This window comes from Arachis duranensis, chromosome 5 (assembly GCF_000817695.3).
Source record: "Arachis duranensis cultivar V14167 chromosome 5, aradu.V14167.gnm2.J7QH, whole genome shotgun sequence".
Lineage (NCBI taxonomy): Eukaryota > Viridiplantae > Streptophyta > Magnoliopsida > Fabales > Fabaceae > Arachis > Arachis duranensis.
Window position 1 is genome coordinate 47,667,674 of NC_029776.3, and position 64,232 is coordinate 47,731,905.

The 64,232-nt window shown below is 37.7% G+C and overlaps 1 protein-coding gene and 2 non-coding genes across 3 annotated transcripts; all 3 read left to right on the forward strand.

Moving 5' to 3' along the window:
• Positions 1 to 1,714: 1,714 nt before the first annotated feature.
• LOC127748038 (small nucleolar RNA R71) lies at positions 1,715 to 1,820 on the forward strand. Its single transcript, XR_008009981.1, has one exon. It is a non-coding gene; the product is annotated as a small nucleolar RNA R71 (small nucleolar RNA).
• Positions 1,821 to 25,544: 23,724 nt separating this feature from the next.
• Positions 25,545 to 27,233, forward strand: LOC110281521 (protein BONZAI 3-like). The gene is made up of 6 exons (XM_021143836.2): positions 25,545 to 25,558; positions 25,844 to 25,943; positions 26,032 to 26,146; positions 26,235 to 26,311; positions 26,557 to 26,691; positions 26,978 to 27,233. The coding sequence occupies exons 1-6, from the start codon at positions 25,545 to 25,547 to the stop codon at positions 26,993 to 26,995; spliced, it is 459 nt and encodes a 152-aa protein (XP_020999495.1). The 3' UTR covers positions 26,996 to 27,233.
• A 17,949-nt stretch (positions 27,234 to 45,182) lies between these two features.
• On the forward strand, positions 45,183 to 45,286 carry LOC127748188 (small nucleolar RNA R71). Its single transcript, XR_008010131.1, has one exon. It is a non-coding gene; the product is annotated as a small nucleolar RNA R71 (small nucleolar RNA).
• Positions 45,287 to 64,232: the final 18,946 nt, after the last annotated feature.

A 64,232-nucleotide genomic window follows, 5' to 3' on the forward strand; every position in this document is an offset into this window, starting at 1 on the left:
ATGAATGCCGCCATCAATTCTAGCTTATACCATGAAGACTCTGATCTCACAGAATGGAAAGCTCGGTTGTCAAGAAAGGGCAACCATGTGTCGTGCATCAGGAATCCAAGTGATATGCGCTCGGTCTAAGGTAGAACGGAAGTGGTTGTCAGTCACGTGTTCATAGGTGAGAATGATGATGAGTGTCACGGATCATCACATTCATCATGTTGAAGTGCAACGAATATCTTAGAAAAAGAATAAGTTGAATTGAATAGAAAATAGTAGTAATTGCATTGAAACTCGAGGTACAGCTGAGCTCCACACCCTTAATCTATGGTGTGTAGAAACTCCACCGTTGAAAATACATAAGTGATGAAGGTTCAGGCATGGCCGAGAGGCCAGCCCCCAAAACGTGATCACAGGATCAAAAATACAATCCAGGATGAAAATATAATAGTAAAAAGTCCTATTTATACTAGACTAGCTACTAGGGTTTACAGAAGTAAGTAATTGATGCAGAAATCCACTTTCTGGGCCCACTTGGTGTGTGTTTGGGCTGAGCTTGAACTTTACAAGAGCTAAGGCTTCTATTGGAGTTGAACGCCAAGTTATAATGTGTTTTTGGCATTCAACTTTGGTTCGTGACGTGTTTCTGGCGTTTGACTCCAGAATGTAGCATGGAACTGGTGTTGAGCGCCAGTTTACGTCGTCTAATCACGAATAAAGTATGGACTATTATATATTGCTGGAAAGCTCTGGATGTCTACTTTCCAACTTTGTTGAGGGCACGCCATTTGGAATTCTGTAGCTCTAGAAAATCCATTTCGAGTGCAGGAAGGTCAGATTCCAACAGCATCAGCAGTCCTTTGTCAGCCTCCTATTAGAGTTTTGCTCAGGTCCCTCAATTTTAGCCAGAAAATACCTGAAATCACAAAAAAACACACAAACTCATAGTAAAGTATAGAAATGTGAATTTAGCATAAAAACTAATGTAAACATCCCTAAAAGTAACTAGATCATACTAAAAACTACCTAAAAGCAATGCCAAAAACCGTATAAATTACCCGCTCATCAGCAGCCTCCAATTTTGAAAAATTGCTGCTGGTTTCACTTGGTTGCATGGTGGGGGTTGATGTGTCTTGGTGGTGGTTGTTGTGTGTTTGCTGTGTAGAGTGATATGATGTATTTTGTGAGTTGTGATAGGGTCTGTTGTTGCTTGATTGATGGTTGGGATTGTGGTTGTTGTATTGGTTAGAGTGGTATGGTTTGTGGTCTTGTTGGTTTTCCCACCTAAAATTTGGGTGGTTCTTCCAACCTGGGTTATATGTCTTGGAGTTTGAATCATATGATGGTCTAGAGGGATTGTTCACATAGTTTGCCTACTCCCATTCACATTCAGCTTCTGGTGCATCTCCTTCTTCTGGTGGTGCTTGAGCTTGGACAACTGAGACTTGGCTTGCTTCCACCTTCTTTGTTAGGGCTGCTAATTGTGTTGTGATCATCTTGTTCTGTGCCAATAAGGTATCCGTAGAATTTAGTTCCAGCACTCCTTTCTTTTGAGCTCTTTCTGAAGCATAGAAGTACTCATTTTTGGCTACAGTCTCAATAACAGTTAGGGCTTCCTCGATGGTTTTCTTCTTGTTGAGTGAACCCCCTAAAGAGTGGTACATAGCTTTCTTTGCTTCATATGATAGCCCTTCATAGAAGATGTGTAATTGAACCCATTCATTGAACATATCCGGAGGGCATTTCTTCGTCAAGTCTTTGAACCTCTCCCAAGCCTTATAAAGTGTTTCACCATCTTGCTGTCTGAAGGTTTGCACCTCAGTTCTCAATCTATTTACTCTCTATGGAGGGTAGAATCTTGCTAGAAACTTGTTCACAACTTCATCCCAAGTGGTCAAGCTCTCCTTGGGAAACGCTTCTAACCAATTTGTAGCCTTATCTCTGAGAGAGAAAAGGAACAAAAGTAGTTTGTAGGCATCAGGGTTTACGCCATTGGACTTTACAGTGTCACATATCCTTAAGAATGTAGTGAGATATTGGTTTGGATCCTCTTGGACACCTCCTCTATATGAACAATTATTCTAGACAAGTGTGATGAGTTGAGGTTTCAACTCAAAGTTGTTAGCATGAATTGTTGGCTTCAGAATGCTACTACCACAGTTTCCTGGGTTTGGGTTGATGTATGAGTCTAGAGCTCTCCTTTCTTGCCCAACATGATTGCCAGCATCCTCTTCAACATGGTTGTGCCTCTCTTCCTCCATAGTAACTCCCAGATCTTCCTTTACTACTTCTTCTCCAACTATTCCCTTGCTTCTTGCTTTCTTCCTTAGCCTAAGGAAGCTTATCTCAGGTTCATTATCAAAAGAGGATGAGGTTTCTCCTCTTTTACCTGTCATACAATGAACAATTACAGGCAACAGCAAGTGCAGAATTCACTAAAACAGATTATAGTCAACTTGGTTAGAGCAATTTATCAAATGGTTAGTGGATTAGTATGGAAATATAGACAGTGAATAACAAAAATTAAAATGCTAAATGAAAAAAGAAAATAATAAACTGAAATTAAAGGAATTAGCAAGGAAAATAAAATTGCTTAATCTAACCATCCATCAATTTAGTCATTGTCAAATTCAAACCAATCCCCGGCAATGGCGCCATAAAACTTGATGAACGAAATTCACTCACTAATAAATGAATTCGTTCTTTGGCAAGCACACCAAAATATCATCAAGTAATAACCCACTAGGAGTGGGGTCGAATCCACAGAGATTGATAGATTTGAGCAACTTTAATTAATGGATCAATTAGTCAAGCTAATCAAGAGTGATTGTGAGTACAGAATTCTAAACAGCAGAATGATAACTGACTTAAAATTAAAATTAAAAGAAAGCTATAAAGTGCAAAAATATAAAGAGCAAGAAACTAAAACGCAGAAACATAAATGACTGAATTGTAAATGGGGTGTAGGATGATAACAGAAATTAAAGTAAGCAGTAAATAATGAGTAAGCTAAGAATAGGGAAAGTTCATTGGAGTTGGGAGATATTGTTTTCTCTGGATTAAAATCAGATCATCTCATCTTCAATCATGCAACTCATTGACCTCTTGGCAATCATGATTGATTGAACCCAATTTCTTGGTGATTCAATCTCTCAAATCTTGATAATCAGCCAATTCCTTGGTCTAATTGCTCATGAAGAGAGATAGGCTTGGTCCCTGATTTTACCACACATCATCATAGATCCATTTAATTGGGTAGATTTCATGTCACTGTACACATCCCAAAAAACTCAGATCTAATCAATGTGAGAGGGAATTTCAAGCATGGTTTTATGATCCCTCTTCCAAGGTTCACATAAAACCTAGTATTCAGCCTCTTTTCCAAGATGACTAAACACTAAGAATAAAAAACGAAATTCCTTCTAGCAAATTAAAGAGAAGATGAAGAGAAGAAGAAATTCACTTCCAATTAATCTAGCAAGTACAATAGAGCTCCCTCCCCCAATGAGAGAGAAGTTAGCTACTCATAGCTCAGTGTAGAATAGAAGTTCAAAACTAGAAAATAAAGCTAAATACAAAATAAAAACTCTAAAGTCTCCAAAAGCTAAAAGTGTGTAAAAGTTCCAAAGTCTTCAAAAGTTCCTTTCTCAATTTGAGTCACCACCTATTTATACAAGTGTTCTGTGAGTCTTCAGGTGTACTTGCATGATCTAAAAATGGGCCTTTCTCATTTGCAATCAGTACGACCCATTTTGGCTGAATAGTGTGCTTCCAGGTGAACTTAGCATTCGTTTTGAGAACGGAGCGTTCGGGCACCCACGTGTACACGTGCTATACGCTTGCGTGTCCCTTGCATTTTGGTCTATCGATGCATACGCGTCTCACATGCGTATGCGTCCCTTGGCAGCGTTCATTAACTGAACGTTCCATTCGTGCCATGAACGCTCCTCACGTGTGTGTGTCCTTTGCGCGTTCGCATGAATGGTAAAATGTCATTTCCGTGCTCCAGCTTCAAGTACGCGTTTGCGCCAATCACCACTATCGTCACATCGATGCGTGCGCGTCATGCACGCGTACACGTCGGTGACCAAATTCAAACTCCAACTCTGAAAATATGGCAGACATTCATTCAAAGTGAACGTAGCATTTATTGATGGTGAACGCTGATCCTCCTTCTAGGCGTACGCACCATGTATGCGTACGCGTGGATCTCCAAGAGTGTCATCCTATGTGTAAGCGCCTTGTACACATGTGTGTCACTTGTGAACGTAGCGTTCTCCTGGACCTATCCTTTTTTGTTCTTTTTCACCTCAAATTCAGGCAAAACTCATTTTAAAGTAATGTTCATAAATTAATCATATAACTCATATAATTACATCTTTAAATGAGGTTTTACCAATTCTATGGTTCTTTTAAATAAGAGAAAGAGGTAAATAATGTAAGTCACCAATTAACGTTTTAGGCGTAAAGTTCTGTGTGGTAGGGTGTTACATTTATCGCGTAAAAGCACGTACCGGCTCTAATTGGACCGGCACAGTGAGTGAGAAAACAAATTAAATTATGGGTGAATAAATTTAAGAGATTGAATTTATTAATTAGGAAAGATGAAAATAATTTATATTTGAAAATCGGATACTAATTTTAAAAGTGTTGGCCCAAAGTTGGGCCAAATGAACCAAAAACATCGACAGGTTGGACCGGACCCAAGTTGGGCCCAAGCCTAACATATATAACTACTTTAATGAGCCAAATCAGCTCATTTTCATTGCTACAAGTGAGAGAGGGACAGTGGTAGAGAAGAGAAGAGAAGAGGGTTTTGACACTATTTACCATCCTCTTCATTTCGTTATATCTTGAGTTACGGTACTCTAATTTGCGTGTCATTTGCAGCCACGCGAAACTCTTGCCGAGTCCATCATTTTTATCTAAATAAAGTTGGTATGAACTCAAAATCCATGCTCTAGTTCTCTGCCCTATACATTTTTGCATTTTGTGTTTAGTTTTTGAGTGGGTTTTGTGGTTTTGATTCTTTAGGTGTGATGTAACATTGGATTATTGTTGGATTTTATTCTAATCCATAGTGGACAAGGTAAGGTTTCACTAAACCCTTGTGTTTAGTTGATATTATGAACCCTTGTATTAATTTTTTGGTATGTTGTGTGTACTAGAATGAATTTAGTATTGTCTGGAGTATTTTGACTTGGAGTGCTTGTTAATTTAAACTTGGTGGCTGAAAAATTGTTGAGCTTGTTTAGAGGCTTGGTGAACTTGTGAAAGAGGCGGTTTTGGTGTTTTGGATTGTGCGAGAATCAGAAAAAGTATGGTTTCAGTTTCCTGTAGTTAATATGTAATATTGTGGGCAACTTAGACTAGTGGATTTTAAGATATGATGGAATGATTCGGGTGAATGATTAATTGTATGTGAATTTTATGTTTGATGATGATGACATGGAGTCTTGAAAATGTGTGGTGTATGAATTAGGATAAAGGTTGAATAAGTTGTATGTGTTGGATTATAATTATAATGAACGTATGATGATTATTAATGTCGAGTATGAGTTTTGATGATGAGTATTAAGGATGATGATGATGTGACATTGAATTATGAGTTTTGATAAATAATTTAAAATAAAAAAGTTATGTGTGTTTGAATTTTGGTATAAAAATCCAAATTTTGCAGCAACACAACTTTTTCTAAAAATCGAGTGGTATGTGTACATGACACTGGCATGCGTACGCGAGATTACCATTATTATCCTCCCACATATGCGGCCATTGACATGCGTACGTGGCAATCCTTTCTATTTCTAACTTTGGCATATGTAGACGATGAACGCGTATGCGACCTTGTCAAAATGACACCCATGCGTATGCGGGATTGTGCATGCATACGCATGATCCTGTTTTGCTGAAAAATGTAATTTTTGTGCTTTTAAGCACTCCTCTAACTTTCAAAATCTCTTTAATTACTGACTGAGATCCCCTAGCTATTCTTTAGAGTTTGGGACAAGTGAGAGTGTATTGGGTGGACAAAAACTAAGTATTTTAGATGATGAGCTTAGAGCTGGTGGTTAGATTTTGAAAATCTTATGGATGAATTTAGTAAGAGTTGATTTGTGGAGTATTTCATTGATGAGGAATTGAGAACCGGTTAAAAGTGAGCCGAACACTATATCCCAGGGTATTTATATGGTTTATGAACTTGAGTGAACTTAAGAAATGAAAATGATTATGATGAGTTGAGAAAGTGAAGGTTGGTGAAAATGTGGAATATGAGAAGTGATCACTGGATGATAAATGATGATATATTGTTTTGGTAAGTCGCTATGCACCCCGGGCAAGGACGATGGTGAATCCCGCTTGTTAAGGTAGCGACGCCAGTGTAGGGGCTATGGCAGTCTCCCGCCTACGTTCAGATGTGAGGGCTAAGGTAGTATCCCGTTTGCATAACCTTCTCCGCCACAAGAGTGAGCCAAACACTATATCCCTGGGTTAAAGTTAGTAGGGCATTATATCCCTGGGATGCGCATGAAAGTGAGCCGGGCACTATATCACATGGTTAATAGTGTGTAGGGCATTATATCTCTGGGTGAACAAAGTGAGTAGGGCACTATATCCTTAGGCACGGCAGAAAGACTACTTCCGAAAGGATGTGTCAGGTTGGCAGTTTAACCAACAAGTGATATCATGGCCAATATGACAAGAATTCATCATATGCATTCTTAAATGTTTGTCTGCTTTGCTTACTTGCATCTATTGCCTAAGTGTATAACATGCTTACTTGCTAATTATTTTACTTGCTGTATATGTATATTACTTGTATTTTACTTGCTTGCATTACTTGTGTTTTCTACTGGGATTGAGGAGGTTTAGTAGGAAGTGGTGATACAGAATTTGCGATTCAATATTCGGTAGAACCACTGGCAAGTGCACCGGGTCGTATCAAATAATAAATTCATGGTAAGTGAGTATCGGTCCCACAAGGATTAACGGATTAACCAAGCGATAGTTAATTGATTATTCTAGTTAGACGGTCATAATTGGATGATGAGCAAACAAGAAATGTAAATGACTTAAAAACAAAGTAAATGGAAGCAATAAAATGACAAGAAAGTAAATGACAGAAATGTAAATTGCTGGAAATTAAATTGCAAGAAAAGTAAAGTACGAGAAAATAAAGTGCAAGAAAGTAAAGCGCAAGAAAGTAAATAACTAGAAAGTAAATAGCAAGAATTAAAAATAAAAAGAACATTAGGATCAAGAGATATTGCATTCTCAGGATCAACAATTCTCATCTCCACTTCAATCATACAATCATTGATCACTTGACAAATCATAAGTGATTAAATTCCAATTTCTTGGCAATTCAATCTCTCTTAACTTGAGCGATTGCTAATTCTTTGATCTAATTGTTCATGAGAAAAGATGAAGAGTGGTCTCTGATTTAAACCAACACAATTTTATGAATCAAGTTTTGGGATGATTATATGTTACGTATCAATCCTAAACCTAATTTCATAACCACTGTGAGAAAGAACTTCAAGCATAACTCTATGATTCTTTTCCAAGGCTCACATAGAATTCAAATAGATTCAATTCCTCTTTTGATAGAATTTGAATAATTAAAATGAAGATCGAAGATCTTTCTAAAGAAACAATAAAAGAAGAATTAAAGATGAAGAATGAAAACAAATTAATTCATTAAATTGAAACAGAGCTCTCTTTCCTAATGTTAAAAATTAGAAACTCATAACAAAATATTTACAAAAGTGTGTGAAAGAAATGGAAGAAGAGAAGAGAATGAGTATGTGAAAAGAGAGTCTAAAGACTCCCCCCTAGAATGGTGTCCGTAAATAATGAAACTAAAGCTTATTTATAAGTTACCTAAATTACAAATTCAAATAAAATTGAAATTAAACTACAATCAAATGAAAATTAACTACTTCTAGATGATTCTTGTGGCCTGATGCACCACTATTTCATGGTATATTTTATGCTTAATTTAGGTTGATTTTATCCACTTTCCCCACATTTATTCAAGGAAATAGCATGGTTTCATAATCTTCTCCTAAATTGTGCTTAAGTGTAAAAACATGCTTTTTAGGCCTTAAATTGCTAATTTTGATTCACCTTTGATCCCACTAGATGCCTTGATGTGTTTGTTAGTAAATTCAGGATGGAAAGGCTAGGAATGGATCAAAGGGATGAAGAGAAAAGCATGAAAAGTGGAGAAATCATGAAGAAACAAGGATTTGGGATGCTGAGATCAACGCGCACGCACAAAAAATGCGCACGCGTGGAAAAGTGAAGTCGCATGGTGACGCGTACGCGTACATGACGCGTATGCATGGATAGCAAATTGCCAAGCGACGCGTACGCGTAACCCATGCGTACACGTCGGTGCTCGCACGTGACCCACTTAAAGTAAATCCACTAGGGGCGATTTTTGGGCTTTCCAGGCCCAAATCCAACTCACTTCTGATGCTATTAAACCCAAAGATTGAAGGGGAAGTAAGGAATTAGTTTAGTTGGAGTTTAAGTCTAGTTTAGAGGTAGTTTCTAGAGAGAGAAGCTCTTTCCTCTCTCTAGAATTAGGATTAGGTTTAGTTTAACTCTTCTCTAGATCTAGTTTTAATTCATGTCTTCATCTACTTCTCCCTCTCAATTTCTAGTTGCTACATCTTGTTCTCTTATTCTTTTGTTGTAATTTTCTTTATTTTCTTTACTTTGTTGATACACTCTTGTTCCTTTTACTTTCTTTTAATGCATTTTTAGGTATTTCATGTAGATCTTGTTTTCTTTGATTGTTGTTGTTGATTACTTGTGTTGATTAGTAGTAGGTTTTGTTAATTCTTGCAATTTACCATGCTTTCCTTTTATGCCTTCCAAGTGTTTGATAAAATGCTTGGAAGGATGTTAGAGTAGACTTTTGGTGTTCTTGGCTTAGGATGGTAACTTAGGAATTCTTGAGTTACTAATGTCCAAGTGATTGATAATTGATAGCCATTGACTCTAGCTTCCATTAATTCAATTAGTGAGTAGCTAGGACTTATGGACTTGGATTGATATAGCTCATTTGACTTTCCTTCACTTGTTAAAGGATGACTTAATGGGATTAATCCTTGCAATTATCATATTGTGGTTAGTGATAAGGATAGAGATCCTTGACCATCAACCCTTGCCAAGACCTTTTTATCATTTGAATTCCTTTGCAATTTACTTTTCTTGTTTCTTATTCAAAACCCCAAAATATACATGTCCATAACCAATAGCAAAAACACTTCCCTGCAATTTCTTTGAGAGACGACCTGAGGTTTGAATACTTCGGTTTATTTTTATAGGGGGTTTGTTACTTGTGACAACCAAATTTTTTGTATGAAAGGATTATTTTTGGTTTAGAAACTATACTTGCAACGAGAATTTATTTGTGAAATTCTTTACCATCAAAAATCCGTTCATCATGGCCTTGATTGGTTGTTGATTGTGGGATTGCTTGTATGAATTTTGAATGGACTTTGAGTGAGAAAAGTGGACCAAATTGAAGTTCAAGGGGGTAGCTTGGGCGTTACTTGGATACGATGCTTCCTTCACTTGGCGTTACCAACGCTTCACAATTTGAGGATGAAAAGTTGTTGTCGTGGTACGCATGCATTGTGTGTACGCGCGATTCCATTTTTGCTTAGTTGCGCATACGCATGAGGTGTGCGTACACGTGACTGCACAAGTTTCCTTTTTTCAGAATGCATCGCAAGCGTTACTTGCCAAGGCGCCTTGCATTTTAGGTGTTGCCAATGCCAACTTTCATACCTCTAGGAGCAACTCCTTGTGACATGAGTGTTGTTACACTTGGACACTTCTTGTTTTGGGTGTTACCAACACCCATTTTAGCATGCTCCAGGGGCTTCATTCTTCATTTGTGACACTCTTAAATAGGTGCTTTGTAATTGGACGTTACCAATGCCCAAGTGCCCAACTCAGGAGAGTCTAGTATGGTAAGAACTTCCATTTTTTATTGGCCGTTATTTGAAATGTGCACTTTAAAGTTGTGCGTTGCTAACGCCCAAATGATCAGTTTCAAAAGTGTTTATTAAGGCAAGAGCTTCCAATACTCGAAGGCATTACTTGGAAGGGGTGCCTTTGTATACTAGCGTGAGGACCCATGCAGTTGCACGAGATTACAGTTTTATAAACATATTGAAAAATAAAACTATTCAATATATCTAAAATATCTTGGATAAAGAATCATACCTGACCTCAATATTATAGTTTAAAAAATCATAATAATTTGATTGTCATTACAAGAGAAGAAAAATAAAGTCAAATACTTCAATTTTGTTTAGAGCAACTATTCACATCATATAACAAAAGATTACATAGATTAAGTAACAAATTCACCCACTGCACATATTTTAAATTTTAGAGTATGAAAAGCCTAAGTTTCAAAATTTATTACATATCAAAAATTAACATAAAAAAGTTTCAAACTAGCTAAAGTACTACTTCCTAGTTACAGAAACTCGAATCAGCTGATCCTCTTTCGAAACCATCCCAAACACACATGAATCTCTGGCTTTAAGTTTGTGCATTTTCACAAAATATTTCCACTTAGGACCAATTTTGTATTCTTGTTCTTTGCCTTTATTTTTCAAAACATTTATTTCAAAGCTTGTAGTAATCTTTGATTCCTCAACAACAAACTTCCAATTTTCTGATCCTGACTCAAGTAGTAACTTAGCAAATTGATATAGGATATACTGTGTAAAAAAAAGTTAATTCCACAAAAAAATTAAAGTAACCAATAAATATGAAACTATCATTATGCAAACTTACAACTCGATCAGCCTTGACATCATGCTTAGTCAATGTCTTGCAATAATGTAGAATAATATATCTGTTTGTTTCAATAATAATTGATAAAAAAATGTCATCAAACTAAAAATGATAACAATCAAAGATTTAAGACGATGTTATACAAAATATTCTGAAATAGAAAGTAATTCTTCTACCTAATACATTTTGATTGTAACAAACTTAACTACCAATTAGTTTATTCAGAGAATGACAAAATCAAGAACTCATGTAACACTAGTATAATATTAAATCAGAAAAAAATGAACATACCCTCTCTATTTTGTCGTTGATCTATTCTGGACAGTGCTTGTTTTTGAATTGTTCTTGACAATTCTTTGCACACTAGGACTACAAGTGCAATTAATAAAAAAAGGAAAAAATTAAAAAATAATTGAAAAAAACAGACAACCGAAGAAGCAAATAGAAACATGATATTTGTTCATACCCTGGGTCAAACTGTCCGACCTAGGATGTTTAACGACAAGCCGACCGACCTCTTCAGGTCAGACTATCCGACCTCTTCTCAAAGAGCTCGGCCAAATGCCCGACCTCTTCTCAAAGAGCTCGGCCAAATCGCCAAAGGATCCCAAAGCAGGCCCAAAACGAAGGAACACAGCCCAATCTAAAGGCAGCCAAAGCCCAGAAAGATAAAGGTGGTTCCCTTGAAGATAAGATGACCTCACTTAAAGATAAGATAAAGATAAAGATAAGATAACTAACTTATCTTATCCACAGGAGGCCACATCTCACTATTATAAATACACTGGAGCACCCAGGTATAACTCATACTCTGATTCTACTCAATACCTGCTTAATACCCTTGCTAACTTAAGCATCGGAGTCCCTTGCAGGTACCCCCCACCCTCCGGGGAGCATAAAAATGCGGACGCCACCCCCAAAAGCACACCCCAAAATGGGAGAGATAAGTAACCTACAAAACACAGAAATCATGGAAGCACTACAAGATTCAACAAAATATATCTGGACATACAAAGTCTGCCAACAGAAGCAGCTATCAGAGGTCTCATCAATGGTCTATGAAAAGGACCTTTTAGCCACTTAATATCCAAGAAGCACCCAAACATCTCAGAACGAGGTACAGGAACGAGCAGAGAAATACATTAACATGGAGGAGAACTCTCGACTAGGAGAGAGCTCAAAACTCGGATTCTCCTAATCCACCACAGGACAAGGATGAAAAAACCAGGAAGAAAGAAGACTAACCAATTGAGAAACCTATCTCTTGTGGATGTTTAACGAGAAATACGCAACACTGAGAAAATCTCACCACCTCTCCCAATCAAAAGCAGAAAGGCCAAAGAGGTCGGACAAGTCGAAGGTCAGACTTCACACCAAAGTGGTCTAACAAGCTGAAAGTCCACCTCACGCCAAAGAGGTCAGACGAGTTGAACGTCCATACGCCAAAGAGGTTGGACGAGTTGAATGTCCACACACCGAAGAGGTCGGACGCGTTGAAGGTCCACCTCATACCAAAGAGGTCGGACGCGTTGAAGGCCCACCTCACGCCGAAGAGGTCGGACGCGTTGAATGTCCACCTCACACCAAAGAAGTCGGACGCGTTGAAAGGTCTACCTCACACCAAAGAGGTCGAACAAGTTGAAGGTGTACCTCACACCAAAGAGGTCGGACAAGTTGAAGGTCTACCTCACACCAAAGAGGTCGGACAAGTTGAACGTCCACCTTACACACCAGAGAGACATGTTCATGGAGGATTCACAAGAGGAGGGATCTCTAAATCATCCCGCAAAGGACACCTCAAAGAGGGATATTAAGGAAGGGAGAGAGGTTTGAATAGGACAACAGGGTGCAAACAAGCCTTCCGAGAATTCAAAAATTCTTGGGGCAACCACCCATTCTTACCCGACCAAGGGAAAGTGAAAAACTCAGATTATACCTCGTAGTGGGAAGTCGGGCAATAGCTTCATCACTAGTTAAGGAAGATAAAAGTGGGCAACAATCCGTCTACTTCATCATCAAGGCTCTACAAGGGGCCGAACTAAACTATCAAAAGATAGAAAAGTTCGCCTACGCCCTCATATTTTCTTCTCGATAACTCTGCCCATATTTTCAAGCTCACACTATTAGAGTTCGGACCAACCAGCCCATAAAAGGCATCCTACAGAAAACAGACTTAGCTGGAAGAATCTTATAGTAGGCAATCAAGTTATCTGAATTCGATCTTCAACATGAAGCTCGGACAGCCATCAAATCATAGTATCTGGCTGACTTCATTACAGAGTACACTGACACCCCGGGAACTCCTACAAAATGGAAACTCTACATGGATGACTCTTCAAACAAAACCGGGAGTGGTGCAGGTGTAATTATAGAAAAGCAATCAGGGAAGCCAAATCAAAGCCAAATGACCAAGCTGAAAACGAGGCACTACTGGCTGATTTAAGGCTAGCTAAGAAGGTAGGAGCTTACCATATCCAGTGACTCACAAGTAGTCACCTCACAAATAGAAGGGAGCAACCAAGCTGAGGATCCCACCAAAAAAATACCTCGGGTAATTCGGGGGACCCTGGACAAAACCAGAGAACAGCTCGAACAATTCAGGGGACCCTGGACAAAATAGAAAACAACTCGGACAACTCGGGATATGAGGTCCGACACATACCTCAAGAGCAGAACGCCCGAGCTGATGCATTTTCAAAACTAGCCAACACCAAACTAGGGAGCAATAACAGAAGCCTCATCCAGGCTACATCACAAGACCACAACAAGTCAATCTCAGGGATGTACTCAGGGTCAGCCACAGTAACACGCATTAAAAAGATATGGAATCCAGCCAATTAGACATGCCGTTCGGGATCTTAGCATACATCTCAAAGACATAGGTCAACTATGGGGTTACTACCAAACAACTCGGGCAACAACTCGAACAATAACAGCAAAATATCAAGTGTCAGATACAACAGTAAAAGGGAAACCCCAAGACTCACACGAAGGTCCAGGGGTACCCTTTGGAGGCAACAACGGAGCAAAAACCCAAATACAAAGTCAAAGCTTTACATCAAAAAGCATGCCAACTTCCACATTGCCCCACCAGAGGATCTCATCAGTGTAACATCACCTTAGCCGTTCGCAAAGAGGGGACTCGACCTCCTCGGACTATTTCCCCAAGGATTGGGACAAGTCAAGTTCCTCATTGTAGGGGTGTTCATAAAATGGATTGAGTCAGAGCCCCTAGCTAGTGCCACTGCTCAAAGAAGTCAGAAATTCTTGTACAGAAACATTATTACAAGCACCAATTCACATCCGTAGAACACCGACAAGCCAATGGACAAGCAGAAGCTGCCAACAAAGTCATACTAGCTAGGTTAAAACAGAGACTACAGGACATAAAGGGAGCTTGGGCTGAAGAGCTCCCACAAGTCCTATGGGCATATCGGACAACTCCACACTTCACCACAGGGGAATCACCCTTCCGATTGATTTACGGAATGGAGGCAATGATCCCAGTAGAGATCAAAGAAGGATCCCCCACATGATCTTCTACAATGAAAAGGTCAACTCCCAAATCCAAAGGAAAGAACTCGACCTACTTCCAAGAGTTTGAGAGAGAGCTCCGATCAAGGAAGAGGCGTTAAAACGTTGAATGGCCTCAAGATACAATCATAAGGTAGTACAGCGAAGCTTTGCCAACAATAACCTCATCCTAATCCGAAATGATATCGGAACAACTCGACCTGGAGAAGGAAAGCTAGCAGCCAACTGGAAAGGACCATACCAAGTTGTTTAGAAAAACTGGGGAAAGGTTGCTACAGACTGTCCGAACTCGAAGGGCAAGAGCTACCAAAGGTCATGGCATGCCTGCAATCTAAAAAGGGCACCAGGCCGAGATCCAAAAAGATTGCCCAACCTAGAAAGGTAAGTACTAACATGTACACACTCTTATCTTCATATTATTGTTTAAAAGATTGCAGATTCCCTAAAAAAATTTCCTACCAAGACGCCCGATTACGGCAGGGCGCCAAGGTGAAACACCAAAATCACCGCCCGATCACGACAAAGTCGGCAAGATGAAAACCAAACTCATCGTCCGATTACTTTAACTTAGAAGGGCCTGACATAACAAAGTCAACCCAAAATAAAAAGTTATACAAGTAGTCCCTGAAAGAGATCTGACAAAGATCCAAGAAAGAGGACTACAAAAAATAACTTAAAGGAGACCGACATAGCCAAATTGGACTCCTACCACTAAAAAGTTATACAAGTAGTCCCTAAAAGAGATCTGACAAAGATCCAAGAAAGAGGACTACAAAAAATAACTTAAAGGAGACTGACATAACCAAGTCGGACTCCTACCACTAAAAAGTTATCAAAGTAATCCCTGAAAGAAACCTGAACAAGGTCCAAGAAAGAGGATTACAGAAATAACTTGGAAAGCTACAGATTGGACCGACAAGAAGAAGTCAAACCAACGAAAGCTACAGCTTGGTCCGACAAAGAAGAAGTCGGACCAACGAAAAACGTGCGCTAAAACGGACGTAGCTCCGCCCAAAAAGCCGCGGCTCCACGACAAGGCTATCAAAATTGTTCAGAATGACTAAAAAGTGTTCTACAAAAACACTAAAAGGTCGTCAGACAAATTAGCCCAAGACCACCTCGACCAAGCAGAAAATGGACAAAATCAGAAGTGATCAAAAGAGGTCGGACAACGAAGTACCGACACTCTACAAAGATCCACAAAAATAGACAAAGACATCTCGCAAACGGCCAGAGGAAAGCCAGGAATGTTTTGCTAAAAGGTACGAAGTCTTGAAAAAAGACACTACTTAAAAAGCGAAAAGCACAGCCTCAAAGACAGAGCTAAAAAGTCATCCAAACAAACTATAAAAAGGTTCCCCATCGAAACACTACCTAAAAAAGTTGTTGGATTATGACTAAAAAGCCCGAACAGCAAAGACAAACAAGTCAGAAGAAGGCTGAAAAGTCCCCTCAACAAAGTAAAAAGGGGCAATACCAGACTCGCACAAGAAGAAACTACTCAAAGATCGACCAAAGTCAGGATGCTTGAGCACGACTTCCCCGAAGAGATCGAAACTCTGAAAGCACGGTCTCACGGAAAAGTCTGAACTCAAGCAGGGGCAAAGTCATACAGGTCGACGTTAGATAAAGAAGAGGCGCAAGTACGACTTCAAAAAAGAACAAACCAAAGGTTGGGAAACAACTTAAGGCTCAAAAGTGCTTAGCCAAAAGGGATACAACTCCACTAAAAAAAGGCACAATCTCAAACAGAGCTATGAACGTCATTCGAGACTAAAAAACGTTCTACATAAAGAACACTAAAAAAGTCATTGGACAAATCACTAAAAGTCCAGATATCAAGCTGCAAGGACAACTTCGCCAAAGCAGGGGGTTGTCAAACACAAACTTAAAGCAAGGCGTGATCCAGAAGGCAAGGGTAGAAAACCCACGCTACCACTCAAAAGAGGTTGGACTGTGAAGTACCAAACCTCTAGAAAATCTACAAAGATTGCAAAGCAATGAAGAAAACAAGCTAGATAGATGCTTGAGCACGACTTCCAAAGAGATCGAAGCTCTAAAAAGCATGATCTCATGGAAAGATCGAACTCAAGCAGGGGCACTGTTCATACCCTGGGTCAAACTGTCCGACCTAGGATGTTTAACGACAAGCCGACCGACCTCTTCAGGTCAGACTATCCGACCTCTTCTCAAAGAGCTCGGCCAAATGCCCGACCTCTTCTCATAGAGCTCGGCCAAATCGCCAAAGGATCCCAAAGCAGGCCCAAAACGAAGGAACACAGCCCAATCTAAAGGCAGCCAAAGCCCAGAAAGATAAAGGCGGTTCCCTTGAAGATAAGATGACCTCACTTAAAGATAAGATAAAGATAAAGATAAGATAACTAACTTATCTTATCCACAGGAGGCCACATCTCACTATTATAAATACACTGGAGCACCCAGGTATAACTCATACTCTGATTCTACTCAATACCTGCTTAATACCCTTGCTAACTTAAGCATCGGAGTCCCTTGCAGGTACCCCCCACCCTCCGGGGACGAAGGATTAGCACTACCACCAAGTCCAACAAGTCGGACACACCAGCTCCGGCCGCCGTACACCTGCCGGACACGTCGGCTCCGACCAACACAGAAGATCTCGTCCGAGATCGACCTACAGTTTCAGGTAACCCTCGGAACAATATTATACAATGAATTATAGACATATTTAAAAATAAATATGTTAATAAATACAATAATTGAAGTATAACATGTACAAAATTAACAATAATTAAAAAAACTGTAAATTCTAACCTTTTTATATTCTCATGCATCCCATTATCCTCTATACTAGAAGCAACATTATCCAATGCATCAAAGTAGTTTAACCCTAATTTATCCTGGATAACTTTTAACAAAGATATCCCAATAATATCTTTAACATAGTGAGATTCATAAAAATCCATATAGATTGGATTATTTTGCTTATCTAGAGGAGCCATAAAAATATTCCACTTGTGACATACATTAAACAAATCCTCACCATGCTTTTGAAGTTATAGAAAGCAAGTAACTTCTCTATTTCATCTGAAGGTATCCAGATATTTTTTCCTTAAGTTTTAATTTTAAGCTTGATACAATTGAGATCAATTAGGACAATTTCATGTTTCAACTCAGCACCATGTCTAGTAATTATTCTATCTGTAACCAACACATCATCCTAAAAAAAAACACTTATCACATACATTTAATTTATTATGATAGATTTTATTAATTCGGTTACATGTTTGGACTCCGCATATTTAGACTCGGAAAATCAACTTATGAACTCAATCTTTTCAAAACCCAAAACTTCACTTAATCAAATTAATGAAAGGAAGGTTAACAACAGAGAAAAGACATGCAAAAGAAGAAACAACGAATAAAAGATTAGGTGTTGGGAGTACAATGATAAGGGCAAAACTTTACCTTGTTGTTCAATTTTTTGACGATTTAGAAGTTGCTCGAGTCCGTTGATAACAGCATGAAGTTTGTATTCTCAATCTATCAACAACCCAAGGAAAAGGGCTGTCTGCGAAAAAGCTGCCCGGGATGTTGCTATCAGACGAGTCGCAGGTGCTGGCATGCACTGTAGTCGACGACGCCTTCGTATGTGGTAGGAGGTTATGTGGTTTGACTGTGAAAAAGTTGGTCTTAGGGTTTCTTGGTTAAGTGAGGTGAGAAGTCAAAGAGAGATGACGAAGGGCTACTAGATTCACTTTTGTTTCTTTTGTCTTTTTTGAAGGGGTGGGAGAGTTCGTGGCTTTTGATTTTTATATATTTGCCTTTTGATTATTTTTTAAAAGATAAGAACAAAAATATAGGAGATGTGATAGGTTCTGATCTTGTTAGAGATGAAAATAAATTAGTAAAATATAAAAATTATTTAGATATTATTTTTTTTAATTTGTGCCTAATGAATAATTTTTATAATATAACAAAAAATGTAAACTTGATTAAGGAAATAATTTTTTATATTTATTCTTTAATAGATCTTCTAATTTATCAACAAACTAAAAAATAAATTAAATATATGAATTATTTTTCACTTACCAAATAAAATTTTACATTTTATTAAGTTAAGATTACATTTGAAAAGTTAAAATGTCTCTTTTTTTAAAGGTTATTTTATCAAACTGCAATTTAATTTTTCAACTATTTCTAAAAAATCTGCGAAAAAAACGTCTACAAATCATAGGATTTATTATTTTTAAATAATAAATACAGAAGTGTATATATTAAAATTTGTTAAATATTCGAAAAAACAGACTGTAATTAATGATTAGCTAAAAAATGTTTAAACATTAGGAAAAAGAAAAATAACCTATAGTATTTGTGGATGTAGTGCTAGGTAATGAGCCAGCAACATTTCTTACAAAATATCACAAACAACAATGAGCACTGTACAATATATACCATATGTAACATTTAGTTGAGAAATATGTGAAAAAATTTACCCGGACCATGTGAATGTTGAGATCTTTGACTTTGTTTTCTTTTTAAACATTCTTTTCTATATAACCTTGTAGAAGCACATAAGTGAGACATTTAAATTTGATTTCTCTCACAAAAATAATAGAAGATAAATACACCACTATGGAACAAAGAATCTTCAACATGTCACTTGAGTCATTTTTTTGTGTGAAAGGATACCAACAAATCACTTCAACAACAAAACTATTCACATATATATAAACACACACACGTATATAGATATCTATGAATTAAAGCTACAATAGGAATGAGAGAAAAAATCTAAAACCAAAATGTTTAATATGCATGTGAGGCTAGTCTAACAAAAATATGTAGAAAACGTGACTCACTGATAAACCCATATTTTGTGATATATATTGTGCTTAAATTGAATGATTTATTTAACCCTTCACCTACTTATTCATATAAATTGCATGGTTTTACTTTCCTTTTCCTATTATATGATATATGTGAATTACATGTTTCCTATGCTTTAAAAATAATTATTTTAATTAGCCTTTATTACCATTCGATGCCGTAATTTGTGTGTTGAGTAGTTGCAGAACTTCTAGGCAGGAATTACTTAAAGGATGTAAAGGAAACACACAAAAATGGAAGGAAAGCACAAATTGGAGTTTTGGAGAAACTGGCAGTGACGCGTCCGCATGGACGACGCGCACGCGTGGTTCGCGCAAAAGAGATTCGACGCGAGCGCATGGATGAGGCGAACGTGTGACCTGCAAAACACAACTGACGCGGGCGCATGACTGGCGCAGTCGCGTGGAAAAACAGAACTCCAGATGACGCGACCGCGTGATGTGCGCGATCTGCAGAATTTGTAGAAGTCGTCCTCAGCAATTTCTGGGCCTTTTTGGCCCAGATCCAAACCCAGAGAACACAGATTGAAGGATTATAAATGGAGGAATCCACCCATTCATAAAATATATAGAGAATACACACTTTTTAGGATTTTAGAGAGAGAGGTTCTCTCTTCTCTCTTAGGATTAGGATTAGGTTTAGAATTAGAATTTATATTAGGATTAAGATTTATCTCATCTTCATATCAGGTTCAATATTCCTTTATTTTGACTTCTCCTATTTTTAATTATATATGTTGCCAATTTGGCTTAATGACATTCATGTTATGATTTTCTTAATTAATATTATTTGAGGTATTTTCAGATCTATGATTTGTTTCTTTTATTTATGATATAAATATTTAGATTTTTCTACCTTTTGGCTCTGGTTGATTAATTGGTGACTCTTGAGTTATCGAACTCATTGTTGACCGAAAATTGGAATTCTTCAAGAATTAATTCGAGTTCCACTAACTCTAGCCTTTCCCAAGGAAAGACTAGGATCTAAGGAACCAAACTTATTCCATCCACTTGACTTACCTTCATAGTTAGAGGTTGACTTAGTGGGAGAAAAATCCAATTCTCATCACAATTGATAAGGATAACTGGGATAGGACTTCCAGTTTTCATACCTTTCCAAGAGTTTTATTAGTTATTAATTTATTAATTCTTGCAATCTATTTCTCTTGCTTAAAACCTTTCTCAAGCCCAAACACTGTTTTTTCATAACCAATAATAAATCATACTTCCATGCAATTCCTTGAGAAGATGACCCGAGGTTTGAATACTTCGGTTTATAAATTTATTGGGTTTGTTACTTGTGATAACCAAATGTTTGTACGAAGGGATTTTCTGTTGGTTTAGAATATATACTTACAATGCGACTAAATTTTTACAAAATTTTTAACTAGCAAAAATCCTAGCGTCACTCACCAACCATAGTATCTAATCTATACCTAATAACACAATATACCTAGTACATAGCTAGCTAAAAGAACAACATATAACTCATAATTCCTTGTTTGAGACTCGCAGTAATCTTGCAATGTTATGACATTATAAAAAGAAAAATATCTTGCTAGGATACTCGAATAACTACAAAATAACCGTTAACAAAATTAAAAGTACACAATACATAAATAAATAAAAAAAGCTGCTGGATTTCATTTAGTCTTGTACTTTCACAAGAACGTACATACATATATATAAATAAACATCATAGGTGCAAATTCAAAATAACTTAGAATCCATAACCTGACCATATCACATCATTTATACAGGACACTATGTACAATCCCTAGCAAAGTAGAAACAAACAAAGAAGAACTATCAAACCATGCTAGTCTTTGGACACAGCTCAAAAAATGGTTGGGACAGAGAGACAGCATCTTCAGATCCATTTGAAACATTGGATTCAGTGCATATAACTTAACTATTTCTTAGATTAGTAACTATTTCATAGTAATACCAGCAGCTCCATTAAAACATCTCAAAGATCACGGTTCTTGAGAACCTTGGAAGTTGGGCCAAACTCCTCATCAGCAACATCATCAAAAGCTTTTTTCAGATTTCTCTTAACCTTTCCACCCCTAGGAGGATTGTAAACAGTCTCTTTCTTGATCACATGAACAGGAGATCCATCAAGAACAACAGAAAGTACACCTACCATGCAAAAGAATGGAATAATTGAATAAATGTAAATAGCAGAGAACATGCAACCATATAGATAGACAAATCATCATAATTTTCCAGCCCAATAAAATTTATTATCCTCCGTAATTCATAGAGCACAATAGATAATTTAACCAACCAACACATTCATAATTTAAATCACTTCCAATAAACAAATTACTGTAGTTTCCATGGGGGGAGAATTCAAGAGGACCTTAATTTTGAGGCTACACTCCCTATCAACAAGTACACTATCATTAACAATTTTCCCTTTCTCTTTCATAATATCAACTTCACTACTTATATCATCCAATCCAAAACACCCTTTTCAGCAAGAAAGTCAATCAAAGGCCTGTAGTTTGTCTTCATATTGGAATAATTCCCATCAGAAGTGATACCCTCATCCAACACCTTGATGAGCGGAAATCATTGTGTCAATATAGAATTTCTCAATTGAAATCTTGTTGCAAGTATAGTTCTAAACCAACAAACAATTTCTCAATCAAAAATTTGTTTGTCACAAGTACAAACTCCAATAAAAATAAACCGAAGTATTTAAACCTCGGGTCGTCTCTCAAGGAATTGCAGGGAAGTGTGCTCAATTATTGGTTATGGGTTGTATATTTTGGGGTTTTGAATAAGGAAAAGAAATGTAAATGACAAGAAAGTAAATGAAACTCAAATGATAAAAAGGTCTTGGCAAGGGTTGATGGTTAAGGATCTCTATCCTTGTTACTAACCACAATATGATAATTGCAAGGATCAATCCCATTAAGTCATCCTTTAACAAGTGAAGGAAAGTCAAATGAGCTTTATCAATCCTAGTCCATAAGTCCTAACCCTTTCACTAATTGACTTAGTGAGAGCTAGAGTCAATGGATCCCAATTATCAATCACTTGGACATTAGTAACTCAAGGGTTCCTAAATTACCATCCTAAGCCAAGAACACCAAAAATTTACTCTAACGTCCTTCCAAGTATTTTGTCAAGCACTTGGAAGGCATAAAAGGAAAGCATAGTAAATCGCAAGAATTAATAAAATCTACTACTACCCAATACAAGTAATCAACAATAGCAACTAAAGAAAGCAAAATTAACATGAAATACCTCAAATTGCATTAAAGGAATTTGAAATTGACAAGAGTGTTCATAACATAAACATAACCAAAATGAGAAATTAACAAGAGGAATGAGAGAAATCAAGACAATAGAACAAGAAATTGTAAAGGAAAAGTAGATAGAAACATGAAATTAAACCTAGATCTAAGAGAATTTAACCTAAACCTAACCTAATTCTAGAGAGAAGAGGGAGCTTCTCTCTCTATAAAACTAACTAAAGGCTCATTATCACTACACTAAGTGCTCCCCCCTTGTCCAATCTTCAATTCTGCATGAAATAGTCCTTGGAATCAGTTGAATTTGGGCCTGGGAAGCTCAGAAATCACCCCCAGTGTTTTTACTTTAATGAGGTCACGTGCGAGCAGCGACGCGTACACATGGGTCACGCATACGCATCGCTTGGCATTTTACTTTCCACGCGTACGCGTAATGCACGGTACGCGTCGCCATGCGACTTCACATCCACGCATATGCATAGTGCACGCGTGCGCATCGATGAGTTCTCTCCAAATCCTTGTTTTTCTATGAGTTCTCCACTTTGCATGCTTTTCTCTTCACTCCTTTGATCCATTTCTAGCCCTTTTTCAACCTGAATTCACTAACAAACACATCAAGGCATCTAGTGGAATCAAGGGTGAATTAAAACTAGCAAATTAAAGGCCTAAAAAGCATGTTTTTACACTTAAGCACAATTCAGGGGAGAATTACAAAACCATGCAATTTCATTGAATAAATGTGAGAAAAATTGACAAAACCCTCTAAATTCAAAACAAGATAAACCCTAAAAATGGGGTTTATGACTCCTCACACAGATCTTTCATGCCAACAATATATTCATGGTCACTTGAAGGGATCTTTCTCAAATAACCATCCTAAACATGATTTATTAAAAAAATAAAAGAAAATCAAACGAAAAAAAAACCAATAAAGAAGAAGGACGGAATAAACCAAAACAACATTAAGAGATAGGTACATATCAAATACACGAGTTTGAAGATGCAACCATCACTGGAGTACGCTCATCATCCGCATCATAGTTAGGCAACTCAAACATGGCAATAATAACAGCCTCATCGCAAACTCTTCTCACACGAAAAGTTCCGAAATATTTGTCTGCACCAACACTCTTGGTATCTATCTTAAGAAGCATTTTTTCCCCAGCAATTGCTAGAACATCATAGGATAACTATCTCCACAGACAACCTGCAAAATAATTTGAACACATGGTTCTTAGAAAAATCAAGGACCAAATAGACACTCAAACAGAGTCAACAAATAATTATATATGGCACAAACAGATCTTATCCACTATTAAACTCAACAATAGAAGAAAAGAATAAACCATACACTTAGATCCTTTTGAACCTCTCCAAACAGATCAGCACATGATTTTTTTAATAAGTAAGCAGCCTCACAATTGAATAAGACAAATACACCATGTCCATTATCATCCTCCACAACTATTTTGATCCTATATCTGACCATAGAAGAATTACCCAATAAGAAATTTAACACAAAAAAATAACTATAATTAGAAAAATGGAACAAAGAGAATTAAACAACAAAAGAAAAAAAAGAGAAGATCACATAGAAAGAAATAAACACAACATACCTAGGAGTCACATTGGTAACATAGTGCTGACAAAAATCACAATAATATGCACCACCTTGAGGTTGAATTGACTTCCCACAAACACAAACTGAATACCACCAAGGTCCCTCATCCACACACTACAAGAAAAATACCCATTCAGCCACACTTTTTTTAGGCTACATTTGAAAAGCGTAGCCTATTCATAGAATAGGCTACGCTTTTCTCTGTGTTGCCTTTTTATAAGAGAAAAGGATACACAAATGCAGCATCATTTAAAAAGCGTAGCCTTAGGTATTAAAGATATCACTTAAAAAGCGTAGCCGTAGGTTGATATCTATAGGTTCACTTTTCATATCAAAGGAGACGCTTTTAAAGGATAGCCTATTTGTTAAGTTTTGGGTGCGTTTCAAAAGTGATGCCTAATGTCTCTAGAGCCAAAAACTTAACACTTAGTAATTTTTTTCCTTGTTTTTCCTGAAAGACCTTAACACTTAGTAAAACTAAGCAAATTAAACTTCGAGTCTTAGTCACCTTCATCCTCGAGCAACAACCCTCCATAGCACCCTCTCACTCTCGGTCTCGATAGCTCACCATCGTCGCCCCCCACTCACGCTCGCCATTGACCCTCTCACTCTCGGTCTCGCCATTCACCCTCTCACTCTCGCCATTGACCGCCTCACTACAAGCGGAAACCCTCTCACTGTCGCCATTGAGAGTCATCGCCTCCCACTCACGACTCACCTGCACTACTCTCCACATTGACCGTCGTCATCTCCTCTTCGCCATCGCTTGCACTGATCATCGCTGTGCGGCCCTCACCATCGTCGGTGTGCGACCGTCACCATCGTCGCTGCGCCGCTCTCACCATCATCATCTCCGTGCTTCTCATCATCGTCTTCGCTGTGCTCACATCATTGAATAGGTATGTATTGATTTCTATTTGCTTCTGAAATTGATCAGTGGCTTAGGGTTCCTATTTTAGGGGTTTTAATTTGGGGCTTTTAATCTCTGAAATATGGGTCTGTGAACTGTAATTTGATAACATGCATGCTGTTATTGATGAAGATGTGTGGTATTTTAGGGTTTGTGAACTGTGATTTAATATACAGCTTGTCTATTTTCTCTGTATTTTTGTTTCTGAGACTGAATCCAAATGCAGCGTTAATAAGCTTTTGTTTCTGTGATTTCTCAATGAATAAGTTGGCTTTCGTTTCTCTGTTTTCAGCTTCCTGTTTCTAACAGAGTTCTTACAGTTTGAACGGTTTCTTGGTTAGCCAGAAACAGAAATGGTGTGAAGAATGTAAAGAATGAAAAGAAGACAAGGAGTAGAGAAGAAGTAGAAGAGGAAGAAGAAAGGTGAGGTGAATTGTAAATTGAATTGAAAGAAAGAAATCTGATTAACATGAAAACCAATCATATACAATCCTGTTTATGTAGCCATATCAGGTGAGCCTTCAACAATGGCAATAACCTTGTACATACCAATAAATATAAAAAGACTATGTTATTTAAGCTATAATAGATATAATTAAAAGCTTTTTTAAATTAATAATTAATACAGAACATAGTATAAGAAATTAATAATATTAATAATAACAATTCCTGTTTTGTACAGAAGTGATACAAAGAGTTTGTGGACTTTGTTAAGGAAATTTCTTATTCCTTGCTAGTTTTATGGTATCTTCATCATAATAAATATTATATATATATATATATATATATATATATATATATTGATATCAATTTTTATTGCCTTCAGTAAACTGAGATCATCAATAGCAGACCTAGAAAGGCTTAACAAAGAGAGTACAGGCACAAATTTGTTCATACCATCCACACACCACAGAAAAGAAGAGAAGGTACTTATTGACCATGCAATAATAGAATTACATTTTATGGTCCACTTCTGTGCTGAATCTCATAGTTCTTGGAATTTCTTCTATGCAGATGCTGAAGGGTCAACTTTTTGTGGATCAATATTGTGAAAGGGAGCAATTCAGCTTTATTGATTATGTATCCAGTGGATTTGAACTGAACTTCATGGTTGCTGTGGATTTCACTGGTAAGTAAATATTGTTATCTTGGTGAAGATGATTACTGAAATTACATATTCATCTTATATCATGCTAACTGATTCAAAATTTGTCCAGCTTCAAATGGAAATCCTCGATATTCAGATTCTTTGCATTATATTGATGTCTCGGGTCAGTTAAATTCATATCAAAGGGTAAGCTTGATACTTTGTTCTCAATAAATGACTCTGAACTGCTGTTCTGATCCAGAAATTTTTGGAGCACAATAGAATATGGTCTTCTATTTTGCAATATTGATAATGATAGTGCTTCAAAACAAAATTCTTGAAAATACAATGATATATGATTGGACTAACTAATATGATAAGGTGACATTATGCTGTATATATAAAAGTCTTGCCTAATCACTAATCAGCATAGTAATATTAATCTTTTGCAGGCTATAATGGAGGTTGGGGAGGTTATTCAGTTCTATGACTCTGATAGGAAGTTTCCTGCTTGGGGATTTGGAGGAAGCACAGCTGGTGCCGTTTCCCACTGTTTTAATCTGAATGGTAGTCCAAGAGACTCCGAGGTGAGAAATTTTTTCAATTTTTGAAGATCATTCTCGAAAAGAAAAATTATTTTTGTTGTATTCACTCTTCCGTTTACACCAAGCCTAAGGGTGAAGAAACCAAACTTGGTATGCAGGGTGAACTGAGTACAAATAATACCAACTTGTAATTTATATTTTACGAAAAACATTGCTTCTAGTATATATGCTTTCTTGGCATAGTATGACTACGTGTTCCATTTAATTTTTATAATTACGAATGTCATTATGAATATTTTTTTAACTACTTATCTATATAATTATGCAGGATAACAATAAAGATTAAGCAATGAAGATTAAGCTGACTATTATTGTGGTTTATTGGCTAAGATAGAGTGCTATTTAGGATCTTTACATGTATGGTTGACTAATGATTTTTATTAGAAGATACCTTTATTGGCCAAGTGATATTATGGTTTTGTTATGGCTATGCTTACTTTAATTTGAGTTGTATGAATTTTTATAGTTAATTTCATTCTAGTACTTTTGGATCAATGTTATAAATATATTTTGGTTTGAGACAATTTTTATTATATAAAGAAATTATTTAGTATAATTATGTTTTTATTTTTATTTTGTAATATTCAATTCATTTATACATGTAATCATATTAACTATTATGTTGTATTAATAATTATTAGATAATTATATATATATACAGAAGAAAAAAAAGACCAAAGGCTACACTTATATGTACAGTAGCTATAGTATAGAAAAAAAAATGAGACCTAAGGCTACACTTATATACGGTAGCTATAGTATACAGAAAAAAAAAACGAGACCTAAGGCTACGCTTATATACAGTAGCTATAGTATACCAAAAAAAAAAGGGACCTAAGGCTACGCTTATAAAAAGTAGCTATGGTATACAATGGGGCTACGCTTTACAAGTGATGCAGTGGCATTGAAAAGCGTAGCCTATTCTGGAAGAATGAAAGCTGAAAAGCGTAGCCTTTGGTCCTGAACAGCATCACTTGAAAAGCGTAGCCTATTCCCAAACGCCAAAAGCGTAGCCCTTGGTGTAGAAAAGCGTAGCCTTTGAGAATAGGCAACGGCCGAATAGGAATCACTCCAAAAAGCGTAGCCGTAGCCCAAAAAGCGTAGCCGTAGCCTAAGGCATCATTTTTTTTCACTTTTGGCTACACTTTTCAAGTGTACCTGAATGGGTGTTTTTCTTGTAGTGACAATAGATCTCACAGTACCAAAAACCACAAAACACACTTCCTATTATAACATAAAAAATAAACATTGAGATATAAATGGAAAACATAATTTTGTATAAGTTTTTCATCAAAAGACAACTAAGTCAAAATTGACTAAAGACATGGAAAAACTTAATAAACCTCATTGTTATCATGGAGTTCCTCAATAGTGCATTTCCTAGTAAGCCGCATAAAATCATCTTCCAATGAAACACCCTTGCCCTCATTAGCAATAAACAATGGTTGTGTTCCATTGATACCTTGGTCAACCATACTAATCATCATAGAAGAATGAAAAAAAAGAAAGATCCCGGAAAAAAAAAAACAGAAACAATATCAACTAAACTTAAAACACAAATAAAGAGAATAAAACAAAATTATATTAACTAAGTTAAAACTATAAATACGAACACCAATGAACTAAACATGTCATTTATTAAGATACTATCCAATAACCTATTTTTGAAATCAACTACTTCAGCCAAATCAGGATTAAAGAATAGGCGCGTAGCATGCATAACATTTTGGAGACCAACTTGTCCTACAAAACACCCAGCTAAATAAATAAATAAATAAGGAAAAACAGGAAACTAAATATAAAATAGAGAAATTTCAGAAGAAATTGGGAAGCCTGAACATTATAATATTCATTACCCCTTGTAACACCCTAACTACCAAAGCTCACGCTTCCGGCTGCGCGACTGTGATAGCTCGGACATTACGATGACACTTATACTATTTAATACTAAAATATGAGCCTGTTTAAAACTTTAAACCGCAAGACCGCTCCCAAAGAAAAATACTTTTGCTATACAACGTACATCCATACATACCATACAACTTACAAAAACTCATAAATGATACATCCATATAGATACATATATTTATAAATAATATTACAAGCAGTATCCAATACAAATCCTATCCCTCTTACAGAATATCTCAAGATAAGGGCGATGGTACAATAAATAATAATCTAAAGCAATACAAAGCATTTCAACAACAACTAAATAAACTCTTCGTGACTTCTGCGCCCATATCCTGAAAGGGGAAAATGTAGGGGGGTGAGAACATCATCCTCGAAAGGGTTCTCAGTAGAGGGTTTTTGGAAATTACTGTAATAGGATACGTGAAGATAACCGCACCAGTGATTAATAATCGTCTTATGCCTCTTTTCAAAAACAACGGTTTTCAATAAAAGTAAAGTCAGAAATCTTTTCTGAAAGAGGAACCATTCAATTTCTCAACAACTCAAAAGCCTTTCAAAACGGTTTATCTATGCTGAAACAAAATAACATTTTCATATTTTATTGCAAACCAGAAACACAAAACCGAAACCAACCATCGATTCATCTCATTCCAACCACGGCCCTAGGCCCAAACAATCCAACCATCAACCAATCACCACAGTCCAACAGAGTCCCAGTAGCAAACACAAATAGGAAGATGCAAGCACAAACGAACAGTTATTGCAAGTAGAACAATTAGCAATTAATCACATAGGCAAACCAAGTATAATATGCACACCCAAACAATGTCACATAAATGCATATGATGCATGCCTGTCCCTAGTGGCTGATGATATCATCTGTCGGTTATAGAGCCAACCCGACAAGTCCTGGTAGCTAACTGGTAGGCAAAATTGTGATCTCTAATAATGGCTTCAACTTGGTATGCGCATTTATAACTTAGCACTTTCTTCATAACCTCGTACAATAAACCAGCAAGTGCACTGGGTCGTCCAAGTAATAAACCTTATGTAAGTAAGGGTCGATCCCACGGAGATTATTGGTATGAAGCAAGCAGGCTATGGTCATCTTGTAGATCTCAGTTAGGCGGATAATAATTGGTTATGGAGTTCTCGAATAATAATAGTAAATAAATAGAAAATAAAGAGAGAAATACTTATGTAGATCATTGGTGAGAATTTCAGACAATGTATGGAGGTGCTTTGTCCCTGTTGGATCTCTGCTTTCCTACTGCTTTTATTCAATCCTTCTTACTCTTTTCCATGGCAAGCTGTATGTAGGGCATCACCGTTGTCAATGGCTACATCCCATCCTCTCAGTGAAAATGGTCCAAATGCTCTGTCACAGCACAGCTAATCATTTGTCGGTTCTCGATCATGTCGGAATAGAATCCCTTGATTCTTTTGCGTTTGTCATCACGACTAACAATCGCGAGTTTGAAGCTTGTCACAGTCATTCAATCCCTGAATCCTACTCGGAATACCACAGACAAGGTTTAAACTTTCCAAATTCTCATGAATGCCGCCATCAATTCTAGCTTATACCACGAATATTCTGATTAAGGCATTCAAGAGATATACGCCCGGTCTAAGGTAGAACGAAAGTGGTTGTCAGTCACGCGTTCATAGGTGAGAATGATGATGAGTGTCACAGATCATCACATTCATCATGTTGAAGTGCAACGAATATCTTAAAATAGGAATAAACTGAATTGATTAGAAAATAGTAGTAATTGCATTAAAACTCGAGGTACAACAGAGCTCCACACCCTTAATCTCTGGTGTGTAGAAACTCCACCGTTGAAAATACATAAGTGATGAAGGTCCAGGCATGGCCAAATGGCCAGCCCCCAAAATGTGATCACAGGATCAAAAATACAATCCAGGATCCAGGATGTCTAATACAATAGTAAAATGTCCTATTTATACTAGACTAGCTACTAGGGTTTACAGAAGTAAGTAATTGATGCAGAAATCCACTTCCCGGTCCCACTTGGTGCGTACTTGGACTGAACATGAGCTTTACACGTGCAGAGGCTTCTTTTGGAGTTGAACGCCAAGTTGTAACGTATTTCTGGCGTTCAACTCTGGTTCGTGACGTGTTTCTGGAGTTTGACTCCAGAATGCAACATGGAACTGGCGTTGAGCGCCAGTTTACGTTGTCTAATCTCGAATAAAGCATGGAGTATTATATATTGCTGGAAAGCTCTGGATGTCTACTTTTCAACACCGTTGAGATCGCGCCATTTGGAGTTCTATAGCTCTAGACAATCCATTTCGAGTGCAGGGAGGTCAGAATCCAACAGCATCAGCAGTCTTTTGTTAGCCTTTTATTAGAGTTTTGCTCAGGTCCCTCAATTTCAGCCAGAAAATACCTGAAATCACAGAAAAACATACGAACTCATAGTAAAGTCTAGAAATATGAATTTTACATAAAAACTAATAAAAACATCCCTAAAAGTAGCTAGATCCTACTAAAAACTACCTAAAAACAATGCCAAAAAGCGTATAAATTATCTGCTCATCACAACACCAAACTTAAATTGTTGCTTGTCCCCAAGCAACTAAAAATCAAATAGGATAAAAAGAAGAGAACATACTATAAATCTCAGAATATCAATGAATATTAATTCTAATTAGATGAGTGGGACTTGTAGCTTTTTGCTTCTGAACAGTTTTGGCATCTCACTTTATCCTGTGATGTTTAGAATGATTGGCATCTCTAGGAACTTAGAATTTCAAATAGTGTTATTGATTCTCCTAGTTAAGTTTGTTGATTCTTGAACACAACTACTTTTATGAGTCTTGGCCGTGGCCCTAAGCACTTTGTTTTCCAGTATTACCACCGGATATATAAATGCCACAGACACATGACTGGGTGAACCTTTTCAGCTTTGGATCATGACTTTAACCACTCAGTCTCAAGCTTTTCACTTGGACCTTCATGACACAAGCACATGGTTAGGGATAGCTTGATTTAGCGCTTAGGCCTGGATTTTATTTCCTTGGGCCCTCCTATCCATTGATGCTCAAAGCCTTGGATCCTTTTTACCCTTGCCTTTTGGTTTTAAGGGCTATTGGCTTTTTCTGCTTACTTTTTCTTTTTCTTTCTATTATTATTTTTTTCGTAATCTTTTGCTTTTTCACTGTTTTTTCTTGCTTCAAGAATCAATTTCATGATTTTTCAGATTATCAGTAACATTTCTCTTTGTTCATTATTCTTTCAAGAGCCAACAATTTTAACATTCATAAATAACAAGATAAAAAATATGCACTGTTCAAGCATTCATTCAGAAAACAAAAAGTATTGTCACCACATCAATATAATTAAACTAAATTCAAGGATAAATTTGAAACTCATGTACTTCTTGTTCTTTTGAATTAAAACCTTTTTTAATTTAAGAGAGGTGAAGGATTCATGGAATTATTCATAGCCTTAAGACATAGACACCACATACCAATGATCATGATGGAAAGACACAAACATAAATAAACATTAAGCATAAAAAAACGAGAAAAAAAACAGAGAAATAAGAACAAGGAATGAGTCCACCTCAGTGATGGTGGCGCTTTCTTCTTGAAGAACCAATGATGTCCTTGAGCTCTTCTATGTCTTTTTCTTACCTTTGTTGCTCCTCCCTCATTACTCTTTGATCTTCTCTAATTTCATGGAGAATGATGGAGTGTTCTTGATGTTCCACCCTTAATTGATCCATATTGTAACTCAAGTCTTCTAGAGAAGTGTTGAGTTGTTCCCAATAGTTGTTGGGAGAAAAGTGCATCCCTTGAGGAATTTCCGGGATTTCTTGGTGATGAGCTTCCTCATGCGTCTCTTGGGATCCATGAGTGGGCTCTCTTGTTTGCTCCATCCTCTTGCCACAGGCTTGAGGTCCAATCTTCTTAATTGAACCGGCTTGCCTTTGGAGTCTCTTTTCTATTGAGCTCCTTCAACACATATGTCCATAAGGACTTGGTCCAACCTTTGATCAAAGTTGACCCTTCTAGTGTAGGGGCATTCATCTCCTTGCATCATAGGCAAGTTGAATGCCAACCTTACATTTTTCGGACTGAAGTCTAAGTATTTCTCCCGAACCATCCACACTTTGATCATGGTTCCTAGTGATCCATGCATTGGCATAGAACTCTTGAACCATTAAGATTCTGACTTATTAAATGGGGTTGGTCAGAACTTCCCAACTTCTTCTTTGGATCTCATGTCGGATCTCCGGATACTTATTTTTCTTGAGTTTGAAAGGGACCTCAGGGATCACCTTCTTCTTGGCCACAACATCATAGAAGTAGTCTTGATGGGCTTTAGAGGTGAATCTCTCCATCTCCCATGACTCGAAGGTGGAAGCTTTTGTCTTCGCTTTCCCTTTTCTAGAGGTTTCTCCGGCCTTAGGTGCCATAGGTGGTTATGGAAAAACAAAAAGTTATGCTTTTACCACACCAAACTTAGAATATTGCTTAGCCTCGAGCAAGAGAAGAGAGAATAGATGAAGAAGAATAAGATATGGAGGAGAGGGAGAGAGGGTTGTGTTTCAGCCAAGGAGGAAAAGAGAGGGTTGTGTTGTGTGAAAATGAAGAAGAATGGAGGGGTTTATATAGTAGAGGGAGAGGGGTTAAGGTTCGGCCATATTGGGTGGGTTGGGTGGGAAAGTGTTTTTGAATTTTGAAGGTAGGTGGAGTTTATGGGGAAGAGTGGAAGGGTGTGAGTGGTGAAGAGGTGATGGGGAAGAGAGATTGAGGTGATTGGTGAAGATTTTTTTTAGGAAGAGTGTTTATGGGATTGTGTGAAGAGGAGAGAAGGTGAGTTAAGGTAGGTGGGGATCCTGTAGGGTCCACAGATCCTGAGATGATCCTGTGGGGTTCACAGATCCTGTGGTGTCAAGGATTTAACAACCCTACACCAATTAGGCGTGTGAAATGCCTTGCATGTAATTCTGGCGTTTGAACGCCGGATTGATGCTTGTTTTGGGCGTTCAGCACCCATCTGTAGCATGTTTCTGGCATTGAACGCCAGTTCCATGCTTGTTTCTGGCGTTCAGTGCCAGCTTTCCTCAATATGTATTCCTGGCGTTTAAATGCCAGGATGTTGCTTGTTTCTGGCGCCAGATCCATGCTCTGTTCTGGCATTGAACGCCAGCCAGATGCTCCTTACTGGCGTTTAAACGCCAGTAAGTCTTTCATCCAGGGTGTGATTTTTCTTCTACTGTTTTTGATTCTGTTTTTAATTTTAGTATTTTCTTTTGTGACTTCACATGATTATGAACCTAATAAAACAAAAAAGAACAAAAAAGAAAAATAGATAAATAAAAATTGGGTTGCCTCCCAATAAGCGCTTCTTTAATGTCAATAGCTTGACAGTGGGCTCTCATGGAGCCACACAGGTGATCAGGTCAATGTTATAGACTCTAAACACCAAACTTAGAGTTTGGATGTGGGGATTCAACACCAAACTTAGTGTTTGGCTATGGCCTCCCAACACCAAACTTAGAGTTTGATGGTGGGGGCTTTGTTTGACTCTGTACTGAGAGAAGCTTTTCATGCTTCCTCTCCATTGTTACAGAAGAATACCTTGGGTTTTAAACACAAGGTAGTCCCTATTCAATTGAAGGACTAATTCTCCTTTGTTAACATCTATCACAGCTCCTGCTGTGGCTAGGAAAGGTCTTCCAAGGATGATACATTCATCCTTCTCCTTCCTAGTGTCTAAGATTATGAAATCAGCAGGGATGTAAAGGCCTTCAACCTTTACTAACACGTCCTCTACCAATCCATACGCCTGTCTTATTGACTTATCTGCCATTTATAATGAAAATATGGCAGGCTGTACCTTAATGATCCGCAACTTCTCCATTACAGAGAGTGACATAAGATTTATGCTTGACCCCAGGTCACACAGAGCTTTTTCAAAGGTCAGGGTGCCTATGGTACAGGGTATTAAGAATTTGCCAGGATCTTGTCTCTTTTGAGGTAAGGTTTGCTGAACCCATGTATCTAGTTCACTGATGAGCAAGGGAGGTTCACCGTCCCAAGTCTCATTACCAAACAATTTAGCATTCAGCTTCATGATGGCTCCTAGATATTGAACAACTTGCTCTCGAGTTACATCTTTGATGAGAGAACTTTTGCGTGGTCTAGAAATTTGTGGATAAATCCTCGTTGCAAGTATAGTTTCTAAACCTTCGAAAGTTCTTTCATACAAACGTTTTGGGTGTCACAAGTAACAAACCCCTTTAAAAGTTGTTAACCGAGTATTCAAACCTCGGGTCGTCTTCTCAAGGAACTGCAAGGAGGTATGTTCTTATTATTGGCTATGGAGATTGTGAATTCGGGGTTTCAAGAATGAGGAATAAGTAATATAAATGGCAAGTAAAATAAATGACAATTAAAATAAATAAATACTGTAAAGCAACTTTTGGCAAGGTGAGAGAAATTAGAAGTCCAACTTAGTTATCCCTCTCAACAATAATGAAAGTTGTATCTTAATTCCACTTAGTTAACCTTTGAAGCAAAGGTAAGTCAAGGGACTAATTAGTTTGACCTTCGAATCCTATTTATTTCCTAAGAGAAAGTTGGGATTATTGAAGTTCAGTTCGATTAGCAAGATAACGATTATCACTTACGCTGAGTTTGACAACTGTTGAGTTACTGATTTCTTAACCAAGACCAAAAGGGGGAAAAAGTAAATTGCTGGAATAAAATATCTTCAGATCGGAAGCAATGGTAACGTAAATAAAAGCAAGCAATCATAAACTGAAAATACCTCAATTATTATTAATTCAAACAATAATCTGTGACATGGAATAATTCATAAATTAAATTATAAAAGTAAATAATTAACTCAAATGCTGGAATAAATAAATAAAGTGAAAGGAAAGCTTTAAAAACAAGGAAATATAAAAACCTGGATCGAGAGTCACTCTTACAAGCTAAGAGAAGTCCTAAATCCTAATCCTAAGAGAGAGAGGAGAGAATCTCTCTCAAAACTAAATCTAAATCATGGGAAGTAACAAAAATGCGAGCCCCCTCTGAATGGATGCATTCCCACAGTTTATAACCTCTAGTCTATGCTGTCTGTACTTGGATCTGGGCCAAAAAGGGCTTCAGAAATCGCTGGGGGCGTATTCTATAAATTCTGATTCGTGGCCTCTGTCACGCGTCTGCGTGGGTCACGCGGTCACGTCATTCGGAGCTTTTCCTTGCCACGCGGTTGCATCAGTCACGCGTCCGCGTCGTATGCGTTCTGCTTAAGGCACGCGGTCGCCTCAGTCATGCGGCCGCGTCGCTGCTTCTTTGCTTCTGGCACGCGATCGCGTCATCCATGCGATCGCGTGGGTGCCAGTTTCTTCGAAACTCCATTTCGCACTTTCCTTCCATTTTTGTATGTTTCCTTTTCCATCCTTTAAGTCATTCTGCCTTAGAAAATCTGAAACTACTCAACACACTAAGCACGGCATCAAATGGAAATAAAGGTAATTAAAATAATTTTAAAGCTTAGAAAACATGTTTTTCACATACGTCACATAATAAGGAAGGGAAAGTAAAACCATGCAATTAATATTGAATAAGTGGGTGAAGGATTGAATAAATCACTCAAACTAAGCACAAAATAACTCATGAAATATGGGTTTATCAACCTCCCCACACTTAAACAATAGCATGTCCTCATGCTAAATCCAAGGTAAAGAATAAGGTAAGGTTAAAGTGGTGGAATGTTATGCAATGCAACCTATTCTAAATGCATCTACCTAAATGAGTCATGCAATTCTAATTTATCCCCTCATATATAAAGCTTACATGTAGTCAAATTAATTCACATTCTCAAGGAGTCATATATATATATAGCCAACCCTCAAATAATAAAGCATTTTAGCAAATGAGATGGGAAAGAAAAATTTTGTACAAACTTGCAAAACAATTAGTAATTTAAGCACAGATATATGTTGATGAGTTATTGAACCCTCACTGGATTTTGTGTTTGCTCTCTAGTCACTCAGTGTTTATTGGGTTTATTCACTCTACTTTTCTTTTTATTCTTACTTTCTATAACTTTGTTCTTCATCTAACCAATTAACAATTATAGAATATAGTCATACCAAAAATCATGAGGTCTTTAATTAAGGTTGTAATGGGGCCAAGGTAAAGGTAAGGATATATGTATAAGGCTAAGTGAGCTAATAAGTGAATCCTTAATTAGACTAAGATCTCACCTAACATACATATTTAGTAAAACAAAACTTGTTTACCTATTTTCCCATATTCTCCCACTTGTTGTTACATGCTCATGCTTCAATTTTTATTTTTATCTCATGTGCATTGCTTTTATTTTGCATTGGGGAATTCTTTTGTATCCCCTTTACTAAATACTGAAAAATAACATTTTTTAATGCATATGGTGACTTAACTTCGATTTCTCATGAGCATGCTTCCCAAAGTTTTCTGAGTTATTTTATTTCTTTTCAACTTTTTCTACCTTTTGTTTCTATCATCCATGTTCCCAATAGGTTTCCCACATTTTAATCTATTCATAATTTTCTATCTTAAGCTAACCAAGGATTCAACTTGGGATTTTATTTTGTTTTTCTGCTTAAGGCTAGTAGTGTTGCTAAATAGAATAAAAGGGATTTTAAAGGCTCAAGGGGGCTAACAAAGGTGATGTAAAAGGTAGGCTATTTTTGGGGTCAGTGGGTTAATATCAAATAATGGCCTCAATCATTCTTTTGGTATGTACCTATATTCTATATTCTATATTCTATAATTGGACATATAGATTAAAACAAAGTAAAGAACATCAGAATAAAAAAAAGAAGCGAAACACACAGGAATGAAATTATGGTTTGAACGTAACCATACATTTAAGCTCAAGACTCACAGGCTGTGTGTTCTCTAACTCAAGCATCATATATCATTCATATATGTTATGCAGGTTTAGTTAAAAATTCCCATTATTCTCATAAAAAAATTATTTAAAATAGCCTTTAAAGTTTTAATGTTTCTCCTTGATGAAATGTTGTTAACTTAACTATATGATGTAATGTTATATATACAAGGTTTATGGATTTAAATCTGTTATGTTCAATTTCCTAGCTTACTTCCTTTTTATATTTTTCAATTTAAACTATGCTATCTTATGCTAAAAAGGGTAAACTATACTAATTAATCCACTAATAAGTCAGAATTGCAAACTAAACTAAATAACTAAAATAAACTAAATAGCTAAAATATGAACTAAAAATGCAAAATGTGAAAATAGAGTAGAAATACATAAAAGTAGCAATGTATAAGTACTCAGAAAATAACAATAAAAAGAAAAATACAGAAAAATAACCAAAATAAAAGAAAAAGAGATGTAGTGGTTCACCAAAATAAAACGCCAGAGATGGCGATCTCCCCACACTTAAAATGAAGCATCGTCCCTGATGCTCAGTCAAGCCGGGTGTGAAGGGGTGTTATCACTGGTAGGGATGGTAGCTGGAGGCTCTGTGGTGGTGGTGGGCGGAGGGTCTGGCTGCTGTAGAGGAGGTGCGGACTGGATCGGGATATCCGGATCTGTAGCCTCAATCTGATGTGGGAACTCCTGGTATGCAGTCTGCTCTGTGCCTGCCTGCTGATGGGTCTCCACCTGGGAATGAGTCTCCTCCTCGTGCTCATCCTCCTCTTCCTCTGATGGCTTTGATGGTGTGTCGGGCTCGGAGGGGATGTCAGCACCCTGTCGGATCATCAGCTTCAGATGCGAATAGCGTCGCTGGCCGCAACGCTCCAATCTCTCATACCGGCACCAGTTACGGTGCTCCATCTGATCAAGCTGGCGGAATAGGCGGTGCACGAGGCAGTATATGGGTTCTGAGGCCGGTGGAAGTGCAGTGGTGGCAGCAGGGGCAGTAGGGGCAGCTGTGGATGAAGAGGGTCCAGCAGACGGTGGGGCTGTCTCATCAGTAGCAGTAAAGGGTGGTGGTCTGTACCCCAAAGCGAGGAAGTTCCTGCTGTGAGGAATGATCTTCCTGCAGTCCGCTGCTGGTGGTCTCTCATCGGCATCCTCCCATGGCACGTCAGCCTGGCGGCCTAGCTGTGTAATCAGATAAGGAAAAGGGAGGGTGCCTCGGACGTGGACCCTGGCCATATAATGCCGGATAAAGCGTGGTAGATAAAGGTCCCTACCCTCCATTACACACCATAGGAGGGTGATCATGGCAGCTGGAATCTCCGTCTCATGAGTACTCGGCATCACATAGTTGCTCAAGAACTGGTGCCATAACTGAGCCTCATCATTTAAGTACACTCTCTTGATCCCTCTGGGCATGGTGGTATCCTAACCCATCTCCCAAGGAACAGTCAGGTCGAGAGCTATCCGGGCCTTCAAAGCATCCCAATCAAACCGCATCAGGTGCATGTCCTCCTCAGCCTTTTTATAACCATCAGGCTGATCGGACATGGCCGGGAGCTGGAGAATGTTCTCTATGGCCTCCTCAGTGACCAGAATCTGTTTTCCTCTCAGGTTCACTGCATCTAGGGTAGTAAGGTAGTAGTTGCAGTAGAATTCCTGAACCCAAGATGCATTGACCTCTGTCAGTGCTCTCTCCAGAAAGAACCAGCCTCTTTGCTTGATTTGCTCAGTGGTGTACTGCCGGAATGCTTCTGGAATCTTCAAAGTTCTCTCTAGGTATAGGTTTCTGGAGTCTGCAAATGCTGGATACTTCAGCTCACAGTACTGGTTTGCAAATTTTATGGAATCATTTGCAGGGAGCAGCTGGTCAGCTTTTTCCTGCTGTGTAAAGTTCTTTTCTCGCCATGAAGAATCATGCATTAAGTCAATGATGGACTAGGAGGAATCTCCTCTTTTGTGCTTGCCAGTAGCCTTGCCTTTTCCTTTCCTCTGTGAGGTAGACATCCTAAAAAATGGAAAATCAGAATATGGATAAAAATAGGAAAGCAAATAGGCAATTAAATAAAGAAAACTCAAAGCGCCAAAGGAGAAAAGGAAGGAGGTAAATGAGTTATGAATTGTGCATTAAGGATTGTATAGCAGTTTAAAAGTGTGAAAGGAATAATTTACAATCCAAAATGTATGAGAGTTCAAGTTAAATAGAAAAATTATCATTATGCCATGGTTAGAAAGTTAGAGGAAAGTGAAAAGTCAGAAAAGAGATTTTAAAAAGTTAGTATGGTGAGAATTTGAAAAAGAGGTCAGTAAATTAAAATTAGTGAGTCAGTAAAAAGTGGGTTAAAGTAGTTGGCATAAAGAAAATATTCCACGTAACAAGGATTCACAGGTAAGAATAGAAGTAACTCATAACCAAACAAGGAAAACAATTGGATGCTGATTCAAAGAGATATAAAGAAGAATTGGAATCAGAGCATCACAGATGCAGTTTATAAACCAGGAAATCAAAGAGGAGAAGAAAGCCTGCCATGGTATTCATGAAATGGTTTGGTTAAAGCAGAGGACAACAGAGTTTAAATTGCCAAACCAAAACATGAACATTTTACAAAAATTTGGGCAGCATTCTGGCTAAAAATGGATTATCCTGGAAAATAAACAGCAATCAAAGGAGTTCATATGAATTAAAAAGTCAAGCTCCAGTTACATAAAAAGAATATAAACATGAAAAGTCAATGTAAAGAGCAGCAATATACAAGAAATACAGCATATGAACAAGATTACAACAACAACAGATTTGCAAATATGATAAAATAGAAGCAAGAACAGTGCAAATAAACAGACCTAGATCCACTAACCATAGCCTAATCTACCTAACATCCTAAAATCCACTACAACATGCATATCTAGCTATCCTAAACATGAACATAAACGGAAAAAAATAAGAAAAACTAAGAACGGAAAAAGGGATCGCGTGTTGCGGAACCTGGAAAGGCGAAAGAAGTAGAACGGGGTAGAAAAATGGCTAGGTGGTGAGGGCAGAGTCCGGGGTGGTGGAGGGCATGGCGGCGCGGAGGGGGGGTAGTGGCGGTCAGGGAGAAAAGGGAGAGTGATGGGGGAGCGGTAATGGTGGCTGGGTGGTGGTGGTTGAGAGATGAGAGAGAAGGGGTTGGGGTTGGGGTTGGGGGTGGGGCGCGAGGATAGGGTTTTGCGTGCCCTGGGGGGGTTATATTTTGAAATCCATGCGGCCGCATGGGGCATGCGATCGCGTGGTGGGGGTGAAAATGGGGGTGACGCGATCGCATGGGTCGCACGATTGCGTGAGAGGGTAGGAGAGGGGATGGCGCGATCACGTGGGTCACGCGATCACGTCGCTGGAATTTGTGCTAAACACACGATTCTAGCGCCGTTTCAGCGCAACTCTCTGTCTCCTTCTGGGGTGATGTGCAATCCATGCGACGCGATCGCATCGCTCACGCGGTCGCGTGGGATTGGTTTTGTGCAAGTGGTTCGATCTCATAGGGCATGCGATCGCGTGGGCCAATTTGTGCAAAATGCACAAGGGCCGCACGATTCCAGCCCAACTTTCTGGACATTGGATCTTTACGCCGATGACCAGGTCATGCGGCCGCGTGGGTGACGCAGTCGTGCGGGTTGTGTTTTCGCAATATGACGCGATCGCATGGGGCATGCGGTCGCGTCGTGCACCCCTTTTGTTTTTTTATTTTTTTATTATGCATGAAAAATGCAAAATGCAGTGATTAATATGAATGCTATGCATGATGCCAGGTTCAATAAAAATAAAATAAAAAGGAAATAAAAATAAAAACAAATAATATGAAATAAACTGAAAAAGAAGCGACCATACCATGGTGGGTTGTCTCCCACCTAGCACTTTTATTTAAAGTCCTTAAGTTGGACAGTGGAAGAGCTTCCTGTTATGGTGGCTTATGTTTAAACTCGTCCAAAAATCTCCACTAGTGCTTGGAATACCAATAGCTTCCGGGGTCCCAAACTAGGCATGTAAAGCTTCTGAGCAGCTTCAAACAGATTGTTAGGCTCCCGGGGTGACAAATGTCAGAATAAACTCCAGGATTCCAAGCCTTGCTTTTAAATCTGCCTCCGTCTTGATCTATATGTTTCCATCCGGGCGGTTTAAAAAGTAGAATCTCACTATGGTGACCAAACATTCTCCGTGATCCATGCAATTGAGCATGATACCAATCTGTATACTTCGAGGTGAAGCGTGGAACCTTATTGAACCTTGTGCACCAACTCTGAGTACGAGCCATTTTCCTCTTACTCTTAAAGCCGCAAAGAGCTCTAAGCTGGCCATCTGTTTCAAGCAAACCATATTCAAGTGAATAAGTAAAGTTATAGGTTAAGGATTGTACCCACTTGAAGCTTGTATTAGGTGGTAATGGCCTTGGGATGGGTGTTTCCGGTGGTTCTGTAAGTTCTACTCCCTTTTGCTCTTCTGTGAATTCCTCCACTTCATTGCAAGAGTCTTCAAATGTATCTGTGTCTTGGTCAAAGTCTCCTATGTCTTCCTCATCACTTGAGTCATAGATTGGAGGTTGAGAGAAATCTACCTCCGCATCATCTTCGCATTCACTTGGGAAAGATTCTTCGATCTCAGAGAATTCACTTGCGAATGCAAGTTCATTACTAAGAGAGCTAGACTTGTGACTATCATCATCAAGGGAATTCGCTTCTTGGATTATTCCGTTTGATTCTTCATAAGCGACTTGCCTTGGGGGTTGTGTACTATCCTCCTTAGCATCAACTGTAACGTCCCTAACGAAGTTATCCTCAGCTCTGGATTCCCATGGAGGTTCAGCATCTCCTAGATCTTCAACCAACTCTTCTTCTTGAACAATGACAGCTTCTTCTACTTGTTCTAGTACAAATTCATTTCCTGTCTTGTCCACTGGAGTTTCTGGTATCTCTTTCATGCTCCGCTCTTCATTAGACTGTCCACATGGAGTTGTGGCTGATCCTTGTATATTTGAGCGCCTAAAAACCCATTGAATTACTGCTTGCTCCAGTTGTCGAATGGTGGTTTGAAGATTATCTACTATTTCCTTTAGGCGAACCTCTGCTTCTCGGGTTGCCGGACTTGGACATGATACATAATAAAGTGGTGGTGATTGGGAGTGATTGGATTGGTAGTGGGGTAAGGAAGGATCATATGGTGGCGAATGGTGAAAAGAAGCTTGTGAGTGTGGTGGTTCGAGGTTATGTTGAAAGGGTGGCCTATATGCACGGGGTGGGGCTTGTTGGTAGTTACAAGGTTGTCCACCGTATTTTTTAGCTGGGTATGCATTGTAGAATGGTCTTTGTCCATGATATCTCGGAGGGTGTTGTTGGGTAAAGGGTTGATTAGATCCTCTTGGCTCCATCCATCCTTGATTGGTCTGACCTTGATGCATATTCCTGCTATAACTTCTATTTCCTTCAACAAAGTTAGAACCAAACTCAAAGCGAGAGGGGTGAGAGTTCATGGTAGCAAATAAAATTAAAAAGGAAAATTAAAAATAAATAAACAAACAAAAGAAAAATATTTACAATAACCAATAATAAGGCACACGTTAGCAAGTCCCCGGCAACGGCGCCATTTTGATGAGAGAACTTTTGCGTGGTCTAGAAATTTGCGGATAAATCCTCGTTGCAAGTATAGTTTCTAAACCTTCAAAAGTTCTTTCATGCAAACGTTTTGGGTGTCACAAGTAACAAACCCCTTTAAAAATTGTTAACCGAGTATTCAAACCTCGGGTCGTCTTCTCAAGGAACTGCAGGGAAGTATGTTCTTATTATTGGTTATAAAAGTAGTAATTCGGGGTCTCAAGAAAGGGGAATAAGTAATTTAATGACAAGTAAATTAAATGGCAATTAAAATAAATAATAACTGTAAGGCAACTTTTGGCAAGATAAGAGAAATTAGAAGTCCAAAAACTTTTGGCAAGGTGAGAGAAATTAGAAGTCCAACTTAGTTATCCCTCTCAACAATAATGAAAGTTGTATCTTAATTCCACTTAGTTAACCTTTGAAGCAAAGGTAAGTCAAGAGACTAATTAGTTTGACCTTCGAATCCTATTTATTTCCTAAGAGAAAGTTGGGATTATTGAAGTTCAGTTCGATTAGCAAGATAACGATTATCACTTATGCTGAGTTTGATAACTATTGAGTTACTGATTTCTTAACCAAGACCAAAAGGGGGAAAAAGTAAATTGTTGGAATAAAATATCTTCAAATCGGAAGCAATGGTAACGTAAATAAAAGCAAGCAATCATAAACTGAAAATACCTCAATTATCATTAATTCAAACAATAATCAGTGACATGGAATAATTCATAAATTAAATTATAAAAGTAAATAATTAACTCAAATGCTGGAATAAATAAATAAAGTGAAAGGGAAGCTTAAAAACAAAGAAACATAAAAACCTGGATCGAGAGTCACTCTTACAAGCTAAGAGAAGTCCTAAATCCTAATCCTAAGAGAGAGAAGAGAGAACCTCTCTCAAAACTAAATCTAAAACATGTTTTTCACATACATCACATAATAAGGAAGGGAAAGTAAAACCATGCAATTAATATGAATAAGTGGGTGAAGGATTGAATAAATCACTCAAACTAAGCACAAAATAACTCATGAAATATGGGTTTATCAATCTCCATCCTCTTCAGAGGAAGAATAGTCTTCAGAGCTCATGAATAGTAGAAGGAGGTTTAATGGAATCTCTATGGTCTCTATATGGGCCTCAGATTCCTTTAGGTCCTCAATAGGGGACTCCTTCTTGCCTGAGAGACGTCCCATGAGGTCTTTCTCATTGGGATTCACGTCCTCTCCTTTCTCCCTATGTTCGGCCATGTTGATTATGTCAATGGCCTTGCACTTTCTTTTTGGATTCTCTTCAGTATTGCTTGGGAGAGTACTAGGAGGAGTTTTAGTGACTTTCTTACTCAGCTGGCCCACTTGTGCCTCCAAATTTCTGATGGAGGACCTTGTCTCACTCATGAAACTTAAAGTGGCCTTAGACAGATCAGAGACTAAATTTGCTAAATTAGAGGTGCTCTGCTCAGAATTCTCTGTTTGTTGCTGAGAAGATGATGGATAAGGCTTGATATTGCTGGGCCTATTTCTTCCACCATTATTAAAGCCTTGTTGAGGCTTTTGTTGATCCTTCCATGAGAAATTTGGATGATTTCTCCATGATGAATTATAGGTGTTTCCATAAGGTTCACCCATGTAATTTATCTCTGCCATTGTAGGGTTCTCAGGATCATAAGCTTCTTCTTCAGAAGATGCCTCTTTAGTACTGTTGGATGCATTTTTCCATCCATGTAGACTTTGAGAAATCATGTTGACTTGCTGAGTCAACATTTTGTTCTGAGCCAATATGGCATTCAGAGCATCAATTTCAAGAACTCCCTTCCTTTGAGGCATCCCATAATTCACGGAATTCCTCTCAGAAGTGTACATGAACTGGTTATTTACAACCATGTCAATAAGTTCTTGAGCCTCTGCAGGCGTTTTCTTTAGGTGAATGGATCCACCTACAGAATGGTCCAATGACATCTTAGAGAACTCAAATAGACCATAATAGAATATATCTATCATGGTCCATTCTGAAAATATGTCAGAAGGACACCTTTTGGTCATCTGCTTGTATCTTTCCCAAGCTTCATAGAGGGATTCACCATCTTTTTGTTTGAATGTCTGAACATCCAATCTAAGCTTGCTCAGCTTTTGAGGAGGAAAGAACTTAGCCAAGAAGGCCGTGACCAGCTTATCCCAAGAGTCCAGGCTATCTTTAGGTTGAGAGTCCAACCATGTTCTAGCTCTGTCTCTTACAGCAAAAGGGAAAAGCATGAGCCTGTAGACTTCAGGATCTACTCCATTAGTCTTAACAGTCTCACAGATCTGCAAGAATTCAGTTAAAAACTGGTAGGGATCTTCTAATGGAAGTCCATGAAACTTACAGTTTTGTTGCATTAGAGCGACTAATTGAGGTTTTAGCTGTAAATTGTTTGCTCCAATGGCATGAATTGAAATGCTTCTTCCATCAAACTTGGACGTAGGTGTAGTATAATCACCAAGCATCCTTCTTGCATTATTGTTGTTGGGTTCGGCTGCCATCTCCTTTTCTTGTTCGAAAATTTCAGTAAGGTTATCTCTGGATTGTTGTAATTTAGCTTCTCTTAGTTTCCTCTTCAGAGTCCTTTCAGGTTCCGGATCAGTTTCAACAAGAATGCTTTTTTCCTTGTTCCTTCTCATATGAGAAAGAAGAGAATAGAAAAGGAAGAGGAATCCTCTATGTCAAAGTATAGAGATTCCTTTATGTTAGTAGAAGAAGAAAGGGAATAAGAGTGAAGAAGAATGAATAATCCAAACACAAGGGTGAGGATAGGAGTAGAGATTTAAGATGAAGAGAAGTGTTAGTAAATGAATAAATAAATAGAATAAGATGGGAGAGAGAATTTTTCGAAAATAATTTTTGAAAAGGAGTTAATAATTTTCAAAAATTAAAGGTGAAATAAAATTAAAATTAAAATTTAAAACAACTAATTAATTAAAAGAATTTTGAAAAGGAAGGAGAAATTTTTGAAAATTAGAGAGGGAAAAGTAGTTAGGTGGTTTTGAAAAAGATAAGAAACAAACAAAAACTCAATTAGTTAGTTGAAAAAGATTTGAAAATCAAATTTGAAAAGATAAGAAGATAAGAAGATATTTTGAAATCAAATTTTTGAAAAAGATAAAATTTTGAAAAAGATATGATAAAAAGATATGATTAAAAAGATATGGTTGGAAAAGATTTAATTTTTAAAATTAAAATTAATTACTTGACTAACAAGAAACTAAAAGATATGATTCTAGAATTTAAAGGTTAAACCTTTCTTAACAATAAAGTAAAAAACTTCAAATTTTTGAATCAATCACATTACTTGTTAGTTAAGTTTCGAAAATTTGAAATAAAATAAGAAAAAGATTTTGAAAAATTAAATTAAAATTTTCGAAAAATAGTAAGAAAAATGAAAAAAATTTGATTTTTTGAAAAAGTTTTGAAGAGATAAGGTTTTTAAAAATTGAAAATTTGACTTGACTTACAAGAAATAACTAATTTTAAAAATTTTTTTGACTAAGTCAACTCAAATTTTCGAAATTTTGAGAGACAAAAGGAAAAGATTTTTTTTTTATTTTCGAATTTTTAATGATGAGAAAGAAAAACACAATTATGACCCAAAACATAAAAATTTTGGATCAAAACACATGATGCATGCAAGAACACTATGAATGTCAAGATGAACACCAAGAACACTTTGAAGATCATGATGAACATCAAGAACATATTTTTGAAAAAAATTTCAAGAAAAGAAAACATGCAAGACACCAAACTTAGAAATCTTTAATGCTTGGACTCTAATAAACGAAAAATACATATGAAAAACAAGAAAAGACACAAAACATGAAAATTCAAAGATCAAACAAGAAGACTTACTAAGAACAACTTGAAGATCATGAAGAACACTATGAATGCATGAATTTTTTCAAAAAATGCATAAATTTTAAAAAACATGTGATTGACAGCAAACTTAAAACATGACACAAGACTTAAACAAGAATCACAAAATATTTTTGGTTTTTATGATTTATGAATTTTTTTGTATTTTCTTTTATTATTTTCGAAAAATATATAGGAAAAAGAAAATAAGAAATTTAAAAATTTTTAAGAAGAATTCCAGGAATCTTTCAATGTTAGCCTAAAGCTCCAATCCAAATGTTGGACATGGCTTAATAGCCAGCCAGCTTTAGGATGGCATTATATGCATTAAGGTGATTAGTTGAAGTCTCATTCCAAAAGGATTTGGATATGGCTTTACAGCCAGCTAGGATTCAACATGCTTTATGAAACTCTAGAATCCATTCTTACAAATTCTGAAGCCATAGAATGATTTATTTTTAATAATAAAATTTTTTTTCGAAAATAGGGATAAATTTTTTTGAAAAATTTTTGAAAACAAAACAAAAAGAAAATTACCTAATCTGAGCAACAAGATGAACCGTCAGTTGTCCAAACTCGAACAATCCCCAGCAACGGCGCCAAAAACTTGGTAGGCGAAATTGTGATCTCTAATAATGGCTTCAACTTGGTATGCGCGTTTATAACTTAGCACTTTCTTCACAACCTCGCACAACTAACCAGCAAGTGCACTTGGTCGTCCAAGTAATAAACCTTACGTGAGTAAGGGTCGATCCCACGGAGATTGTTGGTATGAAGCAAGCTATGGTCATCTTGTAGATCTCAGTTAGGCGGATAATAATTGGTTATGGAGTTTTCGAATAATAATAATAAATAAATAGAAAATAAAGAAAGAAATACTTATGTAGATCATTGGTGAGAATTTCAGACAAGTGTATATAGGTGTGACGTTAGGATTTTTGCTAGTAAAGAATTTTATAAAGTCGCGTTGTAAGTATAGATTCTAAACCAACAGAAATCCCTTCGTACAAACGTTTTGGTTGTCACAAGTAACAAACCTCTAAATAAATTGATAACCGAAGTATTTAAACCTCGGGTCGTCTTCTCAAGGAATTGCAGGAAGGTGTGTTCTTATTATTGGTTATGAGTTTTGTAAATTGGGGGTTTTGAGAATGAGGAACAAATAAATAAATGACAAGTAAAATAAATAAATGACTGTAAAATAAACTCTTGGCAAGGTATGAGAAATTGGAAGGCCTATCCTAGTTATCCTTATCAATGATGACAAAAATTGAATCTTAACTCCACTTAGTTAACCTCTGCTGGTGCGAAGGAAGGTCAAGTGACTAATTAGTTTGATCTTCAAATCCTAGTTAATTCCTAGAAAAAAGATTGGGATTATGGAAGTTCAAGCTAATTAGCAAAGATAGCGATTATCTATCACGTTGAGTTTGATAACTCAAGAGTTACTGATTTCCTAACCAAAGCCAAGAATGTGGAAAGCTAAATTGAAATCATAAGTATCTGGAATACCTCAAGTAACATTCATTCAAAGTAGTAAAATCTAACATGGAAAATATTCATAAGCCAATTGGGCAACATAAATCAAACATAAATAAAAGCATTAAAGTATCTCAAAGTAGAAGAGAATTCAAAATAAAGGAATATTGAACCTGATGTGAAGATGAGATAAATTCCTAATTTCTAAAAATCCTAATCCTAAATCCTAAGAGAGAGGAGAGAGCCTATCTCTCTAAAAACTACATCTAAAACCTAAAATTGTGAGTAATGAATGAATTATCTGATTCTGCTCCACTTCCAGCCTCTAATCTATGTTTTTTGGGCCAAGAACTGGGTCAAAAACAGCCCATAAGTCATTTCCAGCGCTTTTTGGTCCGTACATATCGCGGCCAAGTGACGCGGAGGCGTCATCCACGCGTTTGCGTGGAATGAGATTCACAGATGCGACGCGTCCTCGTGGAGCGCGTGTTTGCGTCATCTATCTATATGGCCACTATAGCAAATTATCTATCAAATTGAAGCCCCAGACGTTAGCTTTCCAACACAACTGGAACCACCTCATTTGGACTTCTATAGCTCAAGTTATGACCGTTTGAGTGCGAAGAGGTCAGGATGGACAGCTTAGCAGTTTCTTCAACTTCTTGTATTCCTTCCACTTTTGCATGCTTCCTTTCCATCCTCTAAGCTATTCTTGCCCTGTAATCCTTGAAATCACTTAACACACATATCAAGGCATCAAATGATACTAAGAGAGGATTTAAAATTAACTAAATTAAGACCAAAGAAACATGCTTTCAATCATAGCACAAAATCAGGAAAGAGAATGTAAAACCATGCAAATCATATGAATAAGTGGGCAAAGACTTGATAAAAACCGCTTAATTGAGCACAAGATAAACCATAAAATAGTGGTTTATCAAGGTGCTTTGTCCCTGTTGGATCTCTGCTTTCCTACTGGTTTCATTCAATCCTTCTTACTCCTTTCCATGTCAAGCTGTATGTAGGGCATCATCGTTGTCAATGGCTACATCCCATCCTCTCAGTGGAAATGGTCTAAATGCTCTATCACAGCACGGCTAATCATCTGTCGGTTCTCGATTATGTCGGAATAGAATCCCTTGATTCTTTTGCGTTTGTCATCACACCCAACAATTGCGAGTTTGAAGTTCGTCACAGTCATTCAATCCCTGAATCTTACTCGGATCATCCCATCAATTCTAGCTTATACCACAAAGATTCTGATTAAGGAATCCAAGAGATATGCGCCCGGTCTAAGGTAGAACGGAAGTGGTTGTTAGTCACGCATTCTTAGGTGAGAATAATGATGAGTGTCACGGATCATCACATTCATCATGTTGAAGTGCAACGAATATCTTAAAATAGGAATAAACTGACTTGAATAGAAAATAGTAGTAATTGCATTAAAACTCGAGGTACAGCAGAGCTCCACACCCTATATCTATGGTGTGTAGAAACTCCACCGTTGAAAATACATAAGTGATGAAGGTCCAGGCATGGCCGAATGGCCAGCCCCCAAAACGTGATCACAGGATAAAAAATACAATCCGGGATCCAGGATGTCTAATACAATAGTAAAATGTCCTATTTATACTAGACTAGCTACTAGGGTTTACAGAAGTAAGTAATTGATGCAGAAATCCACTTCCCGGGCCCACTTGGTGCGTGCTTGGGCTGAACTTGAGCTTTACACGTGCAGAGGCTTCTTTTGGAGTTGAACGCCAAGTTGTAACGTGTTTGTGGCGTTCAACTCTGGTTCGTGACGTGTTTCTGGAGTTTGACTCCAGAATGCAACATGGAACTGGCGTTGAGCGCCAGTTTACGTCGTCTAATCTCGAATAAAGCATGGACTATTATATATTGCTGGAATGCTCTGGATGTCTACTTTCCAAGAGCGTGCCATTTGGAGTTCTGTAGCTCTAGACAATCCATTTCGAGTGCAGGGAGGTTAGAATCCAACAGCATCAGCAGTCCTTTGTCAGCCTTTTTTTAGAGTTTTGCTCAGGTCCCTCAATTTTAGCCAGAAAACACCTGAAATCACAGAAAAACACACAAACTCTTAGTAAAGTCCAGAAAATATGAATTTTACATAAAAACTAATAAAAACATCCCTAAAAGTAGCTAGATCCTACTAAAAACTACCTAAAAATAATGCCAACAAGCGTATAAATTATCCACTCATCACTAACCATTGGACTGTCCCTCTGTCGCGCATCCCCAACTCGAGTTATACTCATCATAAACTTGATCATAATCATGATCCATATCCATCACCTTCACTGGTGAATATTTATGGGGGCGAGCTCATCCGGGACTTTCACAGTGCCCGGCCACACTTACGACATAGGGTCAGTAGAGTCTCGAGCCTCCACCTGGAGCACGTGGTGGCTAGCCACTGCTTTTTCCTAGGGATCTTGTGCCTCTGATAGTGGAAGTGCAAATCACAATTATCAATAATTCAGCATATACATGCATTCGTTCTCATCCATGGATCAACATCCATATCAGTTATCTGGCTCGCGGTTCAGTCCAGAATCAGCCAGTATTCATATCATACATAGACATTTCGGCTCACGGTTCAATCCAGAACCAGCCAATATTCATAGCATACACAGCCATTCCGGCTCACGGTTCAATCCAGAACCAGCCAATATCCATAATCATACACATCCATTCCGGCTCACGGTTCAATCCAGAACTAGCCTATATCCATAATCATACACATCCATTCCGGCCCATAACAAAAATAGCACTTCCACCATCCAACATCATCAAACTCATAAAATCGGCATTTAAGCCATAAATCACTTTTTCTCAAATCGTTTCACTTTGAAATCAAGTTTCAACTCTTTTCAGCCTTGGCTTTAGAAATCTCGTTTCTCAAATCATCTCAGGCTCATAAGCCAAATTTACTCAAAGTGTGTTCCCTTTTTAAAACAAAGCTGCTCTCGGCATCCTCTTTCCAAACTTCCAAAACCATGAAAAATTAAAGATTCATTTTGGGAACATTCAAAATCATCCACCCCACAATTAGGAATTTTATAACAAAGTTTCTTGACAAAGTCCCAAGTCTTTAGGGGAGAATAACATAACTCATTTCGCCAACTTCATCTAAGGTCATTAAAAACCTTGGTTTCCTGATTTGAGTAAAAAAATAGGATCTAAGCCAAACCGAGTCATATAATCATTCACTTCTTTCAAATCCTTTTCCTTTACTTAGGCAAAACCAACTTCAACCCCCATAATAAATTCTAGAACGTTTTAACGGTCCAAAATTGCTTTAGTCTTGCAAGAATTCAGAATTCAAAGAGTACTTAAAACCTTTCTCAAAATATTTCAAAATGAAACTTGTCAATAGACATTTAGGTTCTTTCAAAGTCATTGAAACTCCTCTAATTGAAACCCTCAAGTCAAATTCAAAGGCATTGCCCTTGTCACATTTAAAAACAGCTTTAAAACATAAGTCTCATCTAAATAACTTCTTCCTGAAAGAGATACAATGCCTTTCTTAAGAAGCAAGACTAAATCACAATTTTCTCTTTAATAATTCATTTCAAAAGCATGAATAATCCTTTTTCTTGATAATTCAAATAAAATAGTAGAAGTCTTTAACTCATCATTTTTCCAGACAACATTCAATAAAGACTCAGATTTTATAAAAATTTCGGCAGCATCTCCCCTAAAACTTGGACTTTTGCCACCCAGTTCGGGTCCTAACTAAACCATTTCTCATTCCTTTTCAATAGCTCAAAACCATAAATCAATTCAAAAGCAAGCTAAATCCAACAGTCACCTCAGTGGCATATCTCAAGGAAACCTTTTCAAATTCAACTCAATATCAACCGATTTAACTCGTTTCCAAAGTTTAAAAGAATCTTTTAAGGGTATTCTATCTTTCACATCATCAAAATAATTGACTCAGTTCAAACCAATCCTCAACGGATTAAACTCATATTTCAATTTTTTAAAGAATCAACTTCAAAACATTACATTTCACGAAGCCGCACAATAATTCAGCCAAACAAACATTCATAAGCTTTCGAGACAATCAAATAATACATAAGGCCGATACAATCACCAAATACACATTTTCTCACATCAGTATCCATATGTAATAATTCCTATACATAAAGTATAGTTTTGGAAAGCGCCCCTACCTCAAAATGCAAATTTCATAACCCAAATGCCTCATCAAGTCCTTTCCGCCTCAAACCGAACTGACGGCAACCAAAACCTCAGCTCCAAGCCACTTTCGCAACAGTCTCAACAACTCTAATCGCAACATACAACAACCGAACTCAATCTTATAGCAATTAACGCCACAAACCTCCGCGTGAGATATCAGAATAATAACGAAAGGGCTTTCAAATTGAAACACTTACCAAACCGAAAGAGGAACGACTGAACCGACACCGCAGCGGTCTTCGAAACGGCTCGGCGGCAGCCCGGAAGCCACATCAAGCGGCTGCGGTAACGAATTCCAATCACGACAACTGAAACCAGCAGGTAGTGACCATAGTAACCTCGGAATTTAAAAAGGACAGAAACCTTAAATAAAACCCTTACCGGCAAACTTTCCGGCAACGGCAGAAGTAACCAGTAGCTCCGGCGGTGGTTCCGGCGGCCACAACAACTTCTTCGGCAGCCTTACACGACAGGAGACAACCCCGATTGCAGTTGGTTGGGCAGCGGCAGCTTCCGACGGCCATAGAAGCCTCGGCGGCCAGATCAATGTCACGACTTCTCCCTCCTTGTTTCACGGCTCCCATGACAGCAACCACCTAGCTCCGGTGATGGCACGCTCGCAGCAACAGTGCCCAGGCACATCGGCGAAGTCGCAAGGCAGTGTCCCTTCCTCACCAGCAGCAAAACCCACGACGGTTGATGCACGGAAAACTTGTCTCTCAACAAATTTTCCTTCGGCAAGTATACCAAATTATCGTCAAGTAATAACTCACAAAAGAGTGAGGTCGAATCCCACAGAGATTAACGGATTAAGCAATCAATGGTTAATTGATTATCCTAGTTAGACGGTTTAGATTTGGATGATGAGTAGCAGGAAGTGTAAATGGCATAAAAATAAAGAAAGCAATAAAGTGCAGAGAAGTAGAATGGCAAGAAAAGTAAATGTAAGAACTAAAAATAAAATGAACATTGGGATCAAGAGATATTGCAATCCTCCAGATCAAGTTCATTCTCATCTTCTTCCTCAATCAATGCATTCATTGATCTCCTTGGCAATATTAAGTGATTGGATCCCAATTCCTTGGAATTCAATCTCTCAAATCTTGATCAATAGCCAATTCCTTGGTCAATTGCTCATGAGAAGAGATGAAGTATGGTCACTGACTATACCACATGCATTCCCAAATCAAGTGTTGGAGGATTATAGTTACATATCCTTCCAAACCTAACTTGGTACAACATGAGAAAGCATTTCTAGCATGATCTCTTCATTCCTCTTCCAAGGTTCAGAAGAGATCCAAGTATGAATAGCTTCTTTTCCAAGATAACTACCCAATTGGATGAAGATCAAAAGCTTTCAAGAAAAATCAAGAGAAAAGATAGAAGAAGAAGAATGAAAACTATAATTGATCCATTGAATCACAATAGAGCTCTCTAACCCAATGAAAAGAGTTAGTTGATCATTGCTCTACCAAAATAGAAAGAAGAAAGTGTAGGAAAGTAAAGATAAAGATTAAAACTGAAAATAAAACTTCAAAATTCATAAAGGAAAAGTACAAAGAAAAAAAAGGAAAAGTGTGTGAGGGGAGGGAGTCCGAAGACCCCTCTTCAATCCCCTAATTCCCGAATGCCCTCAATGTAAAGACTAAGGCATTTATATAGGCTCTCCTAAATTACAAAATGAAATTAAAAGCAAATTACAATTAAATGAAAATTCCTATTCTAGATGCTTCTTGTGGTCTTGATTGGTTGACAATTGTGGGCTTGCTTGCTTGAGCTTTGAAGTGGACTTGAGAGAGAAGTGAGTAAAGTTGAGGTCCAGGTGCCAATGTTAGTGCTACCGTTAGCCACACTAATGCTACAAGTGTGGCGTTAGTGCTGAAGTTAGTGTGGCTAACGTCACACTTGCTACCAGTTGGTATTTTTGGGACTTAAAAGATGCCTCTGGTTTGTGCTCCAACTTCATGCCCACTATAGAGTATTATATATCGTTGGAAAGCTCTAAATGTCAGCTTTCTAACGCAACTGGAATCACCCTCACTCGCGAGCCAACTCCCATATCGATTCTGCTCTTTCTGGCAACGGCGCAACGGTGCAGTGGTGGCGGCGAACTCGTGACAAGCACGACGCGACTGCACAACGTGAGATGAAGCCCCCTTCCCTTCCGATTTTGATATCCCTCTTCTTGGATCCCTTCGCTTGTTTTCTTCGTTTCTTCTTAAGAGCAATGGGTGTGTGTGTTCATCACAAGGATGCGCAGCAAAGAGGATGAAGGAGAGGCTGTTGGCTGCGCAACATGAAGACGAGGGTTTTTGGGGATAGGTGTGGCAAAATTAATGTTAGGGACATTATGGTAATTTCACCTAAAATTGGGAATAATATAGTAATTGAAACCCAATTTAAACCCAACAATAATATCTATAAAAATACTATTTGCTCATCAATTGCACCAATTATTTTCAATAAAATGTCCAAATCAAATAATTAGGAATAATATAATTAAATCATTTATTTTCCAAAGTAGCAGTACTAATATTTAAAATATTAATTATTTAATCCAAACCATACAGAAATCCGTATTATTTCACCACTATCAACTTTATAATCAAAATATAGAAAATAATCTAATAATTATAAAATTGGATAATAATCATAACTCGCCTCAAATTCAATAAATCAAAACTTACCTTAATTATCTTTAATAAAATAATTTCTGAAATTAAAGCTATAAATAACCATATGATTTGAGACTTGATCATAAAAAGACTTTTCAAAGGTTCTGGGTCTTACATTCTACCCACCTTATAAAAATTTTTGCCCTAAAAAATTGATACAAAATGAAAGAATTTTCATATCAGTTCACCCTTGAACACATTTAAGGAAGAAGCAAAAATATCTCAAAATATAAACATATATATGGTTTCTAAATACTTGGGTGATCGTATGCATAAAGATACAAAGGTAGGAGTGTGATTGCAAGGCAAAGGTTACAAGATAGGCTCAATGCACAAGGTCATATGATCTCAATGCCTCACAAAAACTTGAGGTGCCAAAATAGGGTGCAAATCAAGATAGGCGTTCATGAACCAAGGATGACATGGTTCAAACATGTGATAGTAAAGTAAGGCATCGAAGGCTATAAAATAGGCTGGAGTTAAAATGATGTACTTAACATCCGCACACTAATCTCATATCAACATCAAAGCTTCAACTTTCCAACTCCATTAAGCACTTGCAACCTCATACCCGATCATAAGCCTAACAACCGCAAGCTCGTTTGCAAGGGACAAAGCACCCACAACTCATCATAACGTTACACACTACCGCTTCACCTTCCATATATACATATCACATCTTAAAGAACTAATGCATCGCGTTACTACGTCTACAAGTCGCACGTGATATCAAAACAATTCTTGAGTCTACTCAGAAGGATACCAGATTCAGAAAGGAGGGACACATGTCAAGAATAATACTCATAGATTTGAGAGAATATATCCAATCCAGGTAAACAAAGACGCTCTACCAATGAAGTTTACTAGAAATAAATCGATTGACAACTTCAAAGATAACCCTTGTATCACAGAAATTCAATAAGATCCATAGGAAGAAAATCAGCGCATTGGTTTGAAACAAATTCAAGCTGAGTCGAAGAAGTTTGAGGTTTATAGAGAAGAATTTCTCAAATCAAAGACAAAGCTCACAGAACTCAAGAGCACGATTAAAATGCTTCCAAATGCATTGTTCACAAAATAATAAAACACTTGCAAAAAAATCACTTCGCAATCTAAAAGAAAAGTTAAGCACCAAGCCTCCTTCAAGAGAAAAATAAAAGCATAAACGTGGCTTTGTTTTTAATATGCTTTCATGTTGAAGTAGATCATGTAGAGTTTTAAAAACAAACTGTACAAAAGTTTAGCTAAGAGCTAAAATAGTTCCTCAAATATTTTAGAAAGATAGTTAGGTGCAGAATCTTAACCAAAAGTAGTTCAAAAGACTTGAAAGAAAAATCAAATGCTTGCTAAAAAATTCTCAAAGTCCATATTTGAACAAGCGTGTAGAACATTCATAGCAAGGACGAAAGAGAAAATTAAACTCTTTTTGGAAAAGAAATTCCGAGATAAAAATTTGCTTACAATTTGGTAAAGGAAATAAGTGGTGTGTTACAAATGAACAGGTTTCCATTAAACAAGGAAACTTTTCAAACCCTCATTTAAAATAGCGCATGTCAACTTCAAAACAATTTTGTCAAAAATTGAACAACGGTTTCAATTATAACCAAGCAACTAAAAAATAAGTTCGATTTAGAACTTCTTCATAGAGAATTCAATGTACTTTATAAAATTCAAAACAAGTCTCCAAAAGTATACTTGAAATCACCATCTTAAAACAATATCCAAGAAGATTAGGATTTACTTGAAAAGGAGTCAAGCCATACAAGAAAAGATCTTAAACCAAAATAGTTCAAACAAGATCCACTAGGCATGAGACATCAAATAAGCTTTCAATTGATCCAAAAGAATACAAAAGTTATAGAAAAAGACAACTCAATCATTAGTAATTTCCCAAGGATAAATCTTTGACTAAAAACTCTGGTAGAGACAATGAGAGGATAAATGATGCACTATTTTGAAACAAATCAAACTTACTCATATAAGAATGAGATTCACAAAAAGGAAAAACTAAGATCAATGGCAATATTTACAAGATGTAAGAGATCAGTTAAAAATAAGGTCAAGCTTGACATTCATGGAGATGGAAGGCTTAAGGAAGACTTTAGTCCGTTCGTAAGAAGAAAGCCATGAGTCCAACATTTTCAAAAGAAACAACAATGACACAAACAATGGGGTATGCTATATCAAACTCAATTTAAAAATAAATCAAGTGAGGTTTATCAAACGGAACTCAATCGGAGTAAGCGAAAAATCATTTCTTTCCAGAATTTTGAAAAATACCCAAATACATAATCAAATGAAGATGTGCATTGGAACTGTAGTAAAATTAGTAGAAAAATCAAATTATACTTAAAGTAAATGCAGTTTCGCAAACCAGATAAAGTATAGGCGAGGAATTAGAAATAAATAGTTGTCAAATTGTATAAGAAATCTTAAGGGTTCCACATATAGATAAGTGTATATATAGTCAATAGTAATTTTTATAAAAATCCCAAAATTGGCTGTGATCACTGTCAAATAAGAGAAAAACTGAGTCAACAAGTTCTCTAAGAATGGACTCGGAATCCGGAGTTAAAATGCACAACGCAATAGGACAAGTTCAAAGCTATAGCAAGGAATACATGAATCAAGAAGGACTCAAACAAAGAAAGATAGATGCAACAAGGGTTTCAAACAAGCATATGCACTTTAAGATCAAACAAGGATGCATATGAATAGAGGAATAGAGTTGGAAAATCAAACCACCTTTCTAAAGGATTAGCAAACAAGAACCTCAAGTTAGGCTATGAAAGAACAGGTCGACTCGAACTAAATTCAAGACACACAACTGAATAGCCTTGAGAAATAGTCTCCAACGTCCCCAAAACCCGCGATTCACTTCACTCAAACTAGTACGTCATCTATGATAACCCTGTGATGCCAGGGCATCTAGGCCAGTTTCACTGACCTTTTCTTTACTGTTTTAGGTTAGTTTCATGCATTTTCTTAATGAATAAGGCAAGTTTTGGATGAAAATACACTTACACCTTGATTCAAGCAACTATTGTGAATTTCACATGATTTCATAAGGATTTTTGCTAGAATTGAATGATAAATTGATGATGCATAATCTCATGACTTTGGCTAGAGCTTTGATGCACTTTATTTACTTGATTTCAGGACAAAGGAAGCAAGGAAGAACCACGTTAGTACTCACGTTAATCTAGTTAACGTGACCACTAACGTGGAATGGTAAATAGCTTGCAACATTAATGAGAAAAGTGATCACCAATAACGCCTGCGAAGCCATCATAAGCCCACGTTAATCACCACGTTAACTAGGTTAACGTGGTAGTTAACGTGGAGACACAAGAAAGCTCCAACGTTAGTGGTAAAGGTGAACACCACTAACGTTCCAAGATTTGGCAATAAGCCACGTTAAGAGTCACGTTAACTTAGTTAACGTGAACTCTAACGTGGAAGAGAAGAATAGTGACACTCACTTTTGTCACTAACGTTGGAGATGGCATTCACTACCACGTTAGTGGCCACGTTAACTTAGTTAACGTGAGCTCTAAAGTTAACGTGAGCTCTAACGTGGTGATAGGGGCACTTGGAGCGTTAGTGACAAAGGTAAGTGTTACTAACGCTCTCGAAGGTGAGGCATAACCACGTTAAGAGCCACGTTAGTTACACTAACATTACACTAACGTGAACTCTAACGTAGGGACAAAGGGAACAAGGCAAAGTTATTGGGAAAGGTGAGTCCCAATAACGCTTGTGAAGGTTTATAAGGCAACGTTTTTGGGAAAGGTGAGTCCCAATAACGCTTGCGAAGGTTTACAAGGCTACGTTAGTGGTCACATTGGTGCCACTAATGTTGGAGTTAACGTGGGCTATATGGGGTTGGAACGTTAGTGAAAAATGTGATTGCCACTAACGTTCTCGAACCCACAATGTCACTTAACGTTAACTTCACTAACGCCCATGCCTAATTCATACTTCTCTGCAAGCTGAACCCACTAAAGATTGTAACTGCTTCAACTTAAGATCTAAGGCCCACATCCAAGACTTGAAGAACTCACTAGAAGATCAAGAGAAGTAGTATATATAGGAGTAGTTTTCAACTATAGAGGAGCTCGGCATTTTGGAGAACTACCCTCTGTATATTTACTTTTCTGCACTTTCAGCTAGGGATGTATTCTTTTCTACCATTTTCCCTTTCTTGAGCTATGAACAACTAAACCCCTTTCATTGGGTTAGGGAGCTCTGTTGTAATTTGATGGATCAATCATAGTTTTCATTCTCTTCTTCTTTCTTTTCTTTTGATTTACTAGAAAGCTTTCGATCTTAATTCAATTGGTTAGTTGTCTTGGAAAAGAAACTCTCCATAATTGGATCTCCTTTGAGCCTTGGAAAAGGGATGAGGAGATCATGCTAGAAATGCTTTTTCATGTTCGACCAAATTGGAGTCTGGGCGGATATAGCGACATGTAATCCTCCCAACACTTTGATTTGGAAATACATGTGGTATAATCAGTGACCACACTTCATCTCTTCCCATGAGCAATTAAATCAAAGAATTGGACAATTGTTCAAGCTTAGAGAGATTGGGTTGCCAAGGAATTGGAACCCAATCACTTAAGATTGCCAAGGAGATCAATAGATGCTTTGATTGAGGAAGAGATGAAAATGAATTTGATCCAGAGAATACAACATCTCCTAAGCCCAATGAATTCCCCATTTATGATCTTACCCATTCTCTTTACTTTCTGTCATTTATTTTCATGCTCATTTTCCCAAATCCCCATCTAAGATTCTGCACTTTATTTTCTGCTATTTACTTTCCCGCCATTTAATTTTCTGCAATTCTCAAACTACATTTTGTTTAGCTCAACTAGCATACTCTTCCAACTAAAGTTGCTTGACCAATTAATCCCTGTGGGATTCGACCTCACTCTATTGTGAGTTTTTACTTGACGATAATTTGGTATACTTGCCGAAGGGAAATTTGTTGAGAGACAAGTTTTCATGCATCAAGTTTATGGCGCTGTTGTCGGGGATTGATTTTGTATCAACAATGATTAAGTTGGAAGCTCACTAGATTGAGCATTTTTTTTCCTTTGTTGTTTACTCTATTCAGTCATTTATCTTCATTTTGTTTAGTTTCTTCCTCATCCGCTTTACCCTCTTTGTTTTTCTTTCTTTCTTTGTTATTATCTACAATTCTGCTCACTAACCCAGTAACTGTTTGATAATTTGCATCACTCACACTAACAATCACTCCAACAAGAATAATCTCTTCATTTCATCTTTTGCTGTGTGCTTTGTTAGTTGTATGACAGGGAGAAGAGGGGGAGCTTCAACTTCCTTTGATTCAGAACCAGAAAGTACCCTCCGGAGACTAAGGAGGGAAGCAAGAGGGAAAGGAGTTGTTAGTGCTGAGGAAGAGGAAGAGTACTTTGAAACTAATATGGAAGAGAACTTGGAAAACAATCATGAAGGAGAATCTCACAACCATGCTAGAGAAGGCCCTGCAAATCATGCTGGGCAAGAAATGAGAGTTCTAGGCTCCTACATCAATCCAAATCCAGGAAACTGTGAAAGTATCATCCAGAAGCCCACCATACATGCCAACAACTTTGAACTAAAACCCAGCTCATCACCCTTATTCAAAACAACTGCTCATTTGGAGGAAGTGCTCAAGAAGACCCCAATCAACATCTAACCACCTTCCTGAGAATTTGTGACACTGTGAAGTCTAATGGAGTCCACCCAGATGTCTATAGGCTACTTTTGTTCCCTTTTTCACTCAGGGACAAGGCATCAAAGTGGCTTGAATCCTTCCCAAAGGAGAGCTTAACAAATTGGGAAGATGTGGTGAACAAATTTTTGGCAAGATTCTACCATCCTCAAAGAATTAATAGGCTGAGAGCTGAGGTGCAGACTTTCAGGCAACAAGATGGTGAGACTCTCTATGAGGCATAGGAGAGGTTCAAAGACTTAACAAGAAGATGCCCACCAGATATGTTCAATGAATGGGTTCAACTTCACATTTTCTATGAAGGTCTTTCCTATGAGTCAAAGAAGGCTATAGATCATTCATCAGGGGGCTCTCTAAACAAGAAGAAAACCATTGAAAAGGCCATAGATGTCATTGAAATAGTAGCTGAGAATGACTACTTCTATGCCTCTGAAAGAAGTAACACTCGAGGAGTAATGGAGCTGAACCACATGGATGCATTGCTAGCTCAAAATAAGATGATCACCAAGCAGCTAGCAAATCTCACCAAAAAAGTAGAGGAAAACCAAGTTGCAGCAGTCATCACTTCATCACCATCTCAAGAAAGAGTGAATATAGGAGAAGAAGGTGACTGGGAATAAGCCAACTATGTTGGAAACTCACTTAGACAAATCCATGACCTATACTCCAAAACTTACAACTCTGGATGGAGAAATCACCCCAACTTTGGTTGGGGAAATCAACAAGACCAAGGTCAAGACCAGAGACGCCACAACCTCAATTCCAACAACAATGCAACTCACCAACATACCTCACAGAGATCCTATCAACACCCACCTAACCACCCTTCTCACCCACCTAACCCCAATCCACCATCACTAACAAACGATAGACTTTTAAAAATTGAGACTCTACTTGAAGATTTATGTAGAGAAGTCCAAGACAACAAGGTGTTTAAGGAAGAAGTGCGAGCCAATATCAAAAACCAAGGAGAAATCATCAAGAGACTGGAGTCCCAAGTAGGGTATCTATCTCAACAAATTCCCAAACCCACTGATGGATTTCCCAGTGACACAGAGAAGAACCCAAGAGGAGAAACAAAGAAAGTAAGGTGGGAAGAATGTAAGATGATCACCACAAGTGATGAGAGGAGTATGAAGGAAGTTGAACACCTCCAAGACAGTCAAAAGGGAAACTAGGAAGAAAGAGACCATGCACCCCAACCTACACTCAAGGAAGAACTGAAGAGAAGGGAGATACTGAACCCATATGCACCCTTTCCCCAAAGGCTTAAAGGTGGTGTAGCAGGGAGAATGTATTCAAGGTTCCTCGACATGTTTGCATCTCTTGATGTAAATATACCATTTATTAAAGCCCTCCAACAAATGCCTTCCTACATAAAGTATATAAAGGAGCTATTAGCCAGAAAGAGTTCATTGAAAGGTGGAAAAACAATAAAGATGAAAAGGGATTGTAGTGCTCTCATTCAACCAGGGCCACCCACAAAGAAGAAGGATCCAGGTAGTTTCCACATTCCCTGTGCCATAGGAGAAACAATGATTGATAAGGGACTCTGTGACTTGGGAGCAAGTATCAACTTAATGCCTCTATCCCTCATGAAAAAGCTTCAAATTAATGAGCTAACACCCATAGATGTAATCATCAAATTGGTTGACAAAACTCAAAAACAGGCACTAGGAGTGGTTGAGAATGTGTTAGTAAAGGTTGGGAACTACTTCCTCCCCACAGACTTTGTTGTCCTGGAAATAGATGAAAATCCTATTCACCCCATCATTCTAGGAAGGCCCTTCTTAGCCACAGCTAGAGCACTCATAGATGTGGAGCGAGGAGAGCTAGTGCTGAGAATACATGATGATCAGCTCACCTTCAATGTTTTCAACCTCTCACAAGAAGCATACCATGATAACAAAAAGTCAGAGGAAAAGCAAACAAAAGAGCTGACGGCAGAGCTAAACAAGGGAGCACAAGCACCACACTTCATGACTCCTATGGTTAACAACCAATGTGATCAGAAGGAGCAACAGCCAAGTGTAATCCAAAAGGAACCAGACCCACCAGAGTCATATGAGATGGGCATTAAAACCACTCTCAAAGAGGAAACCACAAGGAACAAGGTGACATCAACGGACACAAGGAAAAAGGTCCCAATGGGATGGAAAAACAAGAAAATACCTACAGAAGATTTCTCGCCAGGAGATGAAGTGGTCTCTACATACTTTCCATCTATACCACCTCACCTCCCCACTATTCTATCTCAGGTGCCTCCAGTTTACACCGTCAACAAAATCTTGTCCTTAGAGCATGCGGAGCTTATCAGCAAGGTCAATGGAAATAGCTTCACTGCAAGGGGGGAAGATTTCAAGCACTATCAGCCACCTTGACAAGGACCAAACGTCAAGCTAATGACGCTAAAGAAGCGCTTCATGGGAGGCAACCCATGTTCTACCCCTCTTCCTTTAATCTCAAATAGTAGTAATAAGGCAAAGTTCATGGATTCTAATTCAATTTTGATAAACAATATAAGACCCCCTTACATGCAGCGTATAGTACATGATAAGTTTGGTGTTCAAGGCACACCAAGTGGGCTTGAACACACTTTATGAGGTGAAATTATTTCCGAAACTTGTTGCACCATTGGTGGACGAAATTGTGATACATGAGTTCCAGGTACTGTTAGAGAAGCTTTTTCTTTCCACAACTCCGTTCAACTTAACCAGCAAGTGTACTGGGTCATCCAAGTAATACCTTACGTGAGTAAGGGTCGATCCCACAGAGATTGTTGGTATGAAGCAAGCTATGGTCACCTTGTAAATCTCAGTTAGGCAGATTAAATTGGTTTATGGTGAGTTCGAAAATTAATAAATAAATAGAAAATAAAAAGGGATAGAAATACTTATTTAAAGCAATAGTGGGAATTTCAGATAAGTGTGTGAAGATGCTGCGCTCCTCTCGTATCTCTATTTTCTTATTACATTCATTCAATCCTTCCTACTCCTTTCCATGGCAAGCTGTATGTAGGGCATCACCGTTGTCAATGGCTACATCCCATCCTCTCAGTGAAAA

Coding starts and splice junctions, on each gene's coding strand:
- LOC110281521 (XM_021143836.2), top strand. Junction 25,944..26,031: donor ACCACAGAAAAGAAGAGAAG/GTACTTATTGAC, acceptor TCTTCTATGCAG/ATGCTGAAGGGTCAACTTTT. Junction 26,312..26,556: donor AGTTAAATTCATATCAAAGG/GTAAGCTTGATA, acceptor AATCTTTTGCAG/GCTATAATGGAGGTTGGGGA.